Source organism: Malus sylvestris, chromosome 3 (assembly GCF_916048215.2).
Source record: "Malus sylvestris chromosome 3, drMalSylv7.2, whole genome shotgun sequence".
Classification (NCBI taxonomy): Eukaryota; Viridiplantae; Streptophyta; class Magnoliopsida; order Rosales; family Rosaceae; genus Malus; species Malus sylvestris.
Genome location: NC_062262.1, coordinates 27,691,924 through 27,762,906, shown reverse-complemented (window position 1 = coordinate 27,762,906; position 70,983 = coordinate 27,691,924). Strand labels below are relative to the sequence as shown.

At 37.6% G+C, this 70,983-nt stretch overlaps 5 protein-coding genes and 2 pseudogenes across 8 annotated transcripts; 5 read left to right on the top strand and 2 right to left on the bottom strand.

Annotated features, from left to right (window-relative positions):
- Nucleotides 1–4,173: 4,173 nt before the first annotated feature.
- Nucleotides 4,174–6,950, top strand: LOC126614972 (protein translation factor SUI1 homolog 2). Its single transcript, XM_050282682.1, has 5 exons — nt 4,174–4,341; nt 4,891–4,977; nt 6,209–6,414; nt 6,493–6,546; nt 6,693–6,950. The coding sequence occupies exons 2-5, from the start codon at nt 4,941–4,943 to the stop codon at nt 6,735–6,737; spliced, it is 342 nt and encodes a 113-aa protein (XP_050138639.1). The 5' UTR covers nt 4,174–4,341; nt 4,891–4,940; the 3' UTR covers nt 6,738–6,950.
- Nucleotides 6,951–8,320: 1,370 nt separating this feature from the next.
- On the top strand, nt 8,321–8,572 carry LOC126614973 (60S ribosomal protein L38-like; annotated as a pseudogene).
- A 12,365-nt stretch (nt 8,573–20,937) lies between these two features.
- On the top strand, nt 20,938–23,679 carry LOC126615015 (thiamine thiazole synthase, chloroplastic-like). The gene is made up of 3 exons (XM_050282729.1): nt 20,938–21,467; nt 22,218–22,706; nt 23,238–23,679. The coding sequence occupies exons 1-3, from the start codon at nt 21,039–21,041 to the stop codon at nt 23,397–23,399; spliced, it is 1,080 nt and encodes a 359-aa protein (XP_050138686.1). The 5' UTR covers nt 20,938–21,038; the 3' UTR covers nt 23,400–23,679.
- A 1,793-nt stretch (nt 23,680–25,472) lies between these two features.
- Nucleotides 25,473–28,588, top strand: LOC126614871 (DDRGK domain-containing protein 1-like). 4 transcript variants are annotated; one of them, XM_050282554.1, is made up of 8 exons: nt 25,473–25,781; nt 25,888–25,984; nt 26,543–26,646; nt 27,067–27,168; nt 27,267–27,428; nt 27,702–27,758; nt 27,957–28,026; nt 28,113–28,588. In XM_050282554.1, exons 1-8 carry the CDS (start codon nt 25,662–25,664, stop codon nt 28,316–28,318), a joined length of 918 nt encoding a protein of 305 aa, XP_050138511.1. In that variant the 5' UTR covers nt 25,473–25,661; the 3' UTR covers nt 28,319–28,588. The 4 variants fall into 4 exon arrangements, with proteins under 4 accessions (XP_050138511.1, XP_050138510.1, XP_050138513.1 ...); XM_050282553.1 differs by having other exon boundaries at nt 25,475–25,781; nt 25,888–25,993; XM_050282556.1 differs by having other exon boundaries at nt 25,476–25,781; nt 27,957–27,993.
- A 921-nt stretch (nt 28,589–29,509) lies between these two features.
- LOC126614867 (COBRA-like protein 10) lies at nt 29,510–33,256 on the top strand. Its single transcript, XM_050282548.1, has 3 exons — nt 29,510–30,369; nt 31,017–32,468; nt 32,890–33,256. Exons 1-2 carry the CDS (start codon nt 29,769–29,771, stop codon nt 32,438–32,440), a joined length of 2,025 nt encoding a protein of 674 aa, XP_050138505.1. The 5' UTR covers nt 29,510–29,768; the 3' UTR covers nt 32,441–32,468; nt 32,890–33,256.
- Nucleotides 33,257–35,347: 2,091 nt separating this feature from the next.
- Nucleotides 35,348–41,671, bottom strand: LOC126614869 (rab GTPase-activating protein 22-like). Its single transcript, XM_050282552.1, has 11 exons — nt 41,152–41,671; nt 40,154–40,249; nt 39,569–39,672; nt 38,837–39,081; nt 38,444–38,566; nt 38,210–38,298; nt 37,783–37,888; nt 37,347–37,444; nt 36,462–36,722; nt 35,900–35,983; nt 35,348–35,744 (listed from the first exon to the last, which is right to left on the bottom strand). Exons 1-11 carry the CDS (start codon nt 41,239–41,241, stop codon nt 35,727–35,729), a joined length of 1,314 nt encoding a protein of 437 aa, XP_050138509.1. The 5' UTR covers nt 41,242–41,671; the 3' UTR covers nt 35,348–35,726.
- A 5,494-nt stretch (nt 41,672–47,165) lies between these two features.
- On the bottom strand, nt 47,166–56,129 carry LOC126614870 (ent-kaurenoic acid oxidase 1-like; annotated as a pseudogene).
- Between the last annotated feature and the right edge of the window lie 14,854 nt (nt 56,130–70,983).

The following is a 70,983-nucleotide window of genomic DNA, read 5'->3' as shown; positions in this document are numbered from 1 at the left end:
TGCAATATACCATGATCACAAAGAAATGAAGTAAGAGAGTGACTAGTAAATTCACCCCTGAATCTGAACGCAGAATCTTGATTTTATTGCCAGTGAAGTTTTCTACATAGGTTTTGAAAGTAACAAATGTAGAAAATATATCGGACTTAGACTTTAATGGAAAAAACCAACTGTACTTGCTAAAATCATCAACAAGAAGTAAATAATACTTGAAGCCACTATTAGATGTTATAGAGGCAGGTCCCCACAGATCACAATGCAGACGTTAGAGACTGTGAGTTGTTGATGAAGAAGCCACTCCAAAAGGAAGCTTGTGGTTCTTAGCAAGTGCACAATCTGAGCAGAAAAAATCAACAATTTTCTTGCCTTGCAGTGCAAGATTATTGGTAGATATGACTCTTTGAAAAATTGAGGAGGAACGATGTCCGAGGCGCTTGTGCCATACAGTGACTGATGCTTAAATGCTGAAAAACGCTGAAGGTGAATAAGAAGAACTAGTGGAACTGTTGAGAGGATAGAAACCATCCCTAATAGGTCCTTGCAAAAGCATCTTCCCCGAAATGCGATCCTTGACAGTGGATCCATAAGGGTCAAGAGTCAATGAATAGTTATTATCCTTAAGAAACTGATAAGCAGATAAGAGATTATGTTTCATGAAAGGAACATGTAAAACATTGCTCAGTTTAAAGGAAGAATGAGGAGTGTGCAGAGATGAGGAACCAATATGATGGATAGATAATCCTTTACCATCTCCAATGTACATTTTGTCCTCTCCAGTGTAAGGAGGTGGAGAAGAAATATTGGCTACATCATTGGTGATGTGGGAGGTGGCGCCAGAATCAATTAACCAAGGCTGAGCAGATTTTGCTGAATGATGCACACACATTGCAGCAAGTTTGGCTGAAGGAATTCGACCGCAGATATCTGGATTCATACGATCAAAGTAGTCAATTGCCTCATGACTGGTAGAACCACAAATCTGACAAGGAACTTTGAAAGTGGAAGAACCTTGATAATTGCGATTGCCTTGATAATTGCGATTGCCACGATTGTTGGTGAAAGCGCCCCTATTATTATGAAAATTGCGATTGCTGCGATTGGAAAAGAAATTACCTCGAGCTGGCTTACCACGATTTGAGTTAAATCGGAAAGCAGAGTGAAATGGTTGATTCTGAGCAGCAAAAACAGATGGAGTAGGAAGCAAGGGAGGCTGAGATTGCACTGAGAATGCCTGAAAAGGTTCAGTTGCATATAAGGAAATAGCATCCTTGCGACGAGCCATAGACAACTCCTTGGTGAGTAAGAGGCCATGGAGTTCATCAAGAGATGTAGAAGAGAGCCACAACATGATAAAGTCAATAAAAGACTCAAATTCATCAGGTAATCCATGTAGAGTGGCAGCAATTAGGTCACGATCAGACACCGAAGCACCAGCAATGTGCAAGGAATCAGCAATTTCCTTGATTTGTTGAAGATACGCAGAAATGGACTGAGATCCTTTCTGAATTGATTGAAGTCTTGATCGTAATTGGTGAATATGAGCATCTGAAATTCCACCAAAACGTTGTTCAAGCTTTACCCAGAGTTCTCGAGAAGAAGAAACACCAACTATGAACGGAATGAGTTCTTCTGATAGGGTAGAATTGAGCCAGATCAATAGGTTTTGATCTTTTTCATACCAATCCTCGAAGGCAGGATTCATCGAGCGATCGGGCAAGAATGGTGAAGGACAAATCTCAGTGCCATCAATGATACCAAGAAGCTTGTATCGCCGGAAATTTGGAGAAAACAGTGCTCGCCATGGCAGATAGTTGGAACTTTTCAGCTTGATTGGAACCATACTGCCGATGTTGTGAATCGTAAGAGAAGTATACGAATTCAGAGGACTCGGATTAGAAGAGGAATTAGGGTTTTGGACCGAATGAGAGATGATCGAAGAAGAAGACCCAGTAGGTTGCGATGCAGATTGAGCAACCATAGCTTGCAGCGATCAAGATTCAAGAGAGATCGAGAATGAAAAACTGAAGAATCAGATAGAAGAAAGCAAGAATCGATCAGGAATCGATCAAGAGGTCGAGCGGAAGAGAAGGTCGGTGCTGTAAAGCAGGATTGCGTGATACCATATAGAAACAGAAAACTTCAACAGTAAGTTTTCTTGATTGTATTAAATCAATAATTCAATTGTACAGATGTGAATATATATAGCCTTAGCTGCCTTAGGCTAATTACAAGAATACCCTTAACTACCTTGACTAACTACAGTTACTAACAAAACTGATTACATTTAGCTTTAACAAACTATTTAACAGTAACTATATTTGATGACTTGTCATTCTCCCTAATAGGAGAATTCGATACCAAATAAGTGTTGCCCATTGTGTGGCTTAGCCGAACTTCCCCTCCCCCTAGTGTAAAAATATCGATGTACTTAGAAAAAACTTATTTGTACAAAATTACTTTAATGCCCAAATTGTTTTATTTTCTAATATCTTCTTTCAGTTTTGTTTTAAAGGGTATAGTAATAATTTTATTAGTTTTTGGTTGACGAACAGTTTTACTAATGTGGAGTTTACCCTAAAGGGTGCGTTTGTTTGCACTCGTTAGCCTTTGTTGGACTAGACATGATTAAAGATTTGTCCAGTACCGTGTTTGTTACTCGCGCGGATTAACTTTAATAGTACTAGCCGGGATACGCGTCGACTAAGGGCCTCACTATAAGTTCTTAGCGAGACCCCCGCAAAACCACGGGATTGCTAAGACCTTCGTCTTCTCACGTCTGTTCCTGCACTTTGCATCATCTCTCTCCCTTCCTCTATCTCTTTGCACCGACAACCTAGACTCGGATCGATGTCGGCACCACCCACTCCTCTTCGCCGAGGTGACAGAACACTCCTTGGGTGGTGGATCAATTAGAAAAGGGAATGTTTATTTGATTATCGTGATCGATTGAGGGCTGGGGTCTACAACAGTGGCCCGAACGATGAGACCTTCGAAGGCTGGGTTTGAAGACTGAGTTCGAAGACCCGCAGCCTAAGGCTGGGGTCGACCACAGCTGCACGAAGGTGACGAAGATGGATCTGTAGTGCCATCAATTGGATTTGTTGATTTGTGGTTGTGGCGACGATGTCGTTCAATTTAAGGAGCAACACAATTTCTGGGGTCACATTTTAGAACCTCATATAGCGATGGACAAAAGGATTAAAATACAATTTTTACCCAATTTTTTATTTTATTGGGTAGCTTTGTGAGAAATTTATTATTATGTTTTAATTATGAGAAATTGTTTGGTTTTGGTTTGAATTGGGTAGGTAGAGAAAAGTGGATTTAGTTAATTTCAATTTTCCTTCTATAATGAATCTAGGTTGGTTAGTTTATGATGTCGTATTATCAAATTCTTTTGTTGTGATTGTTCAAATAGGTTTATTTTTCATTGATTTTCATTATCCTTCTTTTTAATCCGACACTGCACCAAATGCTTCACTAATATAGTTTAGCTTAGTCTAGTCTAAGCCAATCCAGCTTAGTCTCTGAAGCTAGTTCAGTCCGAAACAGTCTGGTGCAACAACCGCACCCAAATTATATTAAGTAGCTTCGAAGATAGTTTTGGCTTTGAAGGAGTTTACCCTAAATTGTAAATTCTCAGGGGGTGGAAACAATAAAAAAATAAATACAAGTGTGATTTTTTCTTTCTATAACGATATTTTACTCTACGAGAATTGAGATATTCTAGTCTAAGAAATGGGTATTCAACTTCTATACGTATTTTTGATGTGTCAAATATGAGACTTTCTATTTTTAAGTAAACAGAAATATTACAAAACTGTAATACTAACTTAGATCAGAGTGAGATTTTTAGGAAGACTCATCTATTTTGCCCTTCACGCGGACTTCAATTGCCCCGCAAGAGACGGTGCCGTTTATTGCCCAGAATGGACAAGGTCATTAGACCGACTTACCAACTCAGAAAGCCAGACATTGTTTTTCTGTTTCAACTTCTACTCGCTCCCAGCTACCCACAGCTGTCACTCAAATAAACCAAACCCAAAACTAGTGCTCTCATCAGCGCGTGGACTATCTAATGAAACGCCTGCGCGTGCAAATGACCAAAGCCACGCTCCCCCTTGCACATATTTTTAAGTTTATTTAATTATTATTTGTTTATTTGTTTATTCAATAAATATCTATCTCAAAGCCCCAATTTTCTGTTCACTTTTTCCGTCTTCCCAAACAGCAATCTAGTAAACGCGGTCGAGAGAGCTCGCTCAGGCTCATCTGATATTTGGGGTTAGGGTTTTATCTCGATCCGACTCGCCAATTCCAAAACCCTAATTATCAGATCAGGTAATTCGTTCTTCGATCCCCTTACCGAATTTCTGTTCGTCTTTGTTCTAGGGTTTTTGATGGTTTAATATCTGGTCCGAATTTTAGGGGTTTTGTATAAATTGGAAATCTTTTTTTTTTTCTTTCTATTTTTTTTTTAAATTGATAATATTCTGAGAGGTAGAATTACTTTAATTTTTATTATTTACAGGACGCTCTGGAAAGAAAAAAAACTGGGAATTAAGTTCTTTTTGGTGTTCTGATTTTTAATTTTTCCAGTAAAGTACTTGAAAAATATATTATTTTCATGTTTGATTAGATGAAGCCGAAAAGTTTGGTGCTTTTTTCGAACCCTCTTTGTTTTTGGGTGTCAATTAGTTTTTTCCGAGGGTGAGATTGCAACTGATTCGATATAGATTTTGTTTACTCCCTTGTGATTACGCAGTTGATTATTCCGGATGAGTTGCGAAAATTCTTTTCGATTATGTGATCTGTTCTTTTTGTGTTATTATCTTGATTATATGTGATGGAGGACATGAAGATTTATATTTTTTGTTTAATGTGATCCAGGTCTGAGCATTCCGGTTAGCAGGGTCGCTTAGTTGAATCAGCTAAGTTTCATGTCTGACATCGACGTACAGCTTCCCACTGCCTTTGGTATGTTTAGGGCTGATTCGTAACTCATTTGTGTGTGTTTATGTGCTTGAACGCATGCTTGTGTGCGCCTGTATTCGAATCCAATTGGATAAGTTGGATAATAGCTCCAGGACGTTTGATTGGTTGAAAAACTGGGCACCTATATGCTCGAGAGCATTTTTAGTCACCGATATTCAATACTGTTGCAATTTAGTAGACGTGGAGTTTGAGAAATTGGTTTGTTGTTGTTTATCAAGAGATAGTGTCAACTAGAGTAATTCAGCAATCTGACAACCTGATTAACTCAAGAAACCAAGCTAAACTGCTTATCTGGACATTTTTGATAACCTACATGGTTTGATTTGGCTACAATTCTTTCTGAAGGCATTGGTTCAATTGTTTGGAACGTGGTCTATACGATCTGATTTAATATGTACTGGTCAAAATATAGGGTTGTGAGTGTGGGGATTTGAACTGTAGGCATTAAAGTTATGGGTTACTGTTGCTTCTTAGCTTCTTATCTACTGAGCACAGCAGAGCAGGGACGATCGGAAGTCATTTTCACTTTTATATAATATAAGCACAGCAGAGACGATCTTGTGCATCAAATCCACATTCACTAGGATAGATTACATCTCTTTTCCTAAAAACTTATGAAAAGTGATGGAGCTAGGCTACTCCATTATAATTTAGTGGGCTTTTTACTGTAAGGTATATAGATTTGTGTCTAGTTGTTTGATATTTTCTAAATAATTGTACGTAAAGTGGAGAGCTTACCATTCTTAGGAATCTGAGTTATGCTCAAAACTAAAAAATTTCACCGCTTTGTGCATAAGTGATAAAAATGATAAGTTTATACGCTTGTAGAAGGCTACCCCCTTTATTTTCCCCTCAGTTCTCTTGATTGCTGATGAGTTTTTCTGTGCTTATACTTAGTTGGCAAGTAAAAAAATCTGATTTATTGATCCTTCAGAGTGCGAAACGAGAGTATAGAATATTTGGTTAAGACCGTGGAAAAAAATATCTGCTGCTTGTTAGTCTAATTTTGCATGAGGGGGCTGGAGTATGGAAGGCTATTTTTCATGACATCCTCACATTAGGTTTTTGTTTTCACTATTTGAACATTGGATTAGTGCTTTAAATTTTTTATGATCTTATGAGATGTGAGCATCTATCGTTGCCTTGCTTGTCTTTCATCCTTTCTTGTGCGTCCCTCCATTTATCTAATTGAATTGCTGTTTCTTGGGTTCAGATCCTTTTGCCGAGGCAACTGCTGAGGACTCGGGTGCTGGGACAAAAGAGTATGTACACATCCGTGTACAGCAACGCAATGGCAGGAAAAGCCTGACTACTGTGCAGGGATTGAAGAAAGAGTTTAGCTACAACAAGATACTCAAAGACCTTAAGAAGGAATTTTGCTGCAATGGTACTGTTGTCCAGGACCCAGAACTAGGACAGGTGCGTGCTTAACAGTAAAATCTATAATATAGTTTCTAATACACACCCCCTAATTGTTGTATTGTTGTTTGTCCGTAGGTCATTCAGCTTCAAGGTGATCAGCGAAAGAACGTATCTACCTTTCTAGTCCAGGTAGTTCACAGAATGGTTTGATGACGTTAAATGTTCTACATGTATTATAAAACCGTCAAAGTTGCTTCCTTGATTATTCCATTAGATGGTCTTACAGAGCCAATTTGGAGGAGTCTGGTCCTGATTCACAATTTTGTTTTATACAGGCTGGGATTGTGAAGAAAGACAATATCAAAATTCACGGTTTCTGAGTCGTTGCAACCTGCAGCAACATCGACCTCTGCAGAATGCGTCTCTCTGAAGTTCTGAACCCTCAGTTGAGAAGTTTGTTATCTGAAATATTGTATCAACTATAAGCCAGTCTGCTATGTGGATTGTGTTTCCCGTGTCTATTAAGTTTCTATAAACTGTGTGATGTGGCTGTATTAATTTCAATGTCTATGAAAATATTACGCTTTTACCTAGATTTCACTTGCAAACTCTTTATCGAGGGCCAAAATAAAATTAAATCAATTCTAGAAACAGGCAAAACACAGCATTTTGTCCAATCCTCGTTAAATTTTCTGTTAATTTGATTGGTAAGTGATGACGTGGCAAATGTAGAGTCATATTTTGATATGAATGTCAAATTTGGATTAGAAGAAATTTGGATCCTCCCCTAAGCCCAAGGAAATGATTCTCTTGATCAAGATAGGGCCGTTGAATTTTCATCTAAAGGTTATAATTATCATAATTTTAAAATGACTTTCCTGTTTGTAACCGTTGGATTTGGTCTTGATCAGGAGGATCCAAATTTTAGCCACTTAGACAAAAAATTAATAAAAAATTGTTATTTGTTTTAAACCAAATAAAAAATATTATAAAATTAAAAAATCGATTTGGGCCCTACATCTCCACCGCATATCCTTTCTCCGCTCCTTTCCTCTCCTTGGTCCCTTCAACCTCCGCCTTCTTCTCATCCAGTGGCGGATCCACAGTGGGGTCAATGAGGTCGCATGACCCCTTGGAAGCCATGGAAACAACCTTAGAGACCCCTTGGAGCTGCTGGTGAGACCCCTTGGCTGCACATCAAGTGTTCGACGAAAGGTCTGAAAGAACTCCTCGGCTGGGGTGGTTGAAGACGAATTGTTTACTTGTTTGGTTTTGGTGTACTCATACTTCACACTAGGAATCAGAACCCTTCTGATGTCATCCTGAGGACTTTCGAACATGATCTTTTCAAAGTAACCCAACTTTGTGACATTTTTGTTGCTCCAAATCTCCCCTGCCATGCTACTTGTCTTCCCGATTGTCCATACTGCAGGAAACCTCAAGGTAATTCTTGTTGAACAATCACCAACACGAGTATTGTTCCAAGAACCTGCTGCATCCAAGAATCGACATGCAACACAAGACAGCTGATTTGTCTCTGCATCCCATGAGCCTTTTCCAATCAAAGTTGTATTGGGATCAAATGGCCTTCGATACCAGACGTTGTTGCTGTCTACAAATTCCACCAGAAATCTCAACCTTTTCGCATCTTTCATACACTCGATAGGCTTCAACGAAACAACACGAGCCAAATCAGATGCGAACAAAGGAGTGCAGTTCTTGTCAGGAGAGCAACGGCTTAAGTATTTGAGATCAAATGCATGATTTTGCACTTCTTTTGTGAGTACATAACAAAATCTCTTTATATTCAAGGAACTTGTGGGATTGGAATTATCACTTCCACCAGAAGTACTTCTATTTTCAGAACTATTTGAAATCAGAGTGTACTGGTAGTTCATACCAGGAAACATCAAAATAGAGATAAGCGGACTTTGAGAGAGAACTCACAGCCTCTGGTCTTGACCGAGCAACAAGCAAAATGCCGAAGCAGATCCATGAGATCAAGGATTTCCTTCTAACTGCAAGAAGGAATGGCCCGCAATGTCAAAATCAAGAGGACCAAGGATGCTGTCAAGTTCAAGGTTCGGTGCTCCAAGTACCTTTACACACTTTGTGTGTTTGATTCCGAGAAGGCCGACAAGTTGAAGCAATCTCTTCCTCCAGGTTTGAACATTCAGGACCTTTGAACAAGGATTTTGGAGTAGCTGGTCGCGCTATCCTACCAAGACTCGATGAAATAACGATATGCATGCCGTTTCTGTTAAAAAAAATTTACGCGCTGCGCGCTATCCTTATTGACCCCCCAAACATTATTTCCTGGATCTGCCATTGTTCTCATCCTACAGATTCCTCTATTTCCCGAATCAGCGCAGTTCCTACAACGAAGCACCTCCTCCATGACCAATGTGTTCGTCGGCAAAGATTTGGGATAGATAGCCAATCGAACTTATGAAACTTTTTGTTTAATCAAACTGTCAAGACTCCTAAACTGGATAGATTCTACAACTCTGGTGCTGTTTAACCAAACTGTCATATTTGCTGGTTGCCAACCCAAACATATCTAACCAGACTGAATTTGCATCGACTGCCAACTCAAATTTGTTTAACCAAACGGTATATGTGTTTGACTGATAGTAAATCCGTTTGTATTTTTCATGCAGGATTGTGAAGGGTTTCACAGAGCATTGATGTGTTAGTTGAATTGGAAATCCTTTTCACGTTGTGCGGTATATTATAGAGACATGTATGCCTTGGATGATAAACTGTACAAGCAATTTCGACTGCACCATGCTTCCTAAAACTTCATACCACATGATAATTACTGTTAAGAATCCCACATCGGTAAGGATAAAGTTCCACAATGGGTTTAAATAGTATTACCCTACTCTAATTAATACCAAGGGTTTTTGTGGTAAAACCTCACACCTGACCGATTGAGCATGTGGTAAAGATGGGGACAGTATCGGTGTCGTTAGAGCGAGTCGGGCCTGTCAATCTAAAAATCCAACATGGTATCAGAGCCCACGGTTTCGGGCCCTTGCAATTACTGACGTGCATCTCCACATGTGAACCACTAAATAAGGTTACACATGAGGAGGAGTATTAAGAATCCCACATCGGATGAGTTGTGGATCTCCACAGTGGGTTTAAATAGTATTATTACCCTACTCTAACTAATACAGAGACATTTTGTGGTAAAGATGGCATATCTGATAGATTTGACAGGTGGTAAAGATGGGGTAAAGATGGCACACCTAACAGATTGGGCATGTGGTAAAGATGGGGACAGTATCGATGTCGTTAGAGTGGAACGGATCTGACGATCTAAAAATCCAACCCCACACCTGACGGATTGGGCAGATGGTAAAGATGGGGACAATATCGGTGTCGTTAGAGTGGAACGGAACCGACGATCTAAAAATCCAACAATTACAAGTAGCACGCAATTGATGCTATTGGAACAACAAATTGGGCAAGTAGGGACAATATCAGTGTCGTTAAAGTGGAACGGAGCCGATGATCTAAAAATCCAACCCACACTTGACGGATTGGGCATGTGGTAAAGATGGGGACAATATCGGTGTTGTTAGAGTGAGGCGGGCCTGGCAATCTAAAAATCCAACATGATATTAGAGCCCACGGTTTCGGGCCCTTGCAATTACCGACGTGAATCTCTATATGTGAACCACTAAATGAGGTTACACATGAGGAGAAGTATTAAGAATCCCACATCGGATAAGCTGTGGATCTCCACAATAGGTTTAAATAGTATTATTACTCTACTCTAACTAATACAAAGGCATTTTGTGGTAAAGATGGCACACCTGACGGATTAGGCAGGTGGTAAAGATGGGGACAGTATCGGTGTCGTTAAAGTGGAACAGATCCGACGATCTAAAAATCCAACCCCACACCTGACGGATTGGGCATGTAGTAAAGATGGGAACAATATCGGTGTCGTTAGAGTGGAACGAAACCGACGATCTAAAAATCCAACAATTACAAGCAGCATGCAATTGATGCTATTGGAACAACGAATTGGGCAAGTGGGGACAGTATCGGTGTCGTTAAAGTGGAACGGAGCCGACGATCTAAAAATCCAACCCCACACTTGACAAATTGGGCAGGTGGTAAAGATGAGGACAGTACCGGTATCGTTAGAGTGAAACAAAGCTGACGATCTAAAAATCCAACAATTACAAGCAGCAAACAATTGATGCTATTGGAACAACGGATTGGGCAGGTCGTTAGAGTGGAACGGAGCCGACGATCTAAAAATCCAACAATTACTAGCAGCACGCAATTGATGCTATTGGAACAAGCAGCGTGTAAAATCACGAAGGAAGTGATGTGATCATTATTTTGCCATCTTTTATCACATCTTTGATTAGCCAATTCAACTTTTAAAATTATCTTAATGCAATTTGCTATGACATCGACGTACAAGCCTACAAGCTAATCACATTATCTTGACAGTTTGCTATCAAACTATCAAGATAATTTCCCCATGGCTAGTCAAGTTTGACCCTCATATTCTTATTTGGCTAAACAGTCAACCGTGAGAGCCCAATTTATTCATTTCTAATATGAATATCTATTCAGTTAAACGATTTTTAAATTAAGTTTACAATCAATATAAAATAATCACGTTAATCAACACTTGAGTAATAAACTAATCATCAACAATTTCATCATTTGGTTTACGAGATTTAGTTTACAAATTGAGAAATGCTAAGGAGCCTATCTCGCTCAAAATAAGACTCTTCATGGACTCTTTGTCATTCCATATTCTTGGCACAAAATTTTATAACGTTGACACAAAAATTGTATCAAAAACATAAAATAGTGGAAAGTTCATAGAAAGTCACATTTAAGATAATCTTCTTGTCATTTTCCTTACAAATTTGGTCTCTCTAACATTTCCATCTCTATTCACTCTCCTCACACACAAACACACATTGTCGACTGGTTCATGCTTGCCACTTGTATCTCCTATCATTTAGTCGTTTGATCAAATTTCAAGGGCTTGAATTGTTTGATGAGGATGATTAAGTGGAAGGGATCCGAAGAGGATCCCTTTCCCCCAATATATTCATTTCTGATATGAATATCTGTTCAGAGAGACCATTTTTAAACCAAGTTTACAATCAATAGAAAATAGGGTTCTTGTGACAGCCCGTCTTTGATTTTAAGAGTTTTTAAAGTTTTAATAAAGGATTTTACAAAAATTCCCTTTGAGGCACACACATTATTCGAGGTTAATCGTTGTGTCATGCCATCCAAGATTTGTTTTATTGACATATCCTTGTAGTATTCGTCACTACGGAAGCGTGGGCGCAGACGGTTCGTGATTTGGAGTTATAACGAAAAATATTTTAAAGTTTGAAGTTTGGGCATTTTATGAATTTTATTATAAAATTTTGGTGTGCCATTTGGATGGCCCAGATTAAAGGAAATCTGAAATGGATGGCTTGGATGTAAGGGAAAGGAAATAAAAAATAAATAAAAAGATGAAGGAAAGTTTTGTGTATGTGTGTGTGCGCGTGACTGGTAGAGAAAAGAAGAAAGAGGGTTGGGCAAAACTGCCCAACCAGAAGGAAGAAAAAGACAGCTCCAGGAAAGTTTCAGGAGAGAAGCTGGGCGAATAGGGAAAGGAGAGAGAAGTTTCTGGCCAATCAGAGAAGGGAAAATGAGGAAAGGAGAGAGGGCGAGAAACGGAGGAAGAAGAACAGAAATGGGTTTTCAACCCATGACCCGCGCGACCCGGTGGGTTTTCCACCCATTTCCGTCGAAATTTCTTCATTTTTTCGGTGAGTTACTTCAAACCATCACTTGGAAAACCCTTTATGATCTTCCCTCTTCCTATTACACCCCCCAAATTAAAGAATTTGGCCTTGAAATTGGATGAAATCGTATGGTGTGTGCGGTGGCTTAGTTTACTAATTCTTCAAATCTTGAAGCGTTTTCTTTCAATTACTAACACCATTAGCATTCCATTAGGACCTGGAACAAAGCCCAAGCATTATTTGGAGCATCGGAGTGGTTTTGGAGGTCGAATTGAAAACACCCATTTCTAGGGTTCTTCACGGGTTTGATGAAATTGGAGCCTTTACAGGCCAAATTGGCCTTGACCACAGGTATAAAGTTTACTAAACTCATTGAGATCTTCATTTTTGTAAATTTTGGTAATTTTTTGAGATAGTTGGATTTACCGGTGAGCCAGGGCGGCCGACCGCCACCCGCGGCGGCCCGTGCGGCGGCGCGTGGCCAGTGGCCTGCCAATGTCATTCTTAGCATGTGTTTAATGTTCTAGGTTCAATTTTGATAATTGATTGACGTAAATTGAGTAATTGAACCTAAGTTCGTTTCGATTCGTGGTTAGGTGAAAATGTGAATTGACGATCCGACCGTTGGATCGTCACCAAACTTTGATACCTTGTAATACGTAATATTTGAGGATTATAGGAACTTACGGATTGGGAATCCGATTTACGGATCTTTCGGAATTGCAGTTGTAAGTTCACATTATAAAATGTTAACCGTCACTTGGTTTTGGCAATTGACGGAGATCCGACCATTGGATGGTAATGAAATTTTAGGATGTTGTCCTAGAGGTAGATCTCTGGAAGTTTCAGATCAGAAATCTGAGTTGCAGAGTTTCCGGATCGATCTACGTGGTGACGTGTTTTATATAAGTTATATTCTATCGATATGATTTCTGAGGCATGTCTTGATGATTATTCTAGGCGCCGATCGTCATGACGCCTTGATGTGCTGTGCTAGGGAGTTGTAGGGTGAACTCCAGGTGAGTGGGCAATTTTGTTTTCTGTATATACCTATATAAATGAGATTTTTCCCAGAAAATCAATTTAAGTGAAATGTGATATGAAATGCGTTATGAAATGCCATGCAAAATATATATCTATTTTATTTATGCATTAGTAATTGCATACATGCATGATTGGTGATGCAGACACACATGTAAGTGCCAGGTAAGTTCATAAATTAAAATTATGAGACTATTGATGATGTAAATTGTGTTGAGAGCTCATAACCTGCACCCCTGGTGTTAGTGCTTATATTATTCACCCCGCACCACACGCTCACCTTGGATCCAAGTAGGGGCATGTCGTACAGACCATTAGAGGTCGTTCTGACATGTCGTACAGACCATTAGAGGTGGTTCCGACTTGTAGGTGACTTTAAATTATTATACAGCTGTTGATGAAAGAAGCACTAGAGCGTATTCTTACATCATTCTTGTCGTATAGACTACTTCAGGTAGTTCCGATTTATGTGTAGTGTAGTGCCGTACAGGTCACTTATGGTGACTCCGGCTAGATTGATTGATGAGATTGATTATGAGCTATAGTTTCAGCCGGGCTGATCACTCGGTTGACATGTTATTATTTATGATGAACTTCACTGATATACTTATGATATGATGAAATATATTTGACATGGCATATACTTTACATATCACTATTTCTGAGCTGGTTTTGAGATAAGTAATTACATTTTTATATTCCTGGGAAAGTTATAGGTTTTATGGCGAGGGGTTAGAACCTTTGAAAAGAGATAAGGTTTTTGAAAAAGATTTGTTTTACTGACCCACTCAATCTTGTTTTGCCCCCCTCTAGGTTCTAGTTAGCAGTGTTGGTGGCTCATGAGGATTCCCATGGCGTTTTGACAGACCACTTAAATGTAGGACTCACCTTCGGGTGTTGTAATTTAGTAATGGTTCTACTTGACTGCACTTAGTACTTATGCTCTGAATATGTGCGTTTCACACTTAAACTCACTCTAGCATGTTAGTTGGATATTATTGCTAGTAGTTGGTTTTTATTCCTTCGTATTTCTTTTATCTTTTGCTTCCGTATCGCTGTTTTGGTTACGTCACGCTCACGTGACGGCCAGCACACCTTGATTCTAGGATCGGGGTGTGTCAGTTCTTTAGATAAAGGCCCTTGAAACTCCTATTTTCAAAACAAAAACCCACCCAGTAATAAATATTCAAATAAAACCCAAAATTCAAATAGACTACCATGTAGACAAATATGTAACCAATTATTACAACATATTTACAACTTATGCCACAAAACCCTAATTATGTCAATAAATATTATTACTCACCCTAATTATGATTAGCAATTAACCCCATATGGAAATTTACCTTTCTTGTATCATAAATATTAGTAACATGTATATATATACACTAATTTATCCATATTCATAAATAATTATGGGCACATTTTTCGTATGAAAAATGAAAATCCTTTGTATAATCAGTTATTTTGCATCAAATAATATTGTTTGATAAAAAATAAAAAAAAACCAATTAATGTTCTTTATGTTGTTGGTAAATTATTTTACATAGATTAGACATTTTTTATTTGTTATCATATATGCATGTTAAAAATAATTTATCTATATTTATATGTAAAATATAAGTAAATTAATTTTGAATCTGTTGACCCTAAAATCTACCAAGCCTATGTGGCTCGCAGGCCGAGTAATCTATGAGCTAACTACGTCATTCGATTGTGTGCGGGGCGTGCCAACTCGTTGGCCGAGGAGTAAAATATGTTGATGTTGCGTTGGGTGCGCGGCTAACTTCTGCGTCTTGCGATTGCGGCCGAGGAAGGAACTTGTCTCGGCTTTCGAGTTCTAGAGCCTGAAGACAAGGCTGCTAACTTAGCGAAGTTCAATATCAAATTCGGCTTCCAATGTGCCGAATGTAGTAACTCGTAACACCTCACTTCGCCGAGAAGGCTAATGAGATGACCTCAACCAACAAGGATTCGGAAATCCTTCTCGACCGAGACTTGGATAGGTAACCAGTCGGCCTCGACGCAATGTTGTTTATGCCAACTGAAGATGCTGCGAGATCAGTTGATTCTACGGCGACAGTGCTGTTTATGCCAACTGAAGATGTGTCGACGAAAAAGAAAATAAAAAATCTCAAAGTTGTTGAGAGGGTTTGCGCAGGGCAGTTTTGTGTGTTGAATTGGAGGTCCCTTGAATGTTGCACCGAGTCTTGTATTTATAGTATTCATTTTTCTGCTTGGCAAGGTCTGATAATATTGTAGAGTTTAATTGCAACTCTAATTCCTGAAGTTGATCCGCATCAAAAGCCCAGCATATCCTCATATTGTAGTCCGTGACTTCAACTCTCTAACTGTTGCTACTGACCACTCATATATCCCATGCATAATCATAATAAATGAAACTCTGGCCACTTTATCTTTTATGCACCTACAGTCACGCCTTAGACCTTATCACATCAATCAAAGTTTAATCCTATCAAAATAACCACCATTATATATATATATATATAACTATATAGTCTGGGAGATTTTTGCACGGCATAGGCTGATGGCATGTAAACTATACAGCTTACATATATATATAACTTATAGCTTTTCACACGGCATGCAAGTCTTCCATCATCTGATAACATCCTAGCCCACTTAGGTCCTATCCACCATTATCTTCGGCTTGCAGATCCATGTTAGGCTAAGTGAAAAGTCCAAGAATCTCTATAATTTATTTTGTACAAGAAAACTAAGATAATTTATTAAAAGATAATTATTATGATTAAAAACCATCATATTATCTCTTAACAATAGCAAATTATCTGAACTTTCTTATCCGACGATTAAGAACCATGTTTACTCAACGACCTCGATTGCTTGGGCTGATGGTGTAAAATCGGGTCCAAACATTGCCTCCCAGTTTCCTTGAGCTTCGGCTCGTAAATCGAATGGTTAAGGAAATTAACTGTTCGTAGCCGACAACATTTCGTTGTATTGCCGAAACAAATTTTGTTCCTCGGCAATAACATGTATGTTCTGCCAACGCCACGGCCTTCCTCGACTGCTACAACTCCATACCAGGCTCGACAACTCGCCAGAAGGTCGAGAAGAATTCGGGAAGGGGTAGAGAAGAATTGGGGTAAAGGGTAAAACAGGCTGAGGCCGAGAAAACCTAAACCAAGGTCTAGAAGAAATTTTCTTGGCAGCGCCTATATATATATATATACTGATCCAAGGCCGAAGCTCATTAAATATCCTAACTCTTGGATTTGACAACCCAACTTCGACTATAAAACCTCATGGCTGAGTCTTACTTATATAAAATATATATATATATTTGTCTTTCCAATGGTATTCTGACAATTCCCCATTAGCCACATCCATAGGCTAAAGCCTATATCTAATTAAATATCCACTTTTGTTGAATAAGTCTACCATCATTAGGAAAAAATTCGCATGCACGTATCCAATTTCACCGAGCTCCGCAAAAAAGATTACCTCGGCCTAAACAGCCGATTACCTGAATCTGCCTCGGCCTAGACAGCCAAAATCTATTCCTTTTGGACATTGCCCCCCTTATTTTCTTATGCATCGGCTTAATTAGCCAGATGATTAAGAAAATAATTTATTCCTTTTCTTAATAAAAGAAAACAAAAGTGGCCGAGCTATCAAGAGGAGGAGGCCAACGATGTTTTATTCCAAGCCAAGATCTTTTTACATCAAAATTTTCACTTTGACATTTTCCAAAGCTGAATAAAAGATCATCTCCAAATATTTCTGACTTGGTGAAATATTTTTCATTTTCGGCCGCCAAATGTGTTGAACAATTATTATGCCCCCCAGGCATAATTTCGGCTTTTAATTCAAATGATTTGACCGAATGAGATTTCTCCTTATCGGCTTTATCACCAATAATCATATCAATTGGCGCGGTTTTTCTGGCTAAGCCTATGTCTTGGCCTTGTTCGTCATTTGAGCACTCATTTGACGAATCATTTTCTAAGTAGATTTGTGGCTCAGAAACTTGAATTTTTTCTTCTAGGCCTACCACACTTTCAATCTCGATCGAGACAACAGGTGGCCTAGGTTTTTCTTCGGCCGTCTCGACAATGTTCTGAGGCCGAATTTTGATTGTGGCCGGAGTGGAAATTTGCCCCCCGACTTTTTTATCCAACCATTCTTCAAATGGAATTGATTTGAACCCAATAAGCGTTTTCTTATCGATCAATTCATAATATCGAGCTCTATCTTCATTTAACCATTGATCTTGTAAGCTGTGATGAACCTTCACCTTTATCATTTGAAAGAAAGCTTTTCGCCTTTCTTCATTTGCTTCAATGATCTGGCCAAGGCGTTTTTGTTGCTCAACAATTTCCTTGAATAGGCGCTAAATCTCATCCCGATAGTGATCTTGATATATCATGTGAACTTCGTAGTTTTAGCACTAGGTCCCATTGGGCGTGCCAAAATGTTGACCCTAAAATCTACCAAACCTACGTGGCGCGCATGCCGAGTAATCTATGAGCTAACTACGTCATTTGGTTGTGTACGGGGCGTGCCAACTCGTCAGCCGAGCTCGGCCGAAGAGTAAAATATGTTGATGTTGCATTGGGTGCACGGTTGACTTCTGCGTCTTGCGATTGCGGTCGAGGAAAGAACTTGTCTCGGCCTTCGGGTTCTAGAGCCTGAAGACAAGGCTGCTAACTTAGCGAAGTTCAATATCAAATCGGCTTCCAATGTGCCGAATGTAGTAACTCGTAACATCTCACTTCGCCGAGAAGGCTGATGAGATGACCTAGACCAACAAGGATTCGGAAATCCTTCTCGACCGAGACTTGGATAGGTAACCAGTCAGCCTCGACGTAGTGCTATTTATGCCAACTGAAGATGCTGCGAGATCGGCTGATTCTACGACGACAGTGCTGTTTATGCCAACTGAAGATATCACCGGTTGTCTCCACAATGCTATTTATGCCAACTGAAGATGTGTCGGCGAAAAAGAAAATAAAAAATCTCAAAGTTGTTGAGAGGGTTTGCGCAGGGCAGTTTTGTGTGTTGAATTGGAGGTCCCTTGAATGTTGCACCGAGTCTTGTATTTATAGTATTCATTTTTCTGCTTGGCAAGGTCTGATAATATTGTAGAGTTTAATTGCAACTCTAATTCCTGAAGTTGATCCACGTCAAAAGCCAAGCATATCCTCATATTGTAGTTCGTGACTTCAACTCTCTAACTATTGCTGCTGACCACTCATTTATCCCATGCATAATCATAATAAATGAAACTCTGACCACTTTATGTTTTATGCACCTACAGTCACACCTTAGACCTTATCACATCAATCAAAGCTTAATCCCATCAAAATAACCACCATTATCTATATATATATATATATATATATATATATATATATATAACTATAAAGTTTGGGAGATTTTTGCATGACATAGGCTGATGGGCATGCAAACTATGCAGCCTACATATATATATAACTTGTAGCTTTTCACACGGCATGCAAGTCTTCCATCATCTAACAACATCCTAGCCCGCTTAGGTCCTATCCCCCATTATCTTCGGCTTGCAAATCCATGTTAGGCCAAGTGAAGAGTCCAAGAATCTCTCTAATTTATTTCGTACAAGAAAACTAAGATAATTTATTAAAAGATAATTATTATGATTAAAAACCATCATATTATCTCTTAACAATAGCAAATTATCTTAACTTTCTTATCCGACGATAAAGAATCATGTTTACTCAACGGCCTCGATTGCTTGGGCCGATGACGTAAAATTGGGTCCAAACAGAATGAAATAGCATTTATTTTCTAGGTAAATTAAAATAGTAGTTACATTATTTCGGTCAAGTTAAACAGTGCCTAAATTATTTCGTAAAAACTAAACCAAGACAAATTATCACCATTAAAATGAAACAATAGATACCTTATGTTTTTATTTGATTAAACAATAGGTAAATTATATTGTAGGTACATTATGTTTGTAAAAAAAAAAAAAAAATAGGAAAATTGAAAGTAGTAGATATATTATTTTTAACCAAATTTCCTTTATTTGTAGGTGAATTATTTGTATGCATTATATATATATTGGGCACATTTTATTCCTAATATATATTTGTGCAATGATTCACCTATATTATTATATAAAATATAGATAAATTTCTTTTGAATCAAATAACATTTCTTTAATTTTATAAGTAAATTATTTTGCATGTATTATTACTGGATAAATTTTATAGTGCCCTTTCAGATTTTCATTTGTGTCACATCCCGGCCCGGGTCCACCACATCCCGGGCCCGTTCTCCCACCGTAGCACGATATTGTCCGTTTTGGGCTTACCATTCCCTCACGGTTTTGTTTTTGGAAACTCACGAGCAACTTCCTAGTGGGTCACCCATCCTGGGAGTGCTCTGGCCTCCTTCTCGCTTAACTTCGGAGTTCCTACGGAACCCGAAGCCAATGAGCTCCCAAAAGGCCTCATGCTAGGTAGGGATGAGAATATACATTTAAGGATCATTCCCCTGGGCGATGTGGGATGTCACAATCCACCCCCATTAGGGGCCTGACGTCCTTGTCGGCACACTTCCGGCCAGGGATTGGCTCTAATACCATTTGTCACATCCTCGCCCGGGTCCACCACATCCCGGGCCCGTTCCACCAACGTAGCATGATATTGTCCGCTTTGGGGTTACCATTCCCTCACAGTTTTGTTTTTGGGAACTCACGAGCAACTTCCTAGTGGGTTACCCATCCTGGGAGTGCTCTGGCCTCCTTCTCGTTTAACTTCGGAGTTTCTACGGAACCCGAAGCTAATGAGCTCTCAAAAGGCCTCGTGCTAGGTAGGGATGAGAATATACATTTAAGGATCACTCCCCTGAGCGATGTGGGATGTCACAATTTGGGTAAGAAAATGACAAGATCAAATTAAAACTGTCAAATTTTATGCAAATTTGAAAAACAATTACAAAATCTTAAGGAAAGTATAACATTAGTGCTTTTTTTTTGTTCCAAGAAGCATTAACATACAATTTGTTATGATATATTAACATGCAATGATTTTAAACATTAATGCATTTTTTTTCATTAATCCCTCCCTTCAAATATGCATAGAATTTAATGTATACATTAAAACTTTAATTAGGGGTGTTTTAGGCATTTAAAAAAATGCAAAATGTGTAAAGGCAAATAGAATTAATGACTTTGCTTATGTAGAGCCTAGTCATTAGGTTTTATTCAGATAAAAAGATTATGTCGGGTTTTATGTAAAGAAACTTGAGTTTCAAGAGCTAAAGTCATATTTTCAGTAGAAATTAAACACATTAATCAACACTTGAGTAATAAAATGATCATCAACAATCTAATATTTTGGTTTACGAAATTTGGTTTACAAATTGAGAAATACTAAGGAGACTGTTTCAAAGTAAGACTTCCTATGAACTATCTATCACCTCATATTCTTGGCACAAAATTTTATAACGTTAACATAAGAATTGTATAAAAAACATAAAATAACAAAAAGTTCATAGAAAATCACATTTAAGATAATCCCTTTAGCAATTCCCTTATAAACTTTGTCATCTAACATTTCCCTCTCTATTCACTCTCCTCACACTCAAACACACACCGTGGACTGGTTCATGCTTGCCACTTGTACCTCCCAAGAGGTTCTAGACCCTTCATATCCTATCCTCTTCCCACGTGTCCATCTTCAATTTTACATAAACGTCACCCTCCTCCTTAAATAACCACTCTCTTCACTTCCATCTTTTGACTTGCAAACGCTAAACCCCCAAATCACCCCATCTTATCATCTTCTCTCTCTCTCCCTCTCTCTCCTTCTCTCGCATCAATCAATGGCAACCATGGCTTCCACCCTCACCTCCTCCTCCCTCACCGCCAAGCTCCAGAAGTCCTCCCTCCTCGACTCCTCCTTCCATGGCGCTCCCATGGTCCGCCTTCAGCCGGCCAAGGCGGCCCCCGCCAACAACGGCGGCTTCTCCGTCTCCATGTCCGCCAACGGCTTGACCCCCTCCTACGACTTGAGCGCTTTCAAGTTCGACCCCATCAAGGAATCCATCGTCTCCCGGGAGATGACAAGGCGCTACATGACTGACATGATCACCTACGCCGACACCGACGTCGTTGTCGTCGGTGCTGGCTCCGCCGGGCTATCCTGCGCCTACGAACTCAGCAAGAACCCCGACGTTCAGGTCGCCATCATCGAGCAGTCCGTCAGCCCCGGTGGAGGTGCATGGCTCGGTGGCCAGCTCTTCTCTGCCATGGTAATTACTGTCATTTATGATTAATTTTAATATTTTTGGAAAGTTATTGAAACTTTTAATTAATGATTTGTTGTAGTTTAATTATCATTTTTGGTCGTTTAAGGTTTCCGGGTGCTTAGTTTTTGGCCTTTTTTCTGGGAAATTGTTTGTTAATTTGAAATTCATGTTTGTCGGTAAAATGAATGAAACGTTTGACTGTGACACGTGTCGCGCATGCCCCATCTTGTTTGGATAATTTGACCTGTATCGTTATGCATGTCTGTTTTTATTTGCATAAATATTCGTTAATTTATTTTTTGTAATTTATTTCTTTATTTCCATTTTTGTAATTAATTAAATAGTTTGATATTGTTGTATTTTCATTCGAAAATCAAACAAATTTTGTATATTTTGTAGAAAAGTAATTCCTTATTAATTAATTCCAAATATACAATATATATAGATTTCATCTATGCACTAATGAATCACAATTAGATTGCTTGATTATGGTGAATTTATGGAAGCGAGATAATCCCGCTATTTAGTTAACATTACAACAATTGCAACCAAGTCTTATTCCGTTAAATGGGTTGGCCGTATATTTGGTTAAATGTTCTAGTGAGAAATGAATGCTATGAAAATTAAAAGTACAATTTTGGAAAGCAATATAAATTTCGAAAATATTTCAATGTTCTAACTTGAAAATTTTGAAAATATTTTGTCTTATATTTTGTAGTACTTAAGATTTAATTTATATGTTGACATATATAGGTTGTGCGCAAACCCGCCCATCTCTTCCTTAACGAGCTCGGCATTGATTACGATGAGCAAGACAACTACGTTGTCATCAAGCACGCTGCCCTATTCACCTCCACCATCATGAGCAAGCTCCTTGCCCGGCCCAACGTGAAGCTCTTCAACGCTGTGGCCGCCGAGGACTTGATCATTAAGGGTGGCAGAGTTGGTGGGGTGGTCACCAACTGGGCCTTGGTCTCAATGAACCACGACACACAGTCGTGCATGGACCCCAACGTCATGGAGGCCAAGGTTGTGGTGAGCTCATGTGGTCACGACGGACCCATGGGAGCCACCGGCGTAAAGAGGCTGAGGAGCGTTGGGATGATTGAGAGCGTGCCCGGGATGAAGGCCTTGGACATGAACGCAGCTGAGGATGCTATCGTGAAGCTCACAAGGGAAATTGTGCCAGGAATGATCGTCACCGGCATGGAAGTTGCCGAGATTGATGGATCCCCAAGAATGGTACATTTCTGACTCATTCCATTTGTTCTTGATTTATTTACTGTTTTACTTTTTGGTATAGCCATTACTGTGCTTGGCTGATTTTATCCAACCGCTTCAAGCCATCGCGATCACATTTAGTCAAAATGGTGATCGCGGTGGTGAGCTTAGATGATTTAGATAAAACATTAAGGATTAGAATATTTGATTTATCAAGCATAACGTCCTAGTTTTAAGCTTCGAATTTTGACATGTAAATGCACAGCGTAGATAGACAGTGGCCTCTCCCCTCGGCGTTTAATTACGAAACAAAAACACCTTAGGACCGTAGAATTACTTAAGCCTCAATCCATGCATAGTGATTACGAAAGAACGTGGGTCCAAAAGCTGTTCCATTCTTTTCCTGTTGTTTTAATGTTTGGAATAGTACCATTACTAGATCTTTATGTGGTCCTAATAAGATTCCCACTTGATATAAACATTGTGGGTTTGGTATCCGTCGATATCAACGTAGTCCTAATAATATAATTTGTAACATTATTGGGGATGCAGGGACCTACATTCGGAGCCATGATGATCTCAGGGCAAAAGGCAGCTCACTTGGCATTGAAGGCACTGGGACTCCCCAACGCATTGGATGAATCATACGTCGGAGGCATCCAGCCGGAGCTGATCCTAGCTGCTGCAGAATCCGCTGAGATCGCCGAGGCTTAATTGTCACGTTATATGTTAATAAACAAGGGAAAAACCAGTTCCAGACGTTATCTGTTAATAAACAAGGGAAAAACCAGTTTCAAGCCGAAAATAATAGCGCGGTTGAGGAGTGAGCGATTTTTTATGGTGGCTAAGTGATGGCTGTTGTAGATATTTGATGTGGTTTGGGACTTATGTGAGTTTTGATAATAATGTGGATGGATGGATTCTCTGTGTGCGTTGGATGTATGGCTCGGACTCGTTGGAAATGAAATGGTAGCATCACATCATTTGATTCTTAGTTATGTATTTGCAAATTTAATTTAAAAATTTAGTCTCTTTAGTATTACCGTTTTAAAAAAATTTATGAGTTTTTTTGGGTATTCGCTGATGAAGTCTTGGGGTAGGGGAGTAAGTCGAGGTTGTGGGTTCGAGGGATGTGGGCAATTTATGGGAATTAGGGGAGAGGGAATTGATGGGTGCTGGTGCGCGGTTGCAGAGAGGCACGTAGTTGCGATCCTAAAGTCATGGTATTTTCATGCATGTAATGTAAGTTATTATGGTCGACTACAACTTCAAGATACAAGTCTCTCAATTCGCACAAGATGTGTTATTTGTTATTTGCTAAGCACGATAATGACAGACAGCGTGCCAAGCAATTATCGAGTTTTCGTGGATGAACGAAGAGTGTAAATAGAATATTAGGGGACATAGATGGATATTTGATATAATGGTTGCAAGCTCGTTAGTTTTGAGATTCGAATTCGCATCGGTAGCTTGGAAGGCAAGGGGGTTATAGTTGACGTTGATTCATTATTTTTAACGTCTTTAATTCAAAATTGAACGTGAAACTTTGTTTTCATTTAGCTACTTTATGATAGACCATATGCAATAGTCTTAGTTAAAATTTAAAAATTTAACCTAGACAATTTTAAGTCATGTCGGAAACAAATTTTTTTCCTTCTTATGCCTTGAAATTCAAGTCACATATTATTAAAGGATATTTATATAAAATTAAACTAAAAATCATATTCATTTTTATAAATATTTTGACTTTAAAATATTTAAATTTTGAAAAAGTGATAATTGTGTGAATATTTATGTATAGAGAAAAACGAGAATCTTTCATTGTGCGAGTAACATGAATAATATATTCTATGTCATTATATAAGTGGAGGGATGTTTTATTGTTTAAGTTGTTAATTTTTAATACAAGTATCTCATTACTTGTATAATGACACGTCCTTGTTCCGAACACAAAAAAATTTCTATAGAAATAAAATGATTTATACAACAGAAGAAATCTAATCTCTAACACCATGTTTGGATGAGAAAAATAAATTTGGGATTTAGGTAAAAGTCAGAATTTATAAATTGACATGCACCAATTCCCTTGTTTGGATTCATAAATAGAAATTTATAATTTCCACGTGAAAAAAAACTTGGAATTTGGGACCTCTAATTTTCAAATTTAAATTCCATGTAAATTAAATAGGTGTATTTCTAAATTTCAACAATTGAAAGTTTAAAAATAACAAATTCTGTATTTAATTTCATTATTTTTTTTAGGTTAACCAAATAATAAAATTCATAAATTCTGAAAAATAAAACTCCGTTATTTCAATTTAAGTCATTTTAAAATTTATTAATAATCTTAAATTTCTTCATCCAAAGATAGTGTAATAATCTTTCAATTTTGTCATCCAAACATAATGTAAGTTCAATGATTCCCAATTCATGCTAATTACATTTACACTATGTTTGAATGAAAAAATTTAAAATTACTATGGAATTTTAAAATGACGGAAATTGAAATGAAGGAATTTTATTTTCTAGAATTTGTGAATTTTGTTGTTTGGTTAACTTAAAAGAACAATGAAATTGAAAACGGAATTTGTTAATTGTAAACTCTCAATCATAGAAATTGAGAAATGACACCTGAAAATTAAACTTGGAAATTGGAGGCCCCAAATTCAAAGTTTTTTTTCCACGCAGAAATTCTAAAATTCTATGTTATAAATCCAAACAAAGAAATTGATATATGTCAATTTATAAATTTTAACTTTTATCCAAATTTCAAATTTATTTCCCTCGTCTTAGATCCTATAATTAGATCCTATAATCACTATTCAAATCCTTCCAGGCTCCATTGATTGTCCGAAGCTTAACCGCTCTCAAGGTATCCCCTTTACCCTAACTCTTTGTTTGGTTTCCGAGAATTCCTAAGAAAATAGAATTGAGAGAAAGAAAAGGAACATCAACAGGGCCTGAGATTGAGGAAATATGGAGGAAATGTTGGCAATTTTTCTTTCTATGCTTCTTGTTTTGGGATTAATTCCACTATTTCTATGGAAACGCCGTCAAGATTCTCGATCTTCGCATGAACACGAAGAAGAACCTCAGGTTTGATTCTTTGAGCTCTAATTGGGCTGCAGCGTAATTGTTTTTAGTTATATGATTTTCTTTATTTGTTATATAGATTTTTTCTGGATTGTTCATATTGATCTAGGTTGCTCAGAGGGAGGCGGTGGTGCGTGCGCCTGGCGATAGCCGGATGCGTAGGAGGCCGGCTTCTGGAGCAAGCACATCAGCTGCTGCTGCACCAGGTGTAGAAGGTTTGTGTTTTACTTTGAAGTGACTAAATTTGATTTTATATTAGTAAGAGACTGGATTAAGTTCATGAGTAATTGTGACTCTCTGCGGTTTTGTGATCTTCGTTTCTCTTTGATTCGAGAAGCGATTGTAATTGATTGAATTGTGATTGAAATAGATATCAATTGGTAAGCAGTGGCGAGATAATCAGGAACGAAAATATAAGCAACCGTATCTGTGAGAGATAAAGGTCTGATCAAATTGGGATTTGGGGGATGATGGTTTACACGGTTTGATCTGTTGGGGTAGACTGCCGATTATTTCCAGAGACGGAGTCATGAGGTTTATGGATTCATGAGGAGGGTACAAAAATTGAGGAAGTAAAGGATGTATTAGGTATTCTGTATGGAAAATGTACCTCGTATGAAGTGCAAATTTGGACTAGTATAGCTGCACATTTTGTATGTGAGCTTTTGCACTAGCTAGCTAGCTTTAAGTGCTAATGATATTAAATAAGTTTAAAAATGTGGTATTCTGTCAAATGAACTCATAGTATGTATTTTTAAATACAGAATCCGTTGAGGGAAGTGATGAGGAAGATGTTGAGGGCGAGTATGATGCTAAAGCATCCAAGAAGAGGGAAAAGAAGCGCCAAGAGCGGGAAGCACAACGACAAGTATTCTTTCTTTCTTTTACTTCTTGATTTGAACGATTGCACATACTCTCTCTCCCCCTCTCCAGTCCTGATTAAAATTTCTAGTTAATGTGTCCTGTCCTGTCCTGAATACCCAACAGGCCTTAAATTTTAGCGAGTTTCTAATTATCTGACTATGTACATTGAGTAATAAAGACAGAAACCACTTCTATGTAGTCACTGAGGTGTAGGACATGTTAGAAGTTTGATTACTACATCATTCAATCGATTTAAATTACCGAAATGGTGGAAGTAACTGAAACATTCAATTGAGTTTATGCTTATGTTCTCGGAGGATCCTTGATTATGGTTTACTTGACCTGCTTTTATATTATTTTATTCCCTTTTCCCTTCAATCGAAGCACAACTAATTATTTATTTGAGTCCATTCTTTATTTGAAGGCTGAACAAGCTGCACGTGAATCAAGGGTAACAAAACAAGACCGCTATGCTGAAATGCGAAGGAGGAAAGATGAGGAGCATGAAGCACAGGAGCGTCAGCTGGTGCGTTGACGTCTCTCTTTTGTTTCTGTTTTGGAAAATGAGGAGTGTATTTTTGTGTCATTAAGTTACTGCCTGAAGATTTGGCCACTGTTTTGTAGGAGGAAGAAGCCAAAGCTCAAAGGGCTAGGGAGGAGGAAGCTGCTGCTTTAGAGTTTGAGAAGTGGAAAGGCGAGTTTTCAATAGATGCTGAAGGTACGACCGAGAATGAAGTGCAGGATGGACGTCAGGATTTGCTTTCTGATTTTGTGGAATACATAAAGGTAGAGTTCAGTTAATTCATTCAAAGATATTGTTCTATACTCTAGCTCCCTAATATCTCCATCGCCATCGGGTTGCACAAAAACTAGGGGTGAAAAGGAGCTTCTAAGTTTTGGGGGTTTAAGGTTGGGTTGTAGTTTCTAACTTATCCAATCCAGTTTAGAGTTTATTAATCTTTTAACTGTTTGTGTCGTTTTGTTTCTATTTGAGACATGAGGCTTTCAAGTTGAGTTGTGATTTTGTTATTAATACTACTGTTAATTTTGACATTGCAGAAACATAAATGCATTCCTCTGGAAGATCTTGCTGCTGAATCTAAGTTAAGGACTCAGGTAACTTATATTTATCCTGAAGTAGCACATAAATCAACAATTTTCATGTCTTCTTCGTACCTCAAAGTGTATTAATAGATGAAGTTTTTATTTGAAATTTAGTAAGGCATATGGAAGTATATTTTCTAAAAGTGATTAGTCAACTTAATTGCCAGATTTGGCTTACTAATTTTTCGATGCAACTGATGGTTTATGCAGGAATGCATCAATCGAATTACCAATCTCGAGAGTATGGGTATGTGCAGAGCTATTTCCTCAGTGACTTGTGGTACCTAATGAATAATTCATTCCTTTGCTTCAGAAGGTAAAATATCTTTTCGTTGAGAATGAAAATGTTGTATTTGTCTGTGTTAGGGCGACTTTCTGGCGTCATGGATGACAGAGGGAAATACATATACATCTCCCAAGAGGAGATGCAAGCTGTAGCAGACTACATTAAGCGTCAGGGAAGGGTAAGCATTTCGCATCTTGCTAGCAAGTCCAACCAGTTCATAGACTTGGAGCCAAAAGCGCAGTTCGTTGAAGAAATCAGCGGCGGGACGGAGATAACTGTCGCTTGATTTGGTTAAAGTAATGAAAATCGTGCACACTGAACTAACAGGATATGTAACTATAAGAGATCGTAGGGGTAGGTTTCTTAATTAGCGTTTTGATATTATCTTCGGTTGTAGCTGTGTTGCCTTGTTTATTGTAATAACTGGATACCCTAGTTCCCAAGTATTAACGGGGAGCTAACTTCTTGAACAAATAATGACTGTGCTGCGGATAGGCGTGGAAGAAAGCAATTCAATTAAAATTATATGAAAATATAGGGGTACTCTTTATTGAAAGTGAGCACTTTAAACTACTTGAGCTACAAGTCATTTACGCAATTATATCCATTATAGAATTAATAAAGGGTAATTAAAATACTGAAAAAGTAAGAAAGATGATAGAACCGACTTTTTAGCAAAAATGGTCTCTGAGATTGGATCTCCTTACTTTGGTATTTGACAATGATAATTGATAAAAGCAGTATCTGAGTTTGTCCATCGTAAATCAATTTGGTCATTTTGTGAAAAAAGTTGTCAATATCTTTGTTAAATTGTCACGTAAACGACTACGTGTTTACCTTTCCAAAGAGTATTTTTGTCAAACCAACATCTCCACTTAACAAGAATATTGAACGTATTTTTCATTGAATGACTAAAATGATGTAGAGTAGACAAAATTAAGAACCACTTAATCTCAGAAAACATTTTGGCTAAAAATCTAGAACAAAATAAACCTAGCTAGGATCCCCATAGCTACTGATTTTTCATGCCAATCCCTTTTGTGCAGCACATCGCATAGTGATATCCAACACAGATTCGACTCTTTCACATTTTCCTGCCAATTTATATTTATTTTAGTACTTGAACTTTGTGATTACTAAAAATAAAAAAAATGATTGGTTCGAAGTGCCATGTCGGCAATCTGAGGTGAGCAAACTAGTCCAATGCAAGTTATGTGACATGCAGTTTTTGCCAGCTCAAAACAGTTAATTAGAAGGTGATCACAGCAACCGTTTCGGTGGTTTCGGTCCGAAAACAAGAAGAGAAAAGAAAAACTCAGAAACGGCATAGTTTTCGATACCGAAATCTATTTACAGCGTGTGTATCAGATATATTTCCGTACAATGTCTACCAGAAATCAAACAGTATCGGTTGCATGGACAACTTTCCGAACCTGCCGCTAAAACTAGCGGAAGAAAATAGAGCTTGACCCAGTCTTTTAATGTCGCTCCTCTTCTTTTACCTAGCCATCTCTCTCTACCCTGGGGTTTACACAGACCTCCCAGGGCCTCATAGCATTTCTCACTCGCCGCGTCCTCGCGCGGCCGCCTACCGTTCAATAGATCTCTCTCTCTCTCTTTCTCTCTGTCTCTCTCCCAAGCGACACACGAAACAACCCTCAACCTCGAAAAATAGACAAAAACAAAAAGAAAAGATTTGAAACCTCAAAGCTCGCTCCACATTATTGTAAAAAGCAATGATGGAAACAAGTAATATGGGCATGAAAATACCCTGGACGTCCCGCGCGTCCTTTCTTCATGCAATACTCGTGGTGTTTTTGGTGTTTTCATGTTTTAGGGTTGAGATTTGTTACGGACAAGACGAAGATGCTGTTGTGGCAGCTCCTCCTCCCGAGCAAGAAGACTGTGATGGCATTTTCTTGTCGTACACGTTTACCTCCAGGGAGAAGGAGTTGCCGCACATGAAAAATGTGTCGGCACAGGCTTGGGCGTTCAAGTCGGAGGCGACGATCTTGAACGCCGGGTCGACCGAGCTCAAGGCGTGGAAGATGTACATAGGGTTTCAGCATCGGGAGATCTTGGTGGCCGCGGAAGGAGCTCAGATGGTTGACGGTGGTGATTTGCCCGTCGATGTTGGAACCAAAGGGGCATACTTTGCCGGGTATCCAATGACAGATTTGAAAACTATGATTGATACCGCCGGAGATTATACCCAGATTCAGGCTAAGATTGCGTTCAAAGGGACGCAGTTTGGGATGGGAGAGAAGTCTACTCCGATGCCCAAGACCATCTCCATTGTCAATGATGGCTTCAAGTGCCCTGCTGCTAAATTTAAAGGTAATTAGTTAATTAATTATAAGGTTGTTTGTGTTATTAATGATAATGTTTAACATGCATTACATTACATGTGATGTTTTGAGAAATATGTTTGCAGAACATAAGATTTTATGAGATTCAGATTGAATATTTTGATTTCGATCAAATTGGTGTTCTTATTTCTGGGCTTTACATCTTTTAGGACGATCGATTAGATTGAACATCAAGAAATGTATATGGTTTTTAGTCCAAGATATAATAATGCTATTAAGTAGACATATAAAACTTGAAAAGAGTATCAATTCAGTTCCTAATTCTTCCAATGACTCTGTTGTCAAACCGTGATCTCAATTCCATAAATCTCTTCATACTTGTATTATGTAAATATGTGTTAGTTACTATTTTCCTTGCCATATTGTATACGGTCAACTTTCTAACTATATATATAAAACTGACATCAACACGCTCTCTAATACATATGAGCTTTACCTGTGTATATCGTGTGAATAATAATGTCAATATCATATGTCGAATTAACACTATTCCAATTCACTATCTGACAAGATAACAAATCAAATATTTTGGCAAAAAGAACATACTAATATACGAACCTTGAAAGGGTTCAAATGCATGCATTGACGCATATCCTTTTTGTTTTCCTCATGCAGGGAAGACTGCAATGTCTGTGTGCTGTAAAAAGGACCCAAAATTCAAGGCGAAGAAAGTCGAGAAAACCAAATTCATGCCACGTCAGAACGGGGATCTCTCAATCACATACGATGTAATGCAAACCTACACAATGAACTACCTGGCTCAGGTCACCATCGACAACGTCCACCCGCTCGGCCGCCTCGACCACTGGAACTTAACCTGGGAATGGATGAGGGGAGAGTTCATCAACACCATGAGAGGAGCCTACACTCACAAGAAGGACACAAGTGCATGCCTCTACGGCCAAGCCGGAAAATTCTACAAGGACTTGGACTTCTCTCAGGTCATGAACTGTGAAAAGAAGCCCGTCATCACCGACCTCCCAGCCGAGCGAAAGGATGATCCCAAGGTCGGCAAACTGCCCAGCTGCTGCCGCAACGGGACCATCTTGCCGAGCCTCATGGACAAGGCACAGTCCCAGTCCATTTTCCAGCTGCAAGTGTTTAAGATCCCACCCGACGACAACAGAACTGCCATAACTCCACCTCAGCAGTGGAAAATCAGTGGCGTTCTGAACCCTACTTACAGATGCGGGCCCCCTATTAGGGTTGACCCTACTCAGTTCCCCGACCCAAGTGGGCTCCAGGCCACGTCAGACGCCATTGCCAGCTGGCAAGTGGTGTGCAACATCACCAAAACCCCGGTCCCCAGATGCTGCGTCTCGTTTTCGGCTTATTACAGCACCTCTGTGATTCCATGCAGCACGTGCGCGTGCGGGTGCAAAACATCTGAGACGAACAAATGTAACCCTAAGGCTTCCGCCATGCTTTTGCCTGCCGAAGCTCTCCTCGTGCCATTCGCAAACAGAACCGAGAAGGCAAAAGCATGGGCCAAAATCAAGCACTACGACGTGCCTAAAAAGCTTCCGTGCCCTGACAACTGCGGTGTCAGCTTGAACTGGCACATCGACTCTGATTACAGCAACGGGTGGACCGCCAGGCTCACTCTCTTCAACTGGGGAACCGACCAGTTTCAAGATTGGTACACCGCGGTGAAGATGAACAAGGCCTACCAGGACTACGAAAACGTCTACTCCTTCAACGGTACGAGGATGGAAAAGGAAGTCAACAACACAATCTTGTTCACAGGGCTCAAGGGTTTGAACTACTTGGTGGCGATAAAAAACGGGACGGATCCGAAAAAGAATCCGATGATCCCCGGGAAGCAGCAATCGGTGATTTCGTTCAAGAAGAAGCACTATCATAATATCAATATCAAAGCGGGTCAAGGGTTCCCAACGAGAGTGTTGTTCAATGGAGAAGAGTGTGCTCTTCCTAAAGTGTTCCCCAAGAACAATGCAGGACATCTCAAGTCTAATGCTCTTTTGGTCCTATGTATAGCCATCATGTCTTTCCTTTTCATGACAAATCGCTTCCACTAACCATCAGCAAGGCTAGTTCTATCTGCAGGTAATTAGTAGTTAATTGTATATAAATATCTAATTAATTATGTTCATCAATCGCAATTGTCATTGGATTATATGAATAAATGAGGTTCAAAGTGGAAATATAAACAAAATGAAATGTTAATTATAACGTCAATTAGGGCTAGCTTTTGTTTTTCTATTTAGGCCCTACGTAGATTTGAACCCTATATCGCTTTTCAAATAAAGTAGAGACTGAGTGACGCTACACCAAACAGTGATGACCACCAGTTACAAAAGATAATCTTTTTGAGTTAGTTTCAGTAGCTAGTTAAAGATTATTGATATATCTAGCTTTCACTAGCTAGAAAATTAATTAATTAGTTTTAATATTTCTGAGAATTCATGATTAATGACGGATTTATTTGTTTTGTCATCCTCATATGATGGGTGTTGTCTGACGTCAGCTGCAAGAAGACCGGTGTTTATGCACTCAAGGCTGATAAAGAACTATGTATGAGTGACGATGCTACCATGATTCCGAGGCCCGTCCATGCATACTCGAACTCGAGACACATAAAGCAGATGATGAAGAGATTGTAACGAGTCACAAAACAAACGTTATGATAATTTGAATAAGATTTTATGTGCGTAGCTATTATATACAAATCATGAGGATGGATTCGCGTGGTCTTTTTGTTTTCCTAGCATTTTTTTGTGTGTATCTAGGATCGATGCAGTCTCTAATGTTTGTAGCAGTTCCAAATGTTGGAACAGGGTAACTAGAAAATTCAAGATAACATATTACAATACAAACATCGATTTTTAAGACAAGCCAGATTGATACATACGCACACATATAGATGAACATGTGTGTTAATTTCCAATGAACACTGAAATAATCATAATAATAATTCAATCGCTAAATGATCATCTCTATTAGCTGGTCTGTGGAAAGGATGATGAACCTAAATTTGTATCATAGGACTATGGTCATTAATTAGTATAGTACAAATCCACTTTTAAGGATTTGACACTAATCTAATTAGTTCATGAAAATACTTGTTACTTCGAATTGAAACTGTCCTTAGATGCTGGTTTTTCCTAACCAGATGCTCTATCTGTAAGAGCAGAAAGATCCTGCCTCTGATGGTAACCTCTTTTAGGAAGTTAATTAAGGGGTGCATGGATCTGTTTCGTAAGATTTCAATTTATAATTTCCTAGAAGTTGTAATAATGTGGCCCATACATAAGCAAAACATTCTCTAAACTATTATGATGTTGTTACCTGGGGTGAGGGGCTCCTCCTAGAATTCCTTATTGAATGTTGTGTATAACTAGAAATAACTATATACCATTTTTTTACTTTCTTTTTTAACACAACTATATTGGAGGAAGAGATGTGGGCTAGTCAAATAAATATCGAACTTGTCATTCCTTGGAGTTGTACATAAAACTTTACACTAAACCGCAGTACTAGTGAAGACTATACTACACATTTAAGCTAACGTCAAATTCTCCAGTGGTCCTTCTTTCCTTGTTTATGATAAGTTAATACGGGACTATACCAGAACTGACATTTATCCATGCCTCCTCTCAATATACAACAATCTAAGAGTCTGTTTGATAACTATTACGTTCCTTTTTTTTATTTTTTATGCTTGTAAAATGAAAAACGTATATTCGGGAAATGAGGGATGAAGAAGGATGATGAGTGAGGATAAGAAATGAAAAAGAAAGAGCACAACCTTTACCGACGCAAACTATCCTGACTTTTGAAAGTAGGTTTAGTCAGCATGGTTCATATTGCCTACACTAGAGTAGGTTCAGTCAGTGTGGATCATTCATGCAAGAGGAAAGAGATTCTCTCCTGATCTCTTTCACCAAGATCATTGGATTAAGTGATCGTTATCTTTGAAATTTGATCTAACGGCTAAAAACAAATGTTTCCTTTAAAAGTTATAATAACTTTAGCCGTTGAATTAAATTTTAAGGATCCAAATCACTTGATCCGGTAATCTTGGTGAAAGAGATCTATTTCCCATGTAAGAAACCATTTCTCTTATATGACGACATGACAACATTTTAGAGTACAAGCATTATAATTTAAAATTTTCATTTTCTTTATAATTTAAATCTTATATCTAGAAAATTCATTAAGCTTGGAGACCGTTTGGTCATTTATATATAACATGATTATGTAATGAATGACTCTTTATACAACGAATCATCAATTCATTCATCATGGCTAAACAATTTCCAAGTTAAAAAGTTTTTTAGAAATGATCTTTATATAATTTTGGAATAATAAAATAATATTACATGGTTATGTAATGAATGACTCTTTATACAACGATAGAAGATAAGTGACAAGACTCAGTTTGAATAAGTACCTGGCCTATTATTTAACTTGTTAAATGCTCACTTATTATAAAAAAATTAAAAAATAAAAGTCATATCTTGCACTCTTGAAAAGGCATGTATTGGGATTGCTTCTAAAAAGACTAGAATACGTTATGACAATAAAAAATGATTTTAACTGTCTTTGGCCGAAAAACTTAAACGTGCTTTTCTGGATTGTAGACATGCTTCCAGAAAGCACTTGGATTTTCGACAAAAAGAAAACTTCTACATATTTATAATAAAAGTATTTCGAACAAAAGCGCTTACAAACATAATTATTTCTTATAAACGAGCCCTAAATTTGCCAACTTGTGGCCAATCTTTTCATTTCTAATTCTTTTGTTGTGTTTATGTTGCAATGAACTTTTGCGTAGGTTATACCTATTGCATTTTCACTTCTTTCTAAACACAGACACTAGGAGCACTACCCACATCTTTTCGCAATATAATTACCGAATGAAAAAAACTAAGTGCCTGCACTAACTGCATATGGTTATGGGAGGAAGGAAATACAAGAAGACATTTTCAGAAAGAAAACTGCAAGTTAATTTCATGTCTTAGGGTTGGAGCACTGCATAAGCTTCAGCATTTTCCAGCCCTCATAATATCATTACGAACAACGTATCGTTATACAAAATATAGGCCTCGGTTCGGTTATGGTTGTACAAAATATAGGCCTATAAAGAATGTTTGTAATGTACAATTAATTTGGACTAATCTCACAAACGACAATTTCTATTGGGAATATTTTGCACAGTGGACCAACCGTGCAGCTCTCTCAACTCTAAGCCAAGATCATGTGCAAGTAAATTATAATCTCTTGCCAAATCAGGTAAAAAACAATGTAAGCAACATCGTCTTACTTTTTTCGGGTGGCTAAAAAATCGTGTGTAAAGTGATGCTATGTCTTCTTGGGCGCCTGCAGTAACAAATCAACGAATGATGTTGCAACTTTGAGGTGATTAATATAAGAACATTTGAAATGAGCGCACGCACACGCACAAGAAATGCACAAATATAGACATGAAAATTGAATAGCAACATTCTACACTGCTAAAAAATAAATTGAAGTACCTTTTTCAGATATTTCTTGTGGATTTTCAATGCCCCAGTGCAAGCTTTTTTGGCATCTAAATTTCCAGTTATGTCATTCAATATCTGGCGGAGAGAATGAGTGAGGTAAACGGGTAAAAGTTGTACAAAAATTCAGATCCAACTCACTCAAATGAAAAATTGATATGTAATCATTTGTGAAAGAAAACGATAGCAACATATTCTTCTCCGAACCATGTTTGACTACCATAGCTGAATCCACTTTTTCAAGGAAAGATTTAATAGGGTTGGCTGATAAATGTCGCCGCTCCAGTCTCCTATTCCTATTTTTTTCATACTTCATTTCACATTTCAGAGTAAATTACTATATATCCCAAATCCACGCAACATCCTGGACCCTAGTTTGGCCAAGGCCAGCGGCTTCTTACTATTAGTAATTCTTGTTTATTGTTTTAGATGAATTTATCACTAGGCTGTCCCCACATGGACATGTTTTCTGCTTAAGTCATGTAATATCATTCTCAATATAATCCGAAAGTCAATCGGTTCTAAGAATTGCAAATTGTCAACTGATAATGCTAACCTTAACAACATCATCGAGACCTCGAGCTTCTGTAAGTAGCTTTGAGCTCTTATCTTTCAGGACACTAGCAACAAGGAAAACTGAAATTGGGAGTGGTGCTTCTGAATTCTTTGCTCCACTTTTCATGTTTTCCCTCTCATACTTCCCACACTGACGTGTTGACTTTGGTTTCCCTTTAGACCCCTCAGCCTTCTCAGTATCAGTATCAGATTCTTTGTACACATTGAACAAGTCAGGGTCGTATTCAAGGGCCCACATCATCTGTCAAAGTTTAAATGAGATCAATTCTTACCAATATAAATAAGTTCTTTTAAGTTCGGGATGCACCATAAGAAATGTGCAATAGTTATTATAAAAATATACATAACCATATATACTTACACACAAATAACAAGGATATATTTGGGCAAAAAAAGAAAAAAGAAAAAGCAATATCTATATAGCTACAGAAATTTACTGCGCACGACACCCTTTCTTCATTATAGAGCAGAAGTGCATAGATACTATTCAATCAGGAACACATATATCCCAATCACACAAACAAATGCTCTGGGGTATTGGTCTTTAATATCAAATGCGTGCAATAGTTCTTAAAACCTATGTTCAAAAAGTACTTGTCAAGTAAGTATTAGCTTGCCAACTTTTAGTCGGAAGAAATAAGGTCTAATACAAAAATTTCTGCATGTATTAAAATTCAAGGAACTATATATAAGTGGAATTATGGAGAAAATTTTGATTACTTAGGAAAGAATGAAGTGGGTTCCCAGAAATAGTTTCAAGGATTCTGTAAAAGTATTTATACATGCAATAATTAGATATAATAAAAAAATCCAAAAGGGAGAATAGAAAAATATCAAAAAGTTACTAACAGTAACTTATTCTCACCTCCCAAAGGTATAAAGAATCACAAAAAGAGAATTCTCGACGGAACAAAACCATAAGCATCCGGAAAGCAAATAAATAGTCACCTCCACCTAGTGTCTCTGCACTCCGAATTAAGCATATCTGTTACTATCTCCCTCATTTTTGAGCAATATGTTGAGCGATGTAAGAGAAACATGACACAAACATAGCCAATTTGATATTCAAATCCTAATAAACGGTACATTTTTTTTCCTTAAATAAATGTATCAAATATCTTCCAAACGGTTGGCGAACATGTATTTTCATGATCATTTCTGAGAAGAAGATTATGAATAATTAAATATGATGAAAATCGCATATGATGTCTCCAAATTTTTTGATAAAGAAACATATATTTTCTCTATGTTTGACAAGTAAATGGACATAAATTGTAAACAACAAATTAAAAAGACAATACCTAAGTGCTCATGAAGTTTTGGATCAATGACTTGAGTAATTGAAGCCAGATTACTTAGTTGCACCTCCACCCCAACAGAGCTATCGGTACATCTGAAATTTCCTCGCTTTAAATTTCAAATAAGAACAAGTCATAAGAAACTGGAATCCAAATTAACCGTCACCAAATAACTTTGTAGCTTTAAAGAAACAGCATGTAACTTCAAATGAAAAAAAAAATATTGTAGCAATTTTTCAAAAACAGAAGGATATCAACAAAAACTTCTAAAGAATCTTATTAATACATGGATTTAAGATTGCACATCTCCTCTGTTAATTTCTGGAAAGAAGAGCTTAGCAACCCTAGTTTTTAGACACACACGATAGGCATTGATTTGATGCAACACCAGAATGAAAAACAAAGTCGAAGATTTAGCTCAAAGTTTTACCAGTCTGCGCATCAATCGTTCAAAGCACCAAAATGCATCTGCTTCATCATCTAGAAGGATAATCATGGGGGAGCAAAGATCACTCATTCCTGATCATCACGTCATGAATTGCGGAGTTTAGAAACATAATTTTCTTTTTCGTTTGAAAAAATCAAATATGAAAATATTGTCCCTTCCCAAAGTGTAGGAAAGGGATGCAATCAGTACTAAAATGATCATTCTTATGTTACCAACCTTGACAATAGCCAACATCTGTATCTATCCAGGCATAAACAGCTAGAATATCCCAAAGTTTTGATAAGTTCTCTTGCTTCTCATAAAATACCAGTGTCCTGTCAGTACGAATCACGTCAAGACCTGGCATACAAATAAAGACAAACAGAAAAGTTATCTACCCTATCAGGATAAAACATGAAAAATTCTGCAATCCATCATGTTCAGTACTTTTCACATCTTGCAGGTAGGTTATGTAAAGATGTGACGAAAACAGAGAATTGAACAATAAAAAAGTCTGAGTTGTACATCCAACAACAAAAAGAAAAAATGCCGGACCATAAGAAAAACATGTTCCTCCAAAATAATCATAGGATGCATATTAAAATATGAACACATAAATATATCACAAACCTATTTGGTGTAGAGTAAGCATCCACTGGATTACTTTTTTGTCCATTACTGGTTCCATAGCATTATTACGGTTTGTGCTTGAACCATTATCCTGAGAACCCTTGTCTGGATTTATTTGTGAAAGTACTATGGGATCCTGAATGGGTTGACCATTTTCAGTGATTACGGGGGCAGTGATAAACCTACCACTCCCAACAACAGGAAACATTTGGCGGCAATCTTCCTTCCACCTAGCATATTGCACTCTGAAAATGGCAAAACATGATACTTCATAAATAAAACCGAATAACGGGACAGGTGAAGCATAACATGTTGGAATCTGACAAGATAACATTATGTAGAGCCTGTAAGTTTGGGAATATACACAGCCCACACAAAATAGAGATGCTGGAGTCTGGATCACTATCGTATGAAGAGGAAACCCTTAGTCTTTTGCTAGCAAGTTTCAACATTGCTGTCAACTAAATTTATTTACTCGGGTACATTGCAAGTTATAAAACTCAACTCATGGTATTGACCATTCATTTCCCAAAAGATCATCTTTGAATTACAAAACATATTGGACTGCAGTACTAAAAGATACATGAACCAGAAATAAATTTCTCCTTAGACTGTTATCATCATTTGCAAGTGTACTACCATTACGAAACTTCATTAGATAAAGAGAAAGAAAAAAGGCAAGTGAATAAATAAATTTCAAGTAACCCAAGTAAGGCAGGAAACAAGATATACCTTCGACTTTGCCGAATCTGCTCTCTTTCGTCAAATGTGCTCTTAGGATCATAACAACCTAGTAGAAATTCCCAAACTTCTCCTCTAATTGATGGATGAATTCCCTGATTGCCAAATATAATATAATTATGGATTGAAGCTGACTACTAGCCTTGTACATTGATTATTTCATGAGGAAAACTATTTAAAAGAATAAGTTAAAGATATCCACAAAACGAAGAACTAGTACCAGGCTAACAACAGCTGGAAGGTCAAACAATGAAGCATCTATGTTATTTCATGGGCAAATACTACTTAAATAAAATTAAGTAATAGTTAATCTGATTTTTTCACTAAACCGATGGCTCTGATTTCATAGATATTTCCCATCATGTAAGCAGGCTAAGGGTAGGCTTTTCATTTGATTTTACAATAAAAAAAACAACAACAACAAAAACAGAAAAAAGTGATTCCATAAAGACGAGTATTGATAGGATTGTCGAGACACTCTGATAGCTACACAGGATGAAAAACTGATTTTTATAAATATAACGAAAATTCTAGCATACTAAGGGGCGCAGCTATGAATTATGAAGATTCACTCACCCCGCGATAAATTCGACTTAAAGTCTTGCCTATATCCAGTTGGCCTTCAGGACTAAATGCAGCCTGCCATTTCCTTACACTAAGAGTTTTACCTGCCTGCATGAGCAAATAGAAATAAGGCGTTGAAATTGGAAGAAGCACATCATGGTAATGAGACATTGAAATCATTATGAAGTAATAAGATAATTGCAAACACATTTTATAGAATACACAATGAGTCTTTATCAGTTTCTCAATGTTTACAAGCCTTAATATAATCAAATCATATTCTTATAAGAGCTAACCCCTATGAACCATAATCTAGATCAATGTTCAGATCCATAGTACTTTGGTATCCAGCAAAAATTGGCATTACAAACATATCTTGATAAATGGAGAAGGAGAAAGAGATAAAAATGTCCAAACTTCAGAAAACTTTCAAATAAAAGATCCTGACATGATGGAGTTTGAGGAAAAAATTTGTGCAGATATAGGTATATTTCCCTTAGATGCTCACAATTGATCTTTTTCATGTTCGTGTACGTAAGCGTTTATGCATTCAGAATTTATTTAAAGTTGTGCATAACCAACACCAGACCATTCCCAACATATTGGGTGGGCGTTACCGAGTAGGAGCATATTGACTCTCGGATCCATATTGAGAACCAACAAGATCCTGATAACTCAGATTTTTATCGCCCGAATAATCCCTATATCTATCCTACATTCTCCTTACAAAATTCAACAAGCTGACCAATTAATGTTAACATTAACGCAGTCCCCAACATTCTTCCTTCCAAAAATTCTATAAAATTGGAAAATGCACAACATTTTGTGATCCATACGAACACAATTCATGATCTTAACCATAATTAATCACCACCAATTATCAAATCTGATGCATTAGGCAATATCTTAGTTTTCAAATGGGAAACAGATCAAAATTAAGATAATGGATACCCAAAAAATCAATCTTTATATCCATTTCCAACAATCAAACAAAGAACAGAAGGAGAAACCTTGATCTTGAAGCGGGTTTTGGGCACATCTGTACACTCAGGGCGGACTTCATAGAAAGAATCAGCAGGAATTCCGGCGTCCCTCCACATTCCAATCCCCAAAAGCACTTTCACAAAAACACAAAAGCAATTGCCCCAAACCAACAAAAATGGCCCTCAACCAGCACTCAGAACACCCACCCCTTCTAAAAAAAATAAACCAAAACCCAGAAAAAATCTATCAAACCCCAGATAAATTAAACTTCTGCACACCCTTTTGGATCAAGGTTTAAGGGGACCCAGATGAGGCGGTTGGAGTGGCCAATGAAGCTCCAGCTACAATAAAAAGTTCAAAACCCGACCAAAAAACGCTCTGTTTTTCTTTATTGCCTGATTGGGTACTATTTTATCTTTTTTTCTGTGTAAAATTAGCTGGTGTGGGGGTGTGGTTGTTGACGACGATGATGATTGTCGCGGTAAATATTCTGTCAAAGTCGTGACGGGACGGCTGCCATTGCACACCACACCTGAGAAAACCCCACACAAATATTTATTAACTTTTTAGTTTTGTTTTTAACCTCCTCTGTTTTCCTTTGTCTTGCACTCACTTTCACTGTCTCAATTTTATGACATCTATTTATTACGCACGTAAATACCTTACATTTTTATCCTGAAATAAATTACCTGTACGTGGGTCTCCTTTTTTCTCTACGGTTAATAAATTTACTGTTTTGTGGGATATTTTTTAAGCAAAACTAATGAAAATAGTTTGAAAATTTTGAGTTTTAACGATAAGGACAAAATAAAGGGTAAAGTGAATAGTACCAGGATTGACTTTTTAGTGTAAAAATGTGGTTTTTCGTTAAAGTGAACAGTATCGAGAGCTTTTCGTTTAAGTTCCCTATTTTTTACAGGGTGTTTTTTTTGGGTGGATGGTTGAGAAGTTGATAGATTTGCACGCTTTCGCGGGAACATAGAAAGTCATGTGAGAATAAACAGTTGTGAAATAAAATAGCTGAGTATTTGGTAAACCTTTTTGTAAAAGTGCTTTTGGAAAAAAAAAGTAGTATTATAGTGTTTGGTAAACTTTTATGTAAAACAGTTGTAACTGTGTGAAATGACAAAAAATTGTATAATACTAGATGTGCCATTAATTTAATTTTCTTAACAAATAAAGGTGAATTACTAAAAATATTTTTTTTAAAAGAAAAATATTTATAAACTTTATCTTAAACACATAATTCAACGTTTAACAAAAAATCATAATTCAACGTTTAACAAGAAATCATAATTCGACATTTATGTTGCTTCACGTTTTCAGCTTTTTTTTCACAAAAAACTCTGAAAATAAGCTGTTTTTAAGTGTTTACCAAATACATTTTTGAGCTCAGCTTTTTTTTTTATACTCACTTTTTATAAAAGCACGTCAGTAACAAACCAGTATTGAGTCAAGTCAATGCAATAAGTGAAGTGGGTCAACTTTGTTGGCATTGGAACGGTTAAATATAATTTACATGAATTGACTCAAATACTATATCATTTTATACAAAATTTAGAATTGTATAAAAGTTGTGGAATCCACTTTAAATCGAATTTCAACGATTCGAACTGTTTATTTTGTAAATCTCGATTCATAGATTAAGGGTTAAAAGACTCATTGTGCGAAACTTCAAATGCTGGTTGTCATGTGAATCGAACGAATCATGAATTAAAAAGTTTACAATAGTGGTTATCACAAAATGATTGCATTGTGGGGATACGAATTCTACAAAATTATTTTCCATGATCCAACTGTCAAAATTGTTTCAATATAGTACGAGAATGCATACATAAAACACTATCAAAACTAACGTGGAGGGAGTAGGGATTGGTTCAAAAGGTTGGAAATGTACAAACTTAACATAACGATATAACGGCTATATCACTTTTGATTTATGTTATTTTTTCTAAAGATGCTATTTGAGAGTTCAAACCCATATTGAATACACCTGATCATCAAATTCGGTTATCGTTTAATTGTTCCCAAAAAAAATTTCAAACTTTGGAGATATTTTTTAATTTTATTACTTACCCGATGGAAAAAGGTAATTTCATAGGGCAAAGTATAAAATTTCGTTACGCCAAACCTAAAATTCGTCGAGCAATGTGAAAAATATCCCCCGATTTTTTTTCTTAAAAATCGAATTTCCCTCCAAATTTTGGGTTTGCCCAATTGACTGACCAAAAACTCATCGGCCGAAGTGCTTTTTCAACAATTTATTTGGCCAAAATTTTGGCCCTATTTTTTTTTATAGAACACTTGCCGATGGATGTGTTCGTCGGAAAAATTAACATTCTACCGTGTGTTTTTATTTAATTTAAGACATTTGCCTGACAAAATGGTTCGTCGAGCAAAGTCCTGACGTTTTATATTAGGCCGTAGATTATTCTCTCTTTTCTCTCCAAAATGCCCCCTACCCCACTCAAAATCGTTTCCCCTCTCTCAAACTCTCACACTTGCCATCTATTCAACTCTCAAACTCTCACAAATTTAAAGGTCTGAGGGTTGGTTTGGTATTGCTGTGCTTTGAAAAAAAGCTGCTGTGAGAATAAGCCGCTGTGCTGTGAGAATAAGCGGCTGTGAAATAAATCAGCAGAGTGTTTGGTAAACTTTTTTGTAAAAGTGCTTTTGGAAAAAAAAGCAGTCTAATAGTAGGTCTTTTCATTAAAGAAGCACTGTAGCTCCGTGTGCTTTGAAAAAAAGCCAGTTTTCCAAAGCTGCAAATAGCAGCTTCAGTTTTTTCCTTTGATTTCAGCTTATTCTCACAACAGCTTCCAAAATAAGCCTTTTTTTTTTCAATTTACCAAACACCTAAAACTCTCACAGCTTTTTTTCATGGGTGCTTTTTTTTTAAGCACCTCACTCCCAAACTAGGTCTGATATCTATCCTTAATTATTTTGAATTTGTAATTATGAGAATTTGGGTTGGAAAAAATTGGAGAGTTGGTGAGGGAAGGGTTTGGGAGGTGGGGGAATGATTTGATGTTGTGGGGATCAAGAAAGAGGGCGGTCCGGTTTAGGGATGGGCGATATGAGAATGGGTACAGTTTGTTTTGGAAGACACACCGCGAGCGGGGTGCCTGGGGGAATCTTGGCTTAAGGGCTGATTTGGTATTGCTGTGTTTTGAAAAAAATTTGCTTCTGCTGTGTTGTGAGAATAAGCAGCTGTGAAATAAAGTAGCAGAGTGTTTGGTAAACTTTTTTGTAAAAATGTTTTTAAAAAAAAAAAAACAGTATTATAATGTTTGATAAACTTTTATTTAAAACAGATATGAAAAAAAGCTGGTTTTTCAAAGCTGGGTTTTGCAGCTTTGTGTTTTTGGTTTTTTTTCATTCAAAACTGTGAAAAAAAGTTGAAGCTGAATGTTTACCAAACATAAAAAAGCTGAGACTTTTTTTCAAAATTACCTCAATACCAAACCAGGCCTAAGAGTGAGGGTAGAACACGACCCAAGACATATGCGTGCGGCGGACGTCCGAGTTCATTCAATATTGGCTCACGAGATAGGAGTCATCATCCAAGCAAGGTGCCCTATGACTATTGATAGATGGAAGAACATCTCCCCTGAAACGAAGTAGGGCTGATGGCATATCTCTTGGTAAATTTGTTTTTTTTTTAATTTAATATTTTTAATTACTCTAGATAATTACTTAATGTATTTTTATGCGTAATACTTCATTTTTGTCTAGTTTAGATCAATTTTGAGATTGGCGTGGAAAACCAGGTACGACGGCCTACACAAATCGTTTGTGGAATGATCGGTTCATGGAGTGGAAGTATGAGCTACGCAACCACTACAAGACTTTTGAAGGTCATGAGGAAGCTCTTACCCATTCGTCTCTTGAATTTGAGCATAGGATGGACGAATGGCAATGGCTCAGTGGTAATTTTCAGGATTTATAAATTTTGAAAATTGATGTCTTTCGGGTTAATGGACGAGTGAACCAATTTTCCATTCAGAATAAATTTATTTTTTAATTTACAATATAATTGTGCAAACATTATGTTTTTGTTAATGAAATAAATTTGTTTAATATTATGATTTTAATATTATAGGATTTAGTTTATTAAGTTTAAATATACCTTTGATTTTTTTAATATTAAATAAATCGTTATTTTTAATTAAATTTTACCACGAAATCATTCATTGGGTTAAGATTTGGGAAATTTTATTTAAACTCATGTAACCTCTTTCGACACCCAATTTACTCTTGACACCCATTTGGTTTTTAACTAAACTATCCATATCTCTTTAAACCCAAATTTACTACCTTAAATACCTCACAAACTCAATTCAATATGTAAATTTATCTTTACACCCATTTTGTCTTGTTCATAAATATCTCTACCAACTTTATAAATTTTTGCGTGTTCATCTTTTTCTGATTTCTCCCATATTCTTATAGTTATTCAGTGTAACATTCCACATAGACCAACGGAGAGGGGGTGATGTGCCTTATATGTACATGCCCACCTCTTATAGCACGAGGCCTTTTGGGAACTCACTGACTTCGAATTCCATTAGAACTCCGAAGTTAAGTGAGTTCAGGCGAGAGCATTCCTAGGATGGGTGACCCACTGGGAAGTTCTCGTGTGAGTTCTCAGAAACAAAACCATGAGGGCGTTGCCAGGCCCCAAAAAGGACAATATTGTGCTACGGTGGAGTCGAGACTCGGATGTGACAGAATGGTATCAGAGCCACTTTACCGTTCGGTGCGGATGTGTCGGCAAGGACGCCGAGTTCTCCTTAAGTGGGGTGGATTGTAACATCCCACATCGACCAACGGAAAATGGGTGATGTGCTTTATACATACATGCACACCTCTTATAGCACAAGGCCTTTTAGGAACTCACTGACTTTGGATTCCATTGGAACTCCGAAGTTAAGCGAGTTCGAGAGAGAGCATTTTCAAGATGGGTGACATCGGGAAGTTCTCGTGTGAGTTCTCAGAAACAAAACCGTGAGGGCGTGCACGGGGCTCAAAGCGGACAATATCGTGCTACGGCGGAGTCGTGATTGGGATGTGACGTTCACACCTGCAAAAATCACTTTCAACTTATCATGCTTTACCTAAGATGCCTTGGTTGATATTTCACCTTCTAATGTGCTAAAATATGAGCCCCTTTTAGGGTTCATTGGCCTGTTATGTCATGTTTGGATGTAAATTAATTGAAAGAAATAATTATTTGTCTTGAATAATTCATAAATCGAGTCATGGAGGATTCAAAAGTTCAAAATCACCATCCACCAATAAAAAAACTTGTTTTTCTCTATAAGAGCTATTAGGTTTTAGCCGGAATAAATGTAGGATAAACACAGAGTGATGGTAGAGTTTAATTATAGTGTGTGAGTTTATTGATAAATTTGAGTTTTATTATTAATTTTATTTTGTACTTAATAGTAATTATGCAATAGGATAAAAATGACAATTAACATTTAAAATTTAAGTTGGGTGTAAAAAGAAGTTATATGGGTTTAAATAAAATTTCTCTTTTAAATTTCAGATTTTTTTTTTAAATTATAAATCTTGCCTGACGAAATATTTGTCAAAAAATTTTAAGGTTTAATTTTTCAATAAAAATTTAAGCTTTGTCTAAGGAAATATTTTCGTTGGGTTACTTTGGTCAACACTGACTTACCTGATAGACTGTTCGTCGACAGTGTCGTCAGGAAAATTTTACTTGACTAACGAAGTTTGGGATTCGTCGGTTAAAAAAATTCTAAAACGGGTTTTGCGTGACGACCTTTAACCGGTGGATGTCCGTCACCGTACATATTACGCGACGAACTGCTACTTTAGGGGACGAATATATTTCATCCCGCAAGTGGTTTTTATTTTTTTTTATTTTTTTTTTATTTTTATATAGTGCAAGTACTTTCATATTGAAATTTAAGAGATAAACCACATACATAACTTTGTGCGACACAATTCACGACCAAAAAATAAAAAGCGTTTACATTTGATCACTTATTTTCTTGGTTCAAACTTTATTGAGACTGGAACTATGAGAAGATCGACGAGAATGCTTAAATTTTGCTGAGCATGATATCAACCCCGTCAGCTGGTTTTGGAAAAGAAAGATACACCACGTCTGCATTTGGATTGCGCAATTCCCACCTGACATTCACATACAAAATTCTGTTAAAATTTGAAATCATACATTATATTAATCAGTCAAACTAGCTAGCTGCTATGGGTTGCGTTTCTGACTTGTATTTTGTTGACAAATGATGTAACAAGATTGCAAGCTTCATCTTAGTAAGCATGTCGCCTGCACATATTCTTGTTCCGACCAAAAACTTGGTATGTTCCAGGCTTAGCTGGTTCCTAATTAAAGGAGTGAAAGTGCACTGATTATGTACAAACTATTTTTAATTAATTTGCATTTGTTTCAGTAATTATGCTTACATTCCATCTATCTGGGTTAAAGATCATAGGGTCATCAAAGTTATTTGGATCTGTGTGGATATACCGAACCCAAAGAATCACATCTGTGGGTGCAAAAATTAAGGGTCAATGCATCCAAAAAACTAGCAGTTTCCCATGCATCCTAAAAACAAGGGAGTGAGGTTGAAATAAAGCAACACGAATCATCCACTACTAAAGAACATGGAGTGAGATAATGGGACTTGGAGTCCAAGCTTTTTATGTTTATAAAAGGCCTAGAATCCCATCAGAACAGGGAGGGAAAGATGGAGAAAAGAGAGGTATAAGATAGTTCTATATTTTAAGCATTCTGGACGAATACTAACTTGAGCGTTGAAGTGTTTTCTTGCAGATCGCCTCCTCCTTCATTGATGGTGAGCGAAGATGGAGTTGTGAGCTTCTCAACATGGTTACAAGATTTACGGGTTGGAGGATTAGAGGAATCGAATTTTTCCAACAACACCCAACCCTTAGGTATTTTATAAGAGTAATGTTATTCATATCATGTTTTTGTACTACATTTTCATACTACCTTAGGTGACATTTGATGTGGACAGCCACATCATTTGCATTAATCATATTTTTAAATTTGGTTCATCATTTAATAAACTAATAATTAAGAAAAACTAGTTAATTAAATGATGATTGTGATATACGAGGAGTCTTTCTTCTTCCTTTCCTTGGGTTTTGCAAATTTTTCAAATGATGTGGCTATCCACATCAGATGTCACCTAAGGTGGTATAGAAATATGGTATAAAAACATGGTATGAATATCATTACTCATTTTATAACCTGCAGGAATTTACAAACTTGATTAGAATTACATGGAATTCCAAAACTTCATCACCATGCATTCAGTTTTGACTTTAATATGGTTAGATCGAAAATGCATTGCAGCAACAATTGTTAAAGTTAACATAACGTTTAGTTGCATATTTTGCATGTCCGTTTATAGGCAATTTTTTCGTGGAATTTAGAAAGCAATATTAATTGCCATGCTATTCTGGTGTGTGGCTGTTTTATAAACGTATAGGGAAGTTTGTTAAACACAACTTGCGCAAGAATGTAAAGTTTCACGTCCGAAATCTTACAAAATAAAACATGACTTATTTTAAGTAGTTACCTTACTAATTGCATGAGACCTTTTGACTGTTGATCCCTTCTTTGTGTGCTCTTTATTTTCCTTATTTTCTTTCTCTATTTTTTTGGGGTGATACTACATAGATCAAATTTTTAGATCATTTTTGTAAATCACGCGATGCAACGGTTGATTATTGGAATCCTTTAAATCATTAAAAAAAAATGGCGCATTAACCGTCGCATCATGTGGTCTATCTTTTATAAACCACGTGATCGATGTAGCATGGTTGGACTCATTTTTTAAATCATTAAAAAAAAAAAAAACTCAACCATCAATTACCTCATCATATGATCTACAAAAAAAAATGATTTAAAATGTAGCCTCCTGAACATTTTTCTGTTCTTTTGTTTTGTGCTTTCTAGATCGGTCAGCTAGGTGAGAGAGAGAGAGAGAGAGAGAGAGTACTGCTATGCTTAGACAAAAAAGCAACAACTCAAACCTTTTTCTCTTTTTCTTTTTATCTATAAGCTATCATACCTTTATATTCAGCCTACTTGGTAATTAATCGGAAGATACATGCTGCTGAGTTAGCCATTCTTATTGTTTCTTCTACCACCTGCAAGTTTGTCTTCTGGTTAATTCCTTCTAATAATTATTGTCGCTAGCTCCGATCATGAAAAAATATGGGAAAATAGTTGCATCCATCTGCGGGCTCATTTCTTTGTTCTTTTTCTTGATCACCTAAAGATTATTTATGTATAAGAACAAATTAATTTGGAGATCGTTTAGTCATCTATACATCTCAAGAATGTTATTTCTTACAAAAAACATTGATTTGTAGGATACTTTTGGATGACTAAACAATCTTTAGTTTACTTGATTATTGCGAATGATCTTTTAATGGTGATAAAGGAAATGATAAAATGCATTCCAAATACGAACAATGATATTCGTATGGTAAGAATATGTTAATCACTAACGGGTGAATAATTAAGGAGATGAACTCAGGGTAGAATTTGTACTTAAATTCACAGATAATTCCATGTTTGTGTATTTCATTTTAGAAACATCTTCACTCGTAATCACGTCTCCCGTCTTGTTCCGACTTATAGCTAAATTCTCCTCCTGTACATATAATATAGTTCCACATATGAGCAACCTCATCAGCAAGATAACCATAAAAGAAAATGAACATTATTATATTACTTCATCTATTTTTCGTGTTGTACATTAATTAGATTGATATTTGAATACTTAGCTTTGGGAGAACGTATGTCATTTGATTATGAGTCAGAGTGGGTGGAAATGCTTCCCACTAGAGATTAGTCATACCCTTCAAGGTGTGGGATACCTCATGCTTTGGTAAATATATATATAATGGATATTGATCATACATATCCGAAGCTTTTCAAGGACATTAGGGTGTTTGGAAAGACAATATATAGCCCACATTGATGCAATGCATATCCGCCAACAAGAAGGCTCAAAATGTTATCGATCACCTCTTGGTCACTTAGTTTATCACCTTCATCATCTTTAATTTGCATCAGTCCATCCATCAGGTCATTTGTCAACCCCTTTTCTGGGTTTTTTTCTTCTCTAGCTCCCTGCCGAAAATGGCCTCGAGCTTCTTCCTACACTGCACAATATTCATTCACATTCACACGTAAAGAACATATTAACGAGAAGTGATTTCCACACTCCCATTTGATCTTATGCCCACTTCTAGGAAAAAAGAAGTGCAAGAGGTGAAATGAGGAACACAGAAATAGTGTTCTTAATTAAACCCTTTCCGGTAGATTATAGAAAAATGAATGGACAGTATATTTTTATTTTTGGTGAAATTAAAACTAAAACCTGAAGAGCATGGTGAAAAGCAGATCCAGGAATGTTAAATGGTTGAGCCCTAAGTCCATCAGTCAATCTACCAAACAACTTATCAATGGTATCTAGGAGAGGTCCCGCCTCCTAACTTAAGAACAACCTTCCAATATTTTCCAAAAGTCATCTGCAAGTAAAAAATATTGTGAGTATCTAGAACTTGTCAACTAAATTACTTGATTCGAGTAACTAATTATTTAAGTGATTTGATATTCGAGTGATATTGCAGCCCCAGTATAAATAAAATAATAGTCTTAACTATGATTAATCTTGTTGATGCACAAAACCGGAGGTCTTGGAACAACGTAAACCCGACCGTGAATTTGCAAGAAAGTAAATAACACAAGATGTATCGTGGCTCACCCCAATGTTTGGGCTACGTCCACACTGATGTTCGTATTTCTGAGAGGATTGTGAGGGAGAGAGCGTGAGAGCCTCTGTAATGAGAGTGAGGCTTTGAGAGGGGTGAAAAGGCTTAAGAAATGGCCTCCTTTAATTGTGAGGGTGAGAAATCCTTTTATAGAATAAGGACTCCTCACTTATTACATATTTGCCCCTTCCTTTATTACATAATTACATTTAAGTCCTTCGAGTATTTATACGAGGTCTAAATACGGAGGCCCTAAGTATGGTATAAACAGTAGTCCCCCAAGTCTTCAGTTAAGAGAGTCTTTTGGTTGGAGACTTAAAATTCAGTCCATGTATGGGCCGAAGTAACTAGATGTCGTCTAGGACTGATACTCGATATGAGGTGGTGCTCAAAGTGAAATGATGCTCAACTAGAAGTAGCACATGTTGCGAGGCTGCTCTGCTTGTGGTTTATGATGCTAGAGTTGATGCTCTCTAATGAGGGTGAGGGAGTCCCTTTTATAGAATAAGGGCTCGCTCCTCTATACATGAATAATGGGCTAGAGTTGATGCTCTCTAATGATGGTGAGGGAGTCACTTTTATAGAATAAGGGCTCATTCCTCAATACATGAATAATGGGCTAGAGTCCCCCAAATATTTTTTATGAGGCCCAGTTGAGGCCCAATATATGGTACATAATGTAGTCCCCCAAGTCTTCAGTCAATAGAGTCTGTTGGTTGGAGGCTTCAAATTGAATCCATGTATGGGCCGAAGTGGCGGTTGTTTGGAGCCGGTTTTTGTATACCCTGCACTGAAGCTTTGTAGGTGAAGCTTTGCAAGTGAAGTTTTGAAGCTGGAGCTCTGTAAATGAAGCTTTTGAAGCTAGAGCTTTTGTAAATGAAGCTTTTGAAGCTAAAACTCTGTAAATGAAGCTTTTGAAACTAGAGCTTTTGTAAATGAAGCTTTTGAATCTAGAGCTCTGTAAATGAAGCTTTTGAAACTAGAGCTTTTGTAAATGAAGCTTTTGAAGCTGGAGCTCTGTAAATGAAGCTTTTGAAGCTGATTGACATGAGTGATGCTCATGAATGTTTATGTTGATTGATATGAGTGATGCTCATGGATGTTGACATGAGTGATGCTCATGGATGTTGACATGAGTGATGCTCATGAATGTTTATGTATGATTGATATGAGTATTGCTCATGAATGTTTATGTATGATTAACATGAGTAATGCTCATGTATAATTTGGGAGTACTGGACGTACTTTTGATCACCTGGTTGGTGGTAATAGTGGCAGGTTGCCGAATAATTTTGGAGTACTAGGTGTACTTTTGATCACCTGGTTGGTGGTAATAGCAGCAGGTTGCCGAATAATTTTGGAGTATTGGGCGTACTTTTGATCACCTGGTTGATGTTATTTTGGGCTTATGGGCCTTCGCCCTCCACAGCATTCCAGCCCATTTATTTTGGGCTTGACCTTTTTTTTTAATTACCCTCTGATGGGGTTATACAGATGTCTCCGAAAAATAAGAAAAATAAATTACATCATTTTGGTGGGGTGTTTATTCCTTGCTTTTGCAGTGTACCCATGTGCCTCCCTTTTGCTTTCTCTTTATTTTTCTTTCTTTTGGCAGATGACAGACACGGGAATAATGCCATCTCCTTTTTTAGCTTTTGCTTTTTGCTTTGCTTTTGCTTTTATTTTTTGTTTTTTTGCTTTTCCACCGCATCCTCTCCATCTCTTCACCTGGCAAAAAAGAATCATGATAGAATGATAATAGGAAGCTTTATCTTTTTCCTCTCTACTGTCGGTCTGGGTGAAGGTTATGGCTTCCTCTTGAAATAATTATTGACTGCATAGTTGTATCCACAACGGTAGTGTTGACTGCATAGCTGTGATAGTCTTTGATTCAGTAAAGTAATCTTTTTTCCTCACCAACACAAAAGCAGAGAAAGTGGTGTACTGGAGGAAAGCCCTCCTCTTTTCCTCACCAACACAACCCGTTTCAACTTTTTCTTTTCTCTTTTCTATTGCACGTTATCTGTCTCTTTCCACCTTCATTTCTGCTTTAATTATTTTGTTGCTGCTCATTTAGCATTCACTTCCTTTCACTCTTCCCTCAATAAAGCTAGCAATAGCACTAGTGTCCAATCCATTTGGATTTATCGAGGCAGAAAGTGCTTCGAAAATGATTGCATTCACACTAGGGCAGATATTGCATTATATAAGCCAGTCGAGGAATCATTCGCAACTGGAGTTGTATCGCGTCTGACCCGAGTTTCTGTTGATACCTCGCATTTGAATGGAGTTACCGCTGGTGCATCGCGCCTGACTGGAGCTTCTGCTGGTGAATCATGTCTAGCTGGGGTTGCTGCTTTGAGGAAGGCTTCATTGATGGAGTATGGCGGGAAGGCACAGTCTTCGAGGCGGGCGTCTTCGAGATGTGGAGGAAGGATCTGGTGTAATATCCCAGCTCCTTTATTCTCGGTGGCCTTTATCGTTGAAACCTGAGAGGAAGAAGCTCCAATTAGGCCCCTCTCAAGCCGCCAAATCCCATCCCGGGCATCATCATCACCATCGCTGGCATCTCCTTCACGCCCAATTTCTTCCTCAGAACCTCCGTGAGGTCCGAGACTTCGTGCAAGGTAAGGCTCGAGATCTTGTCCGCGATGGCCGATATCACCCCATATGGCGGCGACCTTTGTTCCACCATAGCACTGACTCACCAAAATCTGACTAAAACCCAGTTTAGCCTCCTTCAAATCAAACCCAGTTTCTTTCTTCATTGGCTGACAAAAATCTGACCAAAACCACTCTGAACCGCGACGTATGGACCGAGTCAGACTTTGCCAAGAAAACCCATCGGGCCCATTTGAATTTACAGACGCCATAACTCGAAAGGTTGGTTTTTGTCGGGAAATTTTGGGTCTGTGCTTTGTGGGCAGGTTGAAAAGAAGGGGTCTTGGAGATGTGTGATTGAATGGGGTCAAAGAAACGAGAAATGGGTTCGATTTGAATGTGATTTGAAGGTCCATTTTTTGGTGGAGAATAGGGAATTACAGAGATTGCATAGAGAAAGAACTTGAATTTGTGGGAGCTCGTCTGCAAAGGTTGAATAGGGAATTACAGACATTACAGAGGTTTTCTGGAAAAGCTCAAGGAGGGAGATTCTGGGTTCTTGTGATTTTGCAGATTTATGGTGGAGGTGAAAAAATTGAAAGAGAACCAACATAGTTTTTCGTGTCGATTCCCACAGACGGCGCCAAATATTGATGCATAAAACCGGAGGTCTTGGAACAACATATACCCGACCGTAAATCTGCAAGAAAGTAAATAACACAAGATGTATCGTGGTTTATCCTAATGTTTGGGCTACGTCCACATTGATGTTTGTATTTATGAGAGGATTGTGAGGGAGAGAGTGTGAGAGCCTCTGTAATGAGAGTGAGGCTTTGAGAGGGGTGAGAAGGCTTAAGAAATGGCCTCCTCTAATTGTGAGGGTGAGGAGTCCTTTTATAGAATAAGGGCTCCTCACTTATTACATATTTGCCCATTCCTTTATTACATAATTATATTTAAGTCCTCCGAATATTTATACGAGGTCTAAATACGGAGGCCCTAAGTATGGTATAAACAAGTCTATTACGCAATCCTATTTGAAAGACTTATTATGGTCGGATATAAAATATACAATTGTGATTTTGAGTATTTTTCATTTTAATATTAGGCTTTATTGAGAGATATTGTAGTAACCATATAAGAATTGTTCATGCTATCACAGTATACGCCATATTCCAATTCTAAACCATATTCAATAAGATTGTTGAGAGTTTAAGACATTCTTGACCATATGCCGACTCTTCTTCTATAAGTTAATTGTAGTTAATTCAAGTAATTTTGGTTTATTAAATTTGTGATCACGATGTCTTGTTGTTGTATTTCATCATAAATTTTACAGCAAATGTCACTTATATGCGACGAGATCAACCTCTAGCTAGCTACAATTACAATCGTATAACACCAATTACCACACATCAGCAAAACTGCCGCATCAAACGTACATATAACACTCGAGAGAAGAGAGATGACAAGCACTCGAGATCAACTCAAGAAGTGTCAAGATGAAATTCTTACTGGCAATGAGATTTAGGTAAACAAAGGGTTGAATGCAGTTACAACAAAAGGGCCAGTTACAACAAAAGGTCTTTTACCTGAAAAAAAAAAATTGAGGATAAAGTTTTAAGAGTTTTGAAAAGAAGGGCAAAAGTCTTGTTGTCCCTCTGATTTTTTTTCCAAATTTCCCTAAGCCTTGAGCAATTTGAAGAACTTTGGGGTTCTTTATTTCTTTCCCCTTTCTCTTTTGAAGCAAAATTAATATATGCTTGATATCTTAACTTCTTAACCTCATCATATGCATTAATTCTACCATTTTAAGCCCATGATTCAAGTGATGCAATCATGTGGGGTTGGACAAGGAGAGCAATGCCTCGGAGAGCGTCGGGCTGATTGATTACTTTCGTGATGTAGCTTTTCAGTCGTTCATGAGACTTTCCATGAACGGCAAACATGACCAAGAAGATCATATTACTTGGCCAAACTAGGGTGAATATATCCGATGATTGTAATACAAATTTGTTGACTGCCAGAAAGCATGTTATGATGGATGGTGATCCAAACAGGTGGGTTCTATACATTCCTACTCCATCACCATACCCGATCCATAAGTTAATATTTCAATATATATTCAACTTTCAAAATTGTTCTCTAGGTTATTTGGTGATGAAAGAATGTATGGTCACTCATCTTTGAATTTGACATCAAGAGTGGAGATTGCTTTAATCTTAACTCTTAATAAATATGGAATCTAAAGTTGAGTGTTCATAAATCCGTCATCTCACCTGATGATCAAAAGAATGAGACTCATGCTATAAGTAGAAATTTGAAGAACATTGAAGAAAATAAAAGCATACTGAGCCCGTTTAGCATTGATAAATTCATTTGGACGGCAAAGAAATTTGAAGTACCAAAGGAAGGGGAGCAGTTCACCAATAAATGGAAATCCCATAAGACCGGTCAGAAGTTTGGCACCAGTAGCTGAACGTTGTAGTTTGAGAGGAAGCACATACCGGAGCTCATTCCACCACCAGAAGAGCAACCCCAACAGTGGCAAACCTCCCAAAACCACAGCCGCCCATAGTCCTACAGAAATTTCCATGCTTTTGGAGAGCAACCCCAACAGTGGCAAACCTCCCAAAACCCCAACAGTGACTCACCATGTTCCGGAGGCCATCACCAAAAGGCAAGACTTGGACAGTCGGGATAAAAAGTCTATAAAAGCAACAAGGAACACCAGAGACAAGGACATTCAACTAATCAATAAAAAGACATCCAACTTTGCTCTAAGATAAGCAAGAAACTAGAAAGCTTCATTTTGTCCAAACTCTACCATTTTAGTCATAAATCCACCATAGAAAGCCATCTTTTGTCAAGTTTTAGAAGCTCTACTACCTTTTTCTAGTATTGTAGTATCAAATCCCCTTAGTAAACCAGATTTACATCTCATTCTCCAAAGATTACAACCTTTGTAAAACACAAAGAGAAGAGGTTGCAAGAAGATGAATCTTGCCTAACAAGGTTATAATCTTGCCCAAGTCTCTTTTGTTTATACTTACATAAAGTAGATTTGTTGTTTAAAATATCTTCCATTGCGTTTTAAATCAGTTTCAATTGCTTTTCGTTCAAAGTTTCATCATTAATCTGGCTAAACTAATTAACCTTGCTTCTTTAGTATTAATTGTAATCAAAGAAATGGTTGGAAGAGCCATGAACTCTCTTTATCTAGACATATAATATTATGAGTAAAAGTCCTTGTTTACAAGGCAAGAAAAAGAACTTTATATTGACTTAACCCATTTGTAACAATCCAATAGAATCAAGAAGTCTAAGGGCTGGTTTGGTATTGCTGTGCTTTGAAAAAAAGCTGCTGTGAGAATAAGCAGCTATGCTGTGAGAATAAGCGGCTGTGAAATAAATCAGCAGAGCGTTTGGTAAACTTTTTTGTAAAAGTGCTTTTGGAAAAAAAGCAGTCTAATAATGGGTCTTTTCATTAAAGAAGCACTGTAGCTCCGTGTGCTTTGAAAAAAAGCCAGTTTTCCAAAGCTGCAAATAGCAGCTTCAGCTTTTTCCTTTGATTTCAGCTTATTCTCACAGCAGCTTCCAAAATAAGCCTTTTTTTTTTTCAGTTTACCAAACACCTAAAACCCTCACAGCTTTTTTTCATGGGTGCTTTTTTTTTAAGCACCTCACTCCCAAACTAGGTCTAAGTAACTTGTGGCGCAAGTAATCAACCCAGTTCATAACAAAAAAAGAACAATCTGTTATACAAAGATGACAGTGGCATGCTCAGATTCATATTAGCTTTGATTGTGAGCCTCAAGGCCTAACAAAGGCACCATTCAAACTAATAGCATACTCATATTGCAGCACACCAAGCAGCAAACCTTGCCCGACAGGCAAGACCGGAGGGGAGTTGTGCGAGGGATAGATCTAGCCCGAAAGTTAATTTTGGTATGTCTGGTGGGACCTATTTGTGATATTGTATGCCAAGACGAATGAAGGATCAGACGTTCAGGTGGAAGGTGCAATTTGGGCAACCTCTTTGTCCAACAGAAACATGCATGACAAATCACCCAGAAGACTTTCCTTCACTACACGGCCTTAGAATCTTAGAGAGCCCGACCATTTCTGAGAAGTCGGGTGGAAATGCTACTAATGAAGATTTGCAAGCCAATATGGTGCAAGTATTGAGGAGTATGGAGAAGATCTCTCTAGAAACTAGAGGAGAAGTTAGTAGGCTGTGTTCCTTAACAGGAACGCTACAAAGAAAGTTGGAGTTAGAGTACTCCACACTGAATGATGGTTATACCATGGAAAGAATCATGGAGGCAAGCCCAGAAATGGAACTAGCAATTCCTTTGTTTCCCTTACTTAAAGAAAATAAGAACAAACGGAAAAGGAAGGAAGAGGCTGAAACCAGTCGGTAAGAAAAAGAAAAGTTTCAAGAGACAGGCTTGCCCGATGCTTTGCCACCTCTACCAGATGTTAGAACGCAGGTCAGGCAGGAAGGAATAAAGATTGGTGTGTCTAACTCGATGGGAGAAACAAGCCTTATCCTTACAGACCACCACCATTGGCTAATAAAGGAGGAGATAAGCTAAATGGAAACAGCCAAACATACAAAGGGAAGCTTTCTCAGGCATCAATCATAGCCCAAAGTGGGGACTTCTTGTACCCCACACAATAAAATAGCTAACCAAAACTCAGGAATGAATTAGCAGAATTGAGGAGGATGGTGGTACAGAATGCTCAACAGCAAGCCCGGTCGATGTTTAAGATAACATATCATAAGCCTTATCTTGAGTACATTGATGAACAAAATCATTTCCCTCTCAATTTTAAGATGCCCGCATTCCCGACTTTCAGTGGAGAAGACTGTAATGCATCTTCTAGAGATCATGTTTTCAGGTTCTCAAATCAATGTGTGGCGTTCGAGAACAATCCCAACTACAAACTGAGACTATTTGGAAACTCACTGGTAGGCTTGGCTTCCCAATGGTACTCTCTGTTACCCCTTAATTCCATTACCAATTGGGGACAGATGGAGATGGCCTTTCACGATCAGTTCTATAGGGTGGAACTTGAAATGACCATTAATGATCTGGTGGAAGTAAAGCAATATGAACATGAGTCTACGGAGGATTTTATGATGAGGTTCAAGAAAACCAGGATGAGATGCTAGTTCCCAATCAACCATGCCCAACTCATAGCCATTGCCCAAAAAGCTTTGAGACTACCCTTGAGGAAGAAGTTATATGATGAGCAGTTTAACGAGCTTTAGGAGCTGGTGATTACGGCTACTAAGTATGAGAAGCTGTTGGAAGAAGAACAACAAGTGTAGCATTCATCTAAAGTACCCCCTTTTTATAAATGTAAAACGCCAATACACCAACTGGAGTTTGAAGGTTTAGAGGCAAGAGAAAGTGATAACAGGTTGAGAGAATGGATAGAGTTATTTGTTGCAAAAATGACCCCTGATTTCAAACCTTTAATGGTGAAGGGATTGGTTCAACCCATCAAAGACCAGAAGATCGTGATGAACGATTTAGGCTTTGTACCCATGAAGCCTCCAAAGTATCAGTCATATTCCTTTGATTTAACTAAGGTCGCATACATCTATGAGGAACTGGTGAAGGCTCGAGTAATCTTGCCTGACAACACCAAGAAGATGCCTAAACCGGAAGAACTTAGAGGGAATAAGTATTGCAAGGTCCACTATACCTTCAATCATTCTATTGCTAATTGTGTGCAATTCAAAGATTGGATCCAAGACCTTATAGTCAAAGGAAAATTATTGCTATAAAAACCCCAAGCTAACATGATGATTGACACAGGTCCATTCATTGAAGCCTCAATCAACATGATAAATCTTAATTGGGTTGAGAAGAGGAAATGAAAAGTTACCTTGGATGAAAGAGGAGAAAGAATGCAAGTTGGTAGGCCAACAGAAGACGTCAGTAGGTTGCCCGACAAGCCCAAGTAGCTGTGGTCAAATGAGTAGTTTTGTGAAACATATATCAGTATGAGTATGAGCTTGAGGTACCAGCATCAGGTGGCATCTGATAGGAGCATATTTATGCGTCTGAGTTAGCTTGTTCTCATGAATTTATGTTGTTAGTTCTTAGTTAATTATGTATTTTAAGCTATTTTCGTGTGTTTGTAGGTTTATAGGCCTTATAAAGCAATAAGATGCATTTTGGTGCATTTTGGAGCAATTTTGGGCTTGGAATGATTAGCACATGCATGAAGCAAGGTGGATGGACGAAATTGAAGACTAAAGAGGCTAGAAATGTGTTAAAGAGAAAGAAGAATTAATGTAAAAAGGACAAAGAGCTCAGCCACAAAGGGGTGTCACTCTACCATTCACCTTTCCATCATTGTCGTGCACCACCATTACACTCCCTTTGGATTCTTATGCCGTGCATCATCATCCATGTTCCCTCCATTGACTCATTTGTTGCATCATTCCACTTCATTTCCTTTGTCTACCATGTGCACAATATCCTTTCACCTCCTTGCACTCATTGATTCACCACTTACTCACCTTTCCACCCATGCCATGCATAATCACCCTTGTCCCCTCCATCATTTCATATTTCATGCATCATTACATTGAATCATTGCACTCAATTACTACACCATTCCTTGTTCCCTCCATCATTTCAGATTCATGCATCATTACATTGAATCATTGCACTCAATTGCTACACCATTCCTTGTTCCCTCCATCATTTCAGATTTCATGCATCATTACATTGAATCATTGCACTCAATTGCTACACCATTCCTTGTTCCCTCCATCATTTCAGATTTCATGCATCATTACATTGCATCATTGCACTCAATTGCTACACCACTCCATGTTCCCCTCCATTGCCATGCACTTCCTCTATAAAAGGAAGTGTGTGTAACATAAATTTAGTTCATACTTGGTTAGATCATTCACTCCTATTTCAACACAACCTTCATCCAAACACATCCATTCATCTTCACATCCATTCCTCCATACAAACAAACATTCAAACACTCACCAACACCTTGTGCCGTAGCAAAGGAAGGGAAGGAAAGTGCTTGGATGTGCTTGCTGTCCAACTTGGATCGTTTGAGCGTTTAGGTGTTTTCTTTCTTTTGTTTCTAATGTTTAAATTCATTTCCTTTCATTTTGTTGTAAATATGAGTGGCTAAACCCCTCTTGGCTAGGGGTGATTTCAAAGCCATGATTATGTGTGCAATATAATTTGATAAATTCCAGTTATGAACTCTTGAATCGTGAATGCAGTTGGCTTAACTATTTGATTGATAACTTATTTGTAATTGTTGATTAAGGGTCGACACTTAATTGGCATGCATAAATCCGATGCTAGAATATAAGGAAGTTTCACATAATCGTTACAAACTTATATTCATAAGTAGTGGAGGTCGCTTATAAATGATCGCGTTAAGTTCAATTCCTAGCATGAGTGACATGATGTCATAGTTGCAAGTGCTTTGTCAATGCTTATGATTTTCATTAAACGTAATGATCTTTGATTGTATCTCTATTATGATGTCATGTAGGGAACTTTAGAAGAATGTTTTGGGTTGTCGAATGATGTCATCCAATCCAATAAAATAAGGAAAATCTGAGAGTTAACTAGTGATGTCACGGTTAATTTGGAGCATTGTCATTCATAATTCAATGAAGTAGTAACTGGAAATCGAGTTATTTGCATACATGTCATGTGTGGAGAAAAAGCCTCTAGCTATCCCATCCATCATCTTATTTCTCACATTCGTTTTACAATCCGTCTAGTTTTTCATACTTGTTTGTTTGTTTCAACTTTATCCAAATCAAAACCCCCCTTTTAGTTTCTTGTTTCAAAGTGTTTCAAATCTGTTTTAGTTTGTGTTTTTAAGTGTTTTGATTTAAGTAAAAGTCAATTTTCGTCCAAAGTCATTCCTAGTGTCTAGTTTAAGTTTATTTGGTTGTTTTAAGCTGTTTTGAGTATTTTAAGTTGGCTTTGAGTCTTGTGAGTCTTGTTAAGTGTTTTTAAGTTTAGTTTTATGTTTTTGAGTCAGTTTAAAGCTTATTAGCAAGCCCTCCTAATCCCCGGTCCAGAACGATCTCTACTTATACTTGTACTACAATTATCAAAAGAGGGTTAAATTTGTGTGTTAAGATAATTTTCGCATCAAGATTTTGGCACCGTTGCCGGGGATTAGCTAATCCCTTGTTATTTCTTTTTGTTTATTTTTGTGTCTTTTGTTTTTAGTTACTGACTTTGTTTCTGTTTGTGTTTTTTTTTTTTTGTTTTACTTTTGATATTTGATTTAGTTTTGTTTCCTTTATTTCAGGTACTAAAGAAGTAAGACATGGATTTTGCTACCATTCAAGCTCAATTGGCGGAACTTGCTTCTCAATTGTCACAATATGCCGAAAGGACCACAATGCAAAGTGTCCCTACATGTGGTGTGTCCTATGGGCAAGGATATCCAACTCATCAATATTCTTAATTCGTTGTGAATGAAAATGTTTGGGGTTATCAAGGCCATAGCCAATCATGGGACAACATGTTTTCCAACGCTTACAATTCGGATTGGAGAGATTATTTAGATTACATAGAACCTCAACAATTCCAACAAGATAGATATTGGCAGCAAGAAGAGTAGTTCCATTCAAGACCTATGCAGCCATCACAATCTCATATACAATATGCTCAATCAAACTCAGGTTCGTCAATAGATTATGATCGAATTTTTGATGAAATAAATTCTTTGGTGCAGGGCTCACAAAATCAAACCAAGGAGGCTCAACAAGATGGATATTGTCAGCAATCTGATGAGTTTTATTTAACACCTATGCAGCCACCACAGCTTCCCCTACAACAATTCCAATCAAGTTTAAGTATGTCCACAGATAGTGATCAAAATTTTCAATTACTAACCTCTTTGGTGCATGGGCATCATAATTAAAATGAAACAATGCTCAATCAAGCTAAAGAGATGAGTGAACTGAAAAATCAACTTGGAGAGATTATGGAGTTCACGACACAAATTCAAGAGCAAAGTGAACTCTCCAACTCAACTATTGAAAATTTGAAAGAAGATTTTGAAATCCATGATGCTATCACTTTAAAAAGTGCTATGGAGGTTGGAGGTGAACCCAAGACATCCAAACCAAGCCAAAACATGGATGAACAGCTGATGCTCGAAGAAGAGAAGAATAACAAGGCCACGGTAAGGGAAGAACCACCCTTGCCGCAACCCCATATGCCTTCTATGTCGTCCACTACAACCAAGGTAAGCCTAAATTCAATTCGTCTTGACCCTGTTTCACCAAATGTCCTTATTCCTTACAGGATCATGCAATCCAAGGAAGAAGAGGGTGAGAAAGGCATCTTCAAAACCTTTCCAAAGAATCAAGAGCAAGAAGTGGATGGGGAATGTCTAGAATTCATCAAAGAAAATACACTTGAGATGAAAATTCCCAAAGAAGTTGGATTTTATGACACGGGAAAAGTCATAACTCTCAAAACACCAAATCTGGCCAAGTCCCATATCCCTGCAACCTTCAAAGATGTGGTGTTTGTAATTGAGTTTGTGTTGGAGCAAGCAAGTAAGCCATCTTCTCCAACTTCGATTTTATTATATACTAACTTGCTAATTTTGATGATTCAGGCACCTACACTAGAATTTAAACCATTGCCGGATCACGTCAAGTATCACCTTCCATTCAAGGATCAATTCCATGCTATAGGCCCTATCCAAGTTTAGAAGGAAGTTTCGTCTGGCTGGAAGACGTTAAAGCAAGTGCTTCTTGGGAGGCAACCTATGTATTCAAATGAGGAAGATTTTTGAATCGCTCCACAATCAGTTTTGCATTTCTAAAAACCTTCTCTTTTCTGCAATTTTATTTTGCCATGATTGTCATTTTTATTTGTTCCTTGTTTAATTGTTTTTGGTGTGGGTTTATTTTTGAAACATTGATAGATATGCAAGGTATTTAGACATTCATTTTCATGAAAAAAAAAGGAACATTAAGCAAAAAAATACAAGAGGAAGCCTTCACAAAGGCTGCTGAGGAGAACTCTCAGTAGTCAGCGGAGCCTCAACAGTCGGCGGAGCCCCAGAAGGAGGAGGAATCAGAGGTTGATCATTTGGAGTTTCATTACACGGTACAGCCCCATAAGATGAAGACAAATGCTGTTGGAACAAACCCACAAACCTCTGATGATCAAGTAAAATCTGACCATCAGATTCCTGCATTTGGTCAATCTTCATCTTCATGTTTGTAGCATAGTTATGTGCGAACTTGTGCAACTGTTTATTCTCATGCTTGAGCCCTCTAATCTCCTGTTTGAGACTCATCACTTTAGTCGCCAACGATTCAACTTGACGGGTTCGAGCAAATAGGCGTTGGGCCATATTAGACACAGAACCTGCACACTGCACACTGAGAGCCAGAGAATCCTTAACAGCCAACTCATCAGACCATTTGGAAAGTAGTATGTTATCTTTGGGAGTGACAAGGTTTCGAGCCACCACCGCAGCGGTCATATCATTCTTCATCACCAAATCCCCAACGGTAAGAGGACCAGTAGGGGATATGAAGGATGGGCGCTATATGTTGTCTGGAGAAGGCATGGTTGCCTCTTCACCAAGGTTCAAGTCAAAACGACAGTCGGAGGGGCCATACATTTTCAAAGGTGTTGAAGAAAGAAGAGGTCGGACAAGTCAAGATCGTAGAAGTGCAAGAAGGGAGTTTCTACAAGCAGAAATTCAAGTGTGCTTTGAAATGTACTGTGCGCCTCTATAAAAACCAGCGCTCGACAGGATTTCAGAGATCGAAGAGGCGAGCTCAGAAATCGAAAAAGCCAATTCAAAAATCGAAGAGGCACTAGCTTTCTCAAAAGTTGGGCTTGCTTATAAACCACAGGCCAATCTTCTTTTTCAGATTTGTCCGCACTTGTCACATGCAACCTCTGCACTCGACGGAGCTTAGAACTCAAAGAGGCGAGCTCAGAACTCGAAGAGGCGAGCTCAGAAATCGGAGAGGCATTTTCTTTTCCAGACGTGTCAGCATTTGTCACATGCACACTCAGCTTTGCGGAAATCATGGGTAGTTTGTCGAAGCGCCGATTCCAGATATCGAAGAGGCACTTGCTTTTCCAGACGTATCAACGCTTGTCATATGCACACTCAGCCTTGCTAAAATTACGGGCAATCTGTCGAAGATTTCTTGTGAAGTAGAAGGCATGTGAAGTTTACCATTAAATCATCCAACGGTTGCCAACAAGAGTGAAAGAATAGTACCGGTTATTAATTCCTATAAATATCAACTTTCACCCTCCATTGCAAGGCAGACATACATAACCTTTCTTCATCTTCGAGAATGCCTTCCTAACAAAGCCTCTCGAGTCACTCAGTGTTCCTTATTCCTTAGGGTATCTTTGCAAATAACTCATCCAAAACAAAAGTATTTCATATCATGAAGGTTGAAAGCAAGAGTATCTCATATCATGCTTTCTTCCTGTCCTTTTCCTTGTCGTTGTTTTCATTTGCGGGATAAGGAGAAAGAGAGCAATCAGCCAGCACTTGGTATCAATCTTCCGATCTGGAACCGACTGCCTGGAACCCCTTCCTGATTGCTTACCTAGCCTTGCTCTCAAGTACTCATATTCAACATCTTATGCTTCCTATTCGTCTACCACATCTGCCTGGGAACAGAGAAGGGAAGTGAAAATGATACCTCGAAGCATGTGGAGACAATGTGCTAATTCATCCTCAGCTATGGACAAGGAGAAAGAAAGCAAATGGTGGGCACCTGGAAAGATTGAAGAAAGAAACAGACTATCACCTCTACTTCGTGCCTGCCTGCCGTGCAGAAGAAACAAGTAGAGAAGAATACAGACTGCACAACCAAGGAACTCTAATATTCCTCACTCAGAATTCCAAACTAGTTCGAGATCAAAGCTATGGAAAGTCAACAAGATCATCTATCTCTAAAACCAGATTTGCGTTCTTAAACTCTACTCTGTCTGGTTTTTACTTTGCTATACTTGTCATGTTTATTCGTTGTTTGTTTGTTTGCTTGTTTTTGTGTGAGTTTATGCTTGAAACATTGAGGACAATGTTTGATTTAAGTGTGGGGAGGGGGAACCATTGTTTTGCATGAAATTCGTAGGAGTTTATCACCCATTACTTCTAGTGTTGTTCCTTGCTGTTTTTAAGTGTTTTTAAGCTGTTTTAGTGTGTTTTGACATAAAAATCCGAAAATCTCATAAAAATTTGAAAAATTGTTTTGAAAAAACCAAAAAGAGTTGTTTTTGTGTGTTTATTTGTGTCTTAGGGTACCTTCCAACACAATGATGAGGATTTGGTTTTTAATTACATGACTGTTAAAGAGAGTTATAAACATGGATCAAAATTTGATTTACTCTTTGGTGTATGCTTGGTTGTGGTTATAATTTATGAATTCATATGCAATCATAAAGGAAAAATCAGTTTTTGTAACATGCTTGAAGGAAGGAACTCAAATGAACACTACAACCTTATGAGACTTGAGCCTAAACGTTTATTTGGAGAGTTAATAATATGTGCATCATTGTTTTCTAAAGTCGTTGCATGATCTCATTATTCTTTGCTTGGTTGCTACTGAGAAGGCGTTTCATCATTTAGTTCCAAATGCTAGAACTCATGCCTATTTCATTCAAAGCATGCAACTGATTTGCATAACACATATTCAAGATGAAGTTGTGTAGTGACCACCAAAGCCAAATTGCCGTGCCCCTATTTCATTATGTGTTTAAGTTTAACCCCGTTGAGCCTTGTTAAGCCTATGTTCTTTGTTAACCCACACTATCCTTACCGAGCTTAGTTTTAGGACCATCCATACCCTTATTCTTGAAGCATAGTAAAGCATGACTTAAAATGAACTCCTTTTTTATCAATGTATTGCAGAAAGCAAGTGTGGGGGAAGTGATTCTTGTGTGTGTGTGTGTGTGCCAAAGTCCTTAATAAGGCACGGGTAGAAAAGAAAAAAAAAAGAGTGAAAAGAAAAAAAGAATTGAAAAGAGTATGAAAAAGAGCCCTAAGTGTTGCATGAATCTTCCCCTTTGTATTTAAAAGTTGATTATGCATTCTAAAGTGAATTCCAAGTATCTATTTCATTTCTTTGCTTGCTATCGCTTTAAGAACGTTTGTTATTCCTATCCTTTCTTTATTAGCCATTACCCCCAAGTCCTGTTACAACCCTTGACTTCAATCTTGAGTATTATGTGTTTCAATTTGTGGAGTTCGAAATTGGTATGAGCATATGGTGTCACTGGTTCTCGCATCTAAGTAGTAGCATTCCATTCATGAGATCATATCTAAACATGCTTAATAACTCCAGAAAATTGCTTTCCTTGTTATAACATATGTGAGTCCTAGTCTTTTTTGTTTACATCAATCTTCTCACATATACTAGTGTATGGTGTGTAGTCAGAAAATGTGTGTGAAAATAGAAAGTATCTTGTAATGAATTGAGCAAATTCTCTAAGGCATGTTACTACATTCAAAACATTGTTTTAATTGGTTAATTGTGAACTAGTAAGTGGTGACTGTGATTAAGTATGTGCTCAAGTGTAAAGATGACCAAAATATGTGGGAATGATGATTTTTAACATGTCATGTTTTATTAAAAATCCCTGAGGCAAATGTTGGAAGATCTAGGTTGTGTTTTGTTTTGCTCGAGGACTAGCAAAAGCTAAGTGTGGGGGAATTTGATAGGAGCATATTTCTGTGACTGAGTTAGCTTGTTCTCATGAATTTATATTGTTATTTCTTAGTTAATTATGTATTTTAAGCTATTTTTGTGTGTTTGTAGGTCCATAGGCCTTATAAAGCAATAAGATGCATTTTGGTGCATTTTGGAGCAATTTTGGGCTTGGAATGAATAGCACATGCATGGAGCAAAGTGAATGGACGAAATTGAAGACTAAAGAGGCTAGGAATGTGTTAAAGAGAAAGAAGAATTAATGTAAAAAGGACAAAACTCAGCCATAATGGGGTGTCACTCCACCATTCACCTTTCCATCATTGCCATGCACCACCATTACACTCCCTTTGGATTCCTATGCCGTGCATCATCATCCATGTTCCCTCCATTGACTCATTTGTTGCATCATTCCACTTCATTTCCTTTGTCTACCATGTGCACAATATCCTTTCACCTCCTTGCACTCATTGATTCACCACTTACTCACCTTTCCACCCATGCCATGCATAATCACCCTTGTCCCTTCCATCATTTCATATTTCATGCATCATTACATTGAATCATTGCACTCAATTGCTATACCATTCCTTGTTCCCTCCATCATTTCAGATTTCATGCATCATTACATTGAATCATTGCACTCAATTGCTTGTTCCCTCCATCATTTCAGATTCATGCATCATTACATTGAATCATTGCACTCAATTGCTACACCATTCCTTGTTCCCTCCATCATTTCAGATTTCATGCATCATTACATTGAATCATTGCACTCAATTGCTACACCATTCCTTGTTCCCTCCATCATTTCAGATTTCATGCATCATTACATTACATCATTGCACTCAATTGCTACACCATTCCATGTTCCCCTCAATTGCCATGCACTTCCTCTATAAAAGGAAGTGTGTGTAACATAAATTTAGTTCATACTTGGTTAGATCATTCACTCCCATTTCAACACAACTTTCATCCAAACGCATCCATTCATCTTCACATCCATTCCTCCATACAAACAAACCTTCAAACTCTCACCAACACCTTGTGTCGTAGCAAAGGAAGGGAAGGAAAGTGATTGGATGTGCTTGCTGTCCAACTTGGATCGTTGAAGCGTTTAGGTGTTTTCTTTCTTTTGTTTCTAATGTTTAAATTCATTTCCTTTCATTTTGTTGTAAATATGAGTGGCTAATCCCCTCTTGGCTAGGGGTGATTTCAAAGCCATGATTATGTGTGCAATATAATTTGATAAATTCTAGTTATGAACTCTTGAATCGTGAAAGCAATTGGCTTAACTATTTGATTGATAACTTATTTGTAATTGTTGATTAAGGGTCGACACTTAATTGGCATGCATAAATCCGATGCTAGAATATAAGGAAGTTTCACATAATCGTTACAAACTTATATTCATAAGTAATGGAGGTTGCTTATAAATGATCGCGTTAAGTTCAATTCCTAGCATGAGTGACATGATGTCATAGTTGCAAGTGCTTTGTCAATACTTATGATTTTCATTAAACGTAATGATCTTTGATTGTTTCTCTATTATGATGTCATGTAGGGAACTTTAGAAGAATGTTTTAGGTTGTCGAATGATGTCATCCAATCCAATAAAATAAGAAAAATCTGAGAGTTAACTAGTGATGTCACGGTTAATTTGGAGCATTGTCATTCATAATTCAATGAAGTAGTAACTGGAAATCGAGTTATTTGCATACATGTCATGTGTGGAGAAAAAGCCTCTAGCTATCCCATCCATCATCTTATTTCTCACATTCGTTTTACAATCCATCTAGTTTTTCATACTTGTTTGTTTGTTTCAACTTCATCCAAATCAAAACCCCTCTTTTAGTTTCTTGTTTCAAAGTGTTTCAAATCTGTTTTAGTTTGTGTTTTTAAGTGTTTTGATTTAAGTAAAAGTCAATTTTCGTCCAAAGTCATTCCTAGTGTCTAGTTTAAGTTTATTTGGTTGTTTTAAGCTGTTTTGAGTATTTTAAGTTGGCTTTGAGTCTTGTGAGTCTTGTTAAGTGTTTTTAAGTTTAGTTTTATATTTTTGAGTCAGTTTAGAGGTTATTAGCAAGCCCTCCTAATCCCCGGTCCAGAATGATCCCTACTTATACTTGTACTACAATTGTCAAAAGAGGGTTAAATTTGTGTGTTAAGATAATTTTCACATTAGCATCATTAGTCGAGAGTTGGTCAGAAGGAAAGAGATAGAATAATAGGATGTCCACATGAGTATTCTTCGAGCTGCTGAAATAAACAAAGAGACTACTAAGATTGTGTTCCAGAGGTTGGGAGGTGATTCTGAGCCAAAGGGTTTATCTGAAGTGTTTAGAAACTTTGAAGCCTTTGAAGAAATATAAGATAAGGATGTGAGGTTACCACGATGGGTGGATGTTAAGACTCCCCAACCAACGAACCACAATGGCATGAGACAAGGAAGGTGAGAAAGAACCATGAGCCTGATACCACCAGTTACAAAGGGGAATTCAGCCCAACTGGGTCGAAAATGGTACATAGTGGGCAAAGACGGAAGATACGTCAGAAAAATTAGGGCATCTATGATAAGAAATATTCATAGGCAACACAAGGCTCATATAAACTCACTAAAAATTCTTGCTATTTCAGAAGCTTCTGAAAATGTTATGTTTGAGAAGTTGACCCAAAAAGGAGAAAAACGACTCAGTTGGAGAAGCAAGAAAGAAGTAGAGAGGGCTAATAGCAAGGATGAAGGTGGAAGAGATCATGTTCCTCGAAACCCTCATCCAGGGAAGTACATAATATTAAGAAGAGCTTAAGAGAGCATGGTGATGGTACCTACACCAGGTTGGAATCCAAAGCCTATTTGTTTTGGAACCATTTCTCCTAAAAAAGGGATGCCTCCACTACCACAGGAAGATGTTCCCTTTGAAACTTCAAGGCAGCTACATGATTTCAACGTAATAGGAGAAGAGGAAGTGCCCGAGTTGATGTTAACCAAAGATGCCCAAGCATGAATGGATCAGTTTCTGTGCTAGATTAGGGAGAAGAAGGAATGAACACCTGGACCTAGCAACTTTCATGTAAACATAACCTATGTATTATCATCCATGTTCTGTGCAAAACCAAATCAACCAACAGTAATGGAGGATGATTATTTGGCACAAGAGCCAATGATGGCACTTGTAAACATTGAAGAAGTTAGTAAGGAGGAATCAAACTTGGTAGACTTACCCGATCCTACACAAAAAAGCGAGATAGTTTATTTTGATAAAATGGTGTTCAAAAGGCCAAGTATAGTCTTAGTAAACCATCCAAAGCCCATATATGTGACAACTAGTTTGGAAGGAGTTCTCTTCAAAAAGGTGTTGATAGATGGGGGGCAGAAGTTAATGTGCTACCACTTAAATAGATAAAGAGACTTTGCGGAGGTGAAGAATACCTTATACCTAATGATCTCACAATGTTAGTTTTTCTGGGGCCATTACCAAAACTCATGGGATACTGCCCTTAGAAGTAGATTTAGGATCCAAGAAGATTATGTTGGCATTTTTTGTGGTGAACAACAACTCTACTTATAGGGCATTACTGGGAAGAGATTGGATACACCAAAGTTTGTTTGTACCATCTACCTTGCACCAAAAAGTTGTCGTCCATCAAGAACCCACTAGTGTATAACAAGGATTTTAGAAGATAGTGGAGGTTAAGTCACGGTCATTTCTCTTTACAGCTA

What these genes read in the sequence shown, in the direction of transcription:
- LOC126614869 (XM_050282552.1), bottom strand. Translation starts at nt 41,241, where the DNA reads ATGTGGAGGGACGCCGGAATTCCTGCTGATTCTTTCTATGAAGTCCGC. An exon ending in AGATGTTGGCTATTGTCAAG is followed by an intron (nt 38,299 to 38,443) that starts GTTGGTAACATA and finishes CGTGATGATCAG; the next exon opens with GAATGAGTGATCTTTGCTCC. An exon ending in ATTCTTTATACCTTTGGGAG is followed by an intron (nt 36,723 to 37,346) that starts GTGAGAATAAGT and finishes AAACTTTGACAG; the next exon opens with ATGATGTGGGCCCTTGAATA.
- LOC126614867 (XM_050282548.1), top strand. Translation starts at nt 29,769, where the DNA reads ATGATGGAAACAAGTAATATGGGCATGAAAATACCCTGGACGTCCCGC. An exon ending in CCCTGCTGCTAAATTTAAAG is followed by an intron (nt 30,370 to 31,016) that starts GTAATTAGTTAA and finishes TTCCTCATGCAG; the next exon opens with GGAAGACTGCAATGTCTGTG.
- LOC126615015 (XM_050282729.1), top strand. Translation starts at nt 21,039, where the DNA reads ATGGCAACCATGGCTTCCACCCTCACCTCCTCCTCCCTCACCGCCAAG. An exon ending in GCCAGCTCTTCTCTGCCATG is followed by an intron (nt 21,468 to 22,217) that starts GTAATTACTGTC and finishes TGACATATATAG; the next exon opens with GTTGTGCGCAAACCCGCCCA. An exon ending in TTGATGGATCCCCAAGAATG is followed by an intron (nt 22,707 to 23,237) that starts GTACATTTCTGA and finishes TTGGGGATGCAG; the next exon opens with GGACCTACATTCGGAGCCAT.
- LOC126614972 (XM_050282682.1), top strand. Translation starts at nt 4,941, where the DNA reads ATGTCTGACATCGACGTACAGCTTCCCACTGCCTTTG. An exon ending in AGGACCCAGAACTAGGACAG is followed by an intron (nt 6,415 to 6,492) that starts GTGCGTGCTTAA and finishes GTTTGTCCGTAG; the next exon opens with GTCATTCAGCTTCAAGGTGA. An exon ending in TATCTACCTTTCTAGTCCAG is followed by an intron (nt 6,547 to 6,692) that starts GTAGTTCACAGA and finishes TGTTTTATACAG; the next exon opens with GCTGGGATTGTGAAGAAAGA.
- LOC126614871 (XM_050282553.1), top strand. Translation starts at nt 25,662, where the DNA reads ATGGAGGAAATGTTGGCAATTTTTCTTTCTATGCTTCTTGTTTTGGGA. An exon ending in AGCGGGAAGCACAACGACAA is followed by an intron (nt 26,647 to 27,066) that starts GTATTCTTTCTT and finishes CTTTATTTGAAG; the next exon opens with GCTGAACAAGCTGCACGTGA. An exon ending in AATCTAAGTTAAGGACTCAG is followed by an intron (nt 27,759 to 27,956) that starts GTAACTTATATT and finishes TGGTTTATGCAG; the next exon opens with GAATGCATCAATCGAATTAC.